This window comes from Blennius ocellaris (genome assembly GCF_963422515.1).
Source record: "Blennius ocellaris genome assembly, chromosome: 10".
Classification (NCBI taxonomy): domain Eukaryota; kingdom Metazoa; phylum Chordata; class Actinopteri; order Blenniiformes; family Blenniidae; genus Blennius; species Blennius ocellaris.
In genome coordinates, this window is record NC_137659.1 from 12,938,046 (window position 1) to 13,008,152 (window position 70,107).

Genomic DNA, 70,107 nt, shown 5'->3' on the forward strand with positions numbered 1-70,107 from the left:
CTCAGCTGAGTTGGTGAACGATGCGATGAAACAAGCATCCATTCTCAAGCACTGCAGCAATATTCCCTGAAGTGTTATGCTGTTTATTTCAATGTCACAGATTCTTTATTTGGGTCATTTTACTCTTAGAAGCACAACGAACACAATTCATTTAAATTTGGTGAATTGAGGCTTTGCGGTGTGGGTGATGTTCTGGTTAGTGTCAGTAATACAATGTTAGTAAGAGTCCTTCTAAGCTTTTACACAATATCTACTCAGAGGTTATTCGTGTTGGAGGCAGAACTGATGCTTTTGTCTCTGTGTTTTTAAGCACATTCACATATGTGCCCTAAATGTGGAGTGAGTGAAGCGTGGGGGTGTTAAAAAAAAAAAAAAAAAAAAAAAAGGGCAAATTGTTGAAATTCGGTTCAGGTGCATTATTGAAATTCGGCATATTCACCAACACAATAATATGCCCATATGGAGAGAGAGAAACTATCAGGGCCAGTTTTCAAAAGTGGGAGTCTGCCTGTACATGTTTATTAAGCGAGGGAGACATGGGTATTCCTTGTCGTTCCATGTGTGTCACTGTGCTGACATGAATTAGGGCAACCAACTATCCTATTTCCAGTCTGCACACTCACCCTTCCCTGTAGCATCACATGCCCTAAGCAGTGTGCGAAGCATAATGCAATACAAGCTCACATTGGAGGCTATTTCAGTGAACTGTCTGTAGATAAGGATTACATTTTACTGCACAGACCTGAATGGACATCCATATTATGCAATGTATTTTATATATCAGACCCCATGCAAATATTACAGCGGTTGTCGTGGGAGCAATCAGCCACTAACGCTTAAAATGTGCAGATGCATCTCAGCACACCGTTAATGTAGGCGACATACAAGCACGGCACATGGATCACTATTTTGGATAGACTCTTCAGGCATCCCACTACGTACGCCATGCCATTATGTTTATATCAGTGCGTGCATACTGCCGTGAGTGAGGATCATTTCCTTATATGAGAAAGGAGAGCAAGAAGAATTACGTGAGGTTCATTCCTGAGTGCCTTATTTCAGTTGTCTGGACCAAAGACTTACTTTCCTCTTCTTTTAACAGCAATCCTACCAACTGCAACAGGGAAAACTTCACTATGAACACTTGTCATTGCAAACAATGAATTACACACAAGTTTTTGGAGATATAAATGCCTGCTGTTGTGGTGAACACCATCAGTGTTACTTAGCCATCCACAAACAGCATGCCTATATTGTTTACAACACTATTACTTCTTTAGATAAAGCACTCTGTATGGGAAATCCCAACAATATTCTCATGCAAATGCATTGAACAAACTAACTTTGTCACTTGTGTTGGACAAAGTATTACAGACAGGAAACAGCTTGTGCAGAGTCAGAGCACTAACAGTTGTCTTCGCCACGTTTTTAGACTGCAACTAATTCCTACGGGTGACGTGGATAACCACATTCCTTAGTGTAACATTTGTCAGTAACACTAATATCTTACTCTTCACAGTCTGGTATTCACAGTCCAACTGTTCAAAGCCCAATAAACAAGGCTTTTAAACAGCAGATACTTAAGTTACGGGTGTTACTAAGCACATAAACAATGGCTTTGGGCCATCTAAATCCATTCTGATTATCCCTGAATGAAGAATGATGAAGCCACGTGGACGCCATAACAATAAAACTCAATAGCTCAACGCTACAGTTAGAGATGAATTTGCCTTACATTTAATTAATTTGCCGAGATAGACGATTTGAATGTTTCTGACCTAATGAATACCTTTTGATATGTCCCATTAGAATGTAGAGGTCAGTAAGGCCACAACATTTGACGCAACCTATAATGACCTGGAGGACTTTTACTTTGTGGACTAATGTTGGCTTTTATAAGTTACATGTATAAGTAAAGTTCAAGTTCAAGCAGTTCAAATCCTAAGTTATCACAGCCATAAATTTTAAGTTTGATCCAATACAAACATTGGTTTTGCATTGTGGGTTTTTTTTTTTTTTTTTTACTGGTAATTCCCAAGTTTATAACAGTCAGTGTCAACAGTGTTATCTAAGATTTAAAAAATAATCTGAGGGATTGTGATCTTGCCAACACAAATAGTGACGTATAAAAATGTCAAACAAAGGACTGTAATTGTTAATTGTTACCTTTTTTTTTTGTGTAGCGGTTTTATTAGCAGCACATCTGTTACAGCTGTACATGATTCACGGAACACCAGGGCCAAACTTAATTCATTCTCATTAAAAAGAAAAACAAGAAATGGAAATTATTGAAGAATAAATAAGAACAAGTAATTACGTTATATCTTAGATCATATTTTTGAGTCTTAAATTACTAAAGTTTGTTTGTTTCAGTAAATCATTTCATCTTTAATCAACTGTAATTGTCACCGTCAAAGCATATTCACACCCCATAAGGCTTTTTGGTGCATCAGCAGCACACAGAAACAAGTAGGACACAGCACTCACGCCAACAAAAAGTAAATGAATTAGAAGTAAGCTATAACACCGTCCTGTTTACTTGCCGTGCAGCAGGGCTCACTGCCAAAAACAGACCTCAGCAGTTGTCACATGTTATTTCTCTCGGCTTCAAGAAGAAGACCGGAGAAACTCATTTTCACTGCAGTTTGCTTGTGGGCTTATGATGAAGGAGATGGCAAACCCTCAGTGGAAAAACACACACACACACACACACACACACACACACACACACACACACACACACACACACACACACACACACACACACACACACACACACCCCTTTAGAGTGGACTGAAGCACTCTCAAGTGCAAAACAGAGTCACACATATACGCCGCAGTGTCCAACTGCTTCATGTGCATATTATTGCACATTATTCACAGACTCTGAGATAAATGCGATGCATGAAGGCAGTCTGTCCTCTGCTTTCATACCTGTGGGTAGAATGACAAACGAAATATATAGACTGTCAAGCTGTGTCCCAGTTCTGTGCCTCTGCTTGGTGCCTTCACGGAGGTCCTCAAGAGAACTGCTGATTTGAAAACAATGGTATGCAAACAGTGCTGGATGGTTCCAGGGAACGATTGTCATGGCCAATTAATTGATTTAGATCTCTTTTGATATGAAGTGCTTTTTTTCTCTCAACATCAATCAATGGAGGAGAATTTTGCAAAACATTTTATTCCTCAGATGGAAATCCTGCAATTGATGATATTCAGACTTTTCCCCAAGCTAATAGATGAGACAACCCAGGCTGATATATTGTGATTGTCAGCTCGGCGTCTTAGTATTTGTATCTTGAAGTTTGCATCGACAAACTGAAGTTAAGTTGGTGGTGTCATTGCCTTTAAATGATCCATAGATGTGGATGAAGGTGATTGTTTCTGCGTAGCCCGGTGATGGACAGATGATCAGTTTAAGGGTGTAACAACCCTAAACAATATAAAACCTGATTCAATGTGCAAGTTTTTCCAAACGTATCCAGCAGTGTCTTGCAATATTAAAACTAAAACACAATTGGCATAAAACATGTTAATGTATGATTAACTGAAAAACAGGATCCATATGATGGTTAAAAAAAATAGCCAAGCCACATTTTTATTTCTTTTATATGAATAAAATCTCAACTCTGTCCAATACTGTTTTTCTTGCAATATGATCACAGTGTGAAGTTATTGGGTTGACTTCCTTTGCAATTCTGATGTGTTTGGGAATTAAACAAACACAATGACTCGAGCCCTAGTAAAGATCGCTCCCTGGGAATATTCTGCAAAAAGAAAGGAAAAATGTAAAAGGAAGCTTGTTGCATGCATCCTAGAAAATACATCTTTTTCTGTTTTCAATGCACAGCACAGTGTCGTCAGTAAACCCTATTTTTGTCCATCAAACCCATTGGTCACTGTGTTGATTAGAATCTTTTTTTTTTTTTTTTAAAGATAAAATGTTTTTGTTTTTTTGTTTGTTTGTTTTTTTTTGGGGGGGGGGGTTGTAAACTGCAGACCTATGACCCGCATGAAACCCAAAACTCAGACTGAATGAACACAAGCCAAAATCATTAAGCTGGTCCACTTTATCCCATTCTTTTGATTTCTAAATAATCCTCTTTTTGCCAAAAACTGGTACGTTAAACATGCACAGGAGGCGCTCCTTTGACTAAAGGAAGAAGTCAGGTGAGGTAGTAAAAAAAGGTGAGAAAATCTGCCTCAGGAAGTAGGTCATGAATGGCTGGGGTCATCAAACGCAGGACTTTCAATCTTGGAGACAGCTGTTCGTGACCATGATCTCTGAGCCTAAACCAACTGAAATAACACAAAAGAGCAGCTTGTACATATTTCAGAAATGCCAGCAGCTTTAACTGATTTGTTCCTCATGAATAGGATTTAGGTTCCTCATCAGTATGTTGTGGCAAAACAATGTTGCTGATACCGAAAAAAAGCTATAGTAAAGTAGGTTGAAAATTAAGCAGGCGCGACCATTTCTCATTCAAATATTGCACAGAAATTACCAGAACACAGTCAGATTTGCATATGTAATGTGTTACCCAAGCACTAAGGACCTCCACTCTGGTGACTACAGTGCATGTTGCATCACCCGGAAGCCCACGACAAATAAGCCGAAAGACATTCCTCATCTCTGAACCTCTCCCTTCTCTTCCAGATCTGAGTTTGTTGAACAGGTTCAGTCGTATTTAGATAGTCATGGAAGCTGAAAGGAGGCACTGTGGAAATCCATGGGGAGGGGGCAAAAAAGGGATTGAGTTTTTTGTTGTTGTTTTTTTTTTTAAACAGTATGTGAGGTTTTTAAATTCCCATTGTCGTGGCCGCCCTTGGCTCTGGAGGTACGGCCCATCTCGCTCCCTTCGTCCTCCTCGTCCGTGTCGATCTGTTCATCTTTCTTCTTGATGTAACGCTCGTAGAGCACCATGATGACGCCCATCACCCAGGCTGACACTGTGCCAGCTGCAAAAATGACAAAGCCAATGACGACAAAGAAAAGGTAGTCCCAGGAGCCCAGAGTCTGGTGACATAACGTCCGCAGCTGGATGCCCACCTCGCCGAGACGACGGCCCTGCATGTCAGCAGGCGAGCCACACACCGTCTGGCCTTCATCTGTTTCAAAGGACACATTCAGGCACAACAGATTTGGTAAGTAAATATTGCTCCGTATCACTGAGACAGGAATCGTTTCATGGCATTTTCATAACTCATTCTGTAAAGTATTCCTGTAAATTCAATCTTTATAGTGAGTTTTGTATGTCAGAGCATGAAAACCCACATCTTTATATCTAAACTGTTGGGTTTTTCTTAACTAAAACATGTGATATTTGTGACAATCAGATTTAGAAACAGAAGGACTTTTTGGATTTGTTGCTATAAGGAGCTTTCATTGTCTTCTCCTACGAACATTCACAAAATACACACAGTATGTTTTTTAATTTGGTTAATTTCACACCAGATGATGTCATTAAAGCCAAATCTAAGATGATGAAATAGGTTGCTAATTCCCAGCAGATCCTAAGGTAGAAACTATTTTGTAGTAAACCCAGTTGTATGTGTATACACAAAACCACAAGTTCAACAGTGCAACATAAGAGGTCATTGTGATATAATTATTTGAGGCAAAAAAAACAAAAAAACATCAACAATCTCACTGGTTGGGCGTAGGTGAGTTTCAAGCTTTTCTTTTGGTTTGATAGAAATGACTTGGTGGAGGTTCCATCTTTGATCACTCCATCTCCCCCATTAAATTCCACCCATAGGCTTTCTTTCTTTTAATCTCCTTTGTCTGACTTTATTCACTGGCCTTGTCATATTTTCTACTACAACACATTTTGTACTACATACTGTACATCTATGGGGTAGACGTGTGTTGATGACACTTGTTCGATAAACCAATAGTTCAATCGGGTTTCACATAAAAGAAAATAAATGTGTTTTAATTCTTCGAGCCATTATGTTTTGTCCAATTCATGGATCTTTGAACTTCTATGTAACTGTATTTCCAAAGAGCAGACTTAAACTAAACCTTGATATGTCCTCTGCATTAAATTTCAAAGGATCCTTTGATGTTAAAATAGAACGAAATCAGAGCAACCACAGAAAGAAAAAGTATATAAATAGTTCAGCTCATTGAATAACCCAAGGTTTTCTGTTTGTTTTCATTTTGCACATTTGTAAAGAGCACCGAAATTATTCAAGCTCACCACCAAATATTCAGGAGAAACTGCAACAGCATCAAAACATTCCTTCTTTATCGGAATACTACAATGTTTGTGGAGCTTCCTGTGTTGTTGAGCCCTAGGTTGATACAGTATTAAATTACAAATAAAATAAAAAATCTGGATGAATTATTCAAACTCTTTCATTCCTGCACTGGATTAGAGAGTGAGTTGGGCCTTTGTGCCAGCCTGAATCCACAGATAATAAGGTTTTTCATCATCAAGCACATTTGGTATGACTACATCTAAGACCTTTGCTAAAATTCACAAATCCTAACAAAATATTGACTTCCTTTACTTTCAGAAAACTGGATGGATATACTGTAATTTCAAAGGCCGATGAAATACACCACATGATGGGTTTGGAGCTCGGATGCAGCTGAAAGGAGAGGTATTTTTTCAGAAAATAATCCTGTGGGTTTTTGTTACTGTGAGCAGAAGCTGAGAACACCAGAGTGCTGCCATTTCCATACGGCCACTGTTTTTAATTGGCTTTTTTTTCTTCCCAGAGCTTCTCTGCTAGAGGGGAATTCCCACTGGGAGAGATCAAAAGACTTCTTCACTGCAACGTTTTTATGTTACCCCATTTCTGCACCAACGACATCAAAATACGAACACATTTCATACCTGGCAATAGATACGTTGTCGTTTCTGCAGAGATGCAAACCGAGTAAATATAAGAAAATGACTAATATCTTGGAAGATATTGTTGCATTGTTTACATCACTGAACAAAAACAAAAAATAAGGAAATTTGTGATTAGTAGATTATTTGTTGTCTTATACTAGAGGAAACCCTCTTGATTTCCCTTTCAAACTGCACTACCTTGCATTTGTACTGGTATGAAGCGTGTTGTGCTTCTGAAAATGTTCTTCTGTGACATTTCCCACACTGAACAAACAAAGCTGTCTCAATGCGCAGGTGAGATTCAGTGGAAAAGCCATATCTCCACAGTCTGCCCAAACTTTATACTTCAAAGATGACAGCATTTGCACTTGTTCACACACAGGACGGGGTTCACCTTCAGAATGAAACGCTTCGGAGTGCTGTTTGTGCCACAGTTACAAACACATTGGCTGACTTGGGACAATCGCTGGTTTCAGAATGGGATTTCATATCGCTGCAGTGTGTGTGTGTGGGAGGTGACAGGATGTAGTGGCTGTAAATGGTTCTCCCCCACGCTACTGAGGCTCTGACTCTGTGAATTTCTCAATTTGTTAAATTGCCACAGTGTCTTGTCTTTTAAGCCGTCAATCACCCAATCCATGAAACAAAACAAAATAATCTGTTTGGTATTGGCAGAGAGGATTTGGAAAGTTAATTTAGTGGGTGCAACCCACACACTTTGCCAATAAATAGATGCAATGTTACAACAAAAAATATTCGGATATTAATTCCTTTACGTTGTGTGCTACCTTTATTTAGGTATGTAATCACAGTTTTCACTGAGCTGACAGCAGTTTTCATCACTTCGAGCACTTTCTTCTTCATTCCATCAATTTCAGCTGTGTGTCTTTTCCCTTCCGCAATATAGATGAAAATAGATGGTCTGCAAGTAGAATTGGTTTTCTGATGCAACTATATATAACTGACTCACCTGTTTTTACATCCGGTATAGCTAATTCAACAATATATGTTTTACTTCTTTGAAGTTCATCATTAAAAGTTTTCAGTATATTCATTTGCTATCTTGAATTCATAGGAATACCTTTTCGTTGCTTTATTTTCCATAGATCATTATCACACAGAGCAGATTTATTAACAAATAGAAGATTTCTAAGATCGTCATAGAAAAGACAAATGTAGCAAATTTGCATGATCTCAATTAGAATAAAAAAATGTTGACATCAGTATATTAATATATCCAAACATTGAATATATCCTTGTTGTTTCAGCCCTGTTGACAATTATGTGGTTGTGCAATCTTTGACAGCAATGACCGATTGCTTCTAAACATCTCTTCTATGCACATATGCATATCCAGCTTCTTCATACGATGCCAGTGTATCTAACTAGAGCTTTTCTGACTTGGCTTTTCTCTAAGGTTTTACCAAGAAAAGAGTGTTTGTTGTTTTTGCCATGCACTGATGTAAATCAAGCTTTCTTCTGATTGGCTGAATGTTTCCTCATTTATGAGCATGCTAAAGAGCTGCTGCTTGATGTTTCTTTTTGCTTGCTCGCTCTGTGCTTAAAAGACTCTTCTGTATTTTCTGGAGTGAAAGGTTGAAATATTAAATGTGCTGTTGGTGCACATATAATGTGAACATATTATTGTGACATTGCACAGGCTTCGTGATCTCAAAGTCTCTTTATACACCGTACCGCTGCAGGGAGTATCCCTCATTATGCTTATTTTTCCTCTTTTTAAAGACAATTATGAATAAAACAAAGTCAACACAAGCTGTTCCATGGTTGATGATAAAGTGTAACTGTGTTTGTGCGTGTGCGTGTGCATGTGGTATTGTTCCACTGGCTCCTTCTTCTTTTTCTTTTTTTTTACATAGGTGTTGATTTGGCTTTATGCCTTCATTGCTGGTCTAATTATAACAAAAACAATAGTGTCCCAACATTCCCATCTTGAGCAGACTATACGCAGGCAATAAACCAAAAAGGTTGTATGTGTTTCATCTGTGAGCATTTTTTCTACTTGACATTTGATTTGATATTGTGTGTGTGTGTGTGTGTGTGTGTGTGTGTGTGTGTGTGTGTGTGTGTGTGTGTGTGTGTGTGTGTGTGTGTGTGTGTGTGTGTGTGTGTGTGTGTGTGTGTGTGTGTGTGTGTGTGTGTGTGTGTGTGTGTGTATTCACAATAGAGCGTGGTTTAAATCCATAATCTTCAGGACGTAGTATCACAACTTTTGGAAAAAGAAAATATTCCAGTTATGCAAAACAGGACTGTTTAAACCTCCACGTTGAGCTGTTTTTCATTCTGTTCATGTTAAGTTACCTGCTCGTTTCCAAACTCTTTGAATGGCAGCATGTGAACACAGTGAGTCAGGTTGGTGGGAGGTGTGATATGACAGCGGGTGAGAGGGCTCAGGCTGTTGCTTTCAATCAAATCGCTTGACAATTCAATTTAAGAGGATGACAAAAATGTACGTTGACTAATATTTAATTCATTCAGAGCCTAAGTCTCTGCTCGCATCCTCAGAAAAGCTTCTCTGCGGCTCACCGATGTGAAAATGAGCATACGGCAGAAGAACACGAGGACAGCCCGCTTCTCTAAGCTCTGAAAATTCAAAGTCTCCTCTGATCCCCTCAAAGGCTGCCGCCGCGCACACTTCACAAAATATGGTGTTACATTCCAGCTATGACAAACACACACACACACACACACACACTTCTATGCAGCCACACATGTTCACACTCCGTGGTTCCATACATTCATGCACAATCCCCTCTACACAAGCCTTTACTTCCCCGTGCTTTATCTACGTGTTTGAAGAGTCTGGTGCTGTGTATTGCTGCACGTGTATGTGAGTACGTGCCTGACACCAAGAAGGAAACCCTTCTGGCTTCGCCCCCTCCACATCTCCCCAAAGAAACTGGCATCAAAAGAGAGGGCTTTCCCTCTCACCTTCCCCCATCCACTTTGCTCTATTTCTAGACGCCCTCCTTATATAACAGCTGAGAGAGTGCTAATCTACCCAGGGAGGCGAGACAGAGGAGAATTTGTTGGTTCCTTCCTGGAGCTTTATTTCTCTCACTCCCTTTCTCTGTTTGCGTGCTGGCTTGCTATTGACGCGTTCCCTAAACTGAAGAGACAAGCGAGCCATGTTGCGTGAACCAGGTGAGACCCAGACGGGAGAAAACAGGGCTCGCAGCCAAATAACAGCCTCATCCAAAATCTTACTTCACTTCCCCATCACATCACCCACCACTTCCCTCAGCACTAAATGAGAGTTCTGACTTTGCTGGCTAAAGGCAAAAATTAGCCAAATGTGGATTTTTAACCGTGTGTGTGTGTGTGTGTGTGTGTGTGTGTGTGTGTGTGTGTGTGTGTGTGTGTGTGTGTGTGTGTGTGTGTGTGTGTGTGTGTGTGTGTGTGTGTGTGTGTGTGTGTGTGTGTGTGTGTGTGTGTGTGTGTGTGTGTGTGTGTGTGTGTGTGTGTGTGTGTGTGTGTGTGTGTGTGTGTGTGCGCGCGTGTGCGTGCGTGCGTGCGTGCGTGTGCATGTGTGTGTGTGCTTACAATATGGCTTGAAGGACACTTTCAGAAGTACCAAGGTTTTGTCTGTGCACTTGTCACATTGATAGAATATGAACAGACTTTGTGTGTATATGAGGTGGAGAATGTGTGTATCTAAGTGTCCGCCTTCTCCCTCTCTGGCAGCTGTCACTGGAAGAGGCTCCACTCCAAATTAAGCGAGACAAAAGGCGACGAGCAGCAGGAAAATAGGACAGCTCTTGCAGGACTTCTTTTGGACTCAGCCTAAGCTTCACAGGGAGCGTGTGTGTGTGTGTGTAGGGGGGAATGCCTCCTTCGTCAGCGTGGCAGTTGTATTATAGCAATGTGTTAGAATTATGACTGGCTTCACGCTCACTAAGACACACTATAAATAGCAGCTGCCCTTTTGCATAGTGACACATCCACACCAATACACGAGGGTAATAACTCAAAAGTAAGACAGATTATGGAACAGCGGCCGCATCTTTCAGACTGATAGTAATAAAACAAAGGGGATCAATATGTGATGATGCAAGTGTGATCCATTAATCACACCTGCATCACCACCGCAGAGCAGAGCAGAGCAGAGATTGATTAGTCATTTCCAGATAAAACACTTTTCTTGTTTTCATCAAATGCTGCAGAAAGCAGAGATGAATTAATGAACAGAGCTGCTTCTGGAAAAATCAAGCAGCTCCCTGCCTGTACGATCTTCTTTCACTGTCTTTGTTATTTGATAGCCTGCGTGCTGCCATGCTCCATCACCTGTGTCTCGTCCCACTGCGGACTGAGGAAGGAGCGGACCCTGCAGACTTTACTGGACTGCACATAGCTGAGCCGCTTCACGTGTGAATACCTCACCCACAACACATTTCTTTTGATATAGATATTGCTCCCTACCATTAGTGTGGTGTGTTATTACTGGTATTACTGTCAGCTGTGTGTGCTCAGACATGCAGAGGTGACAGGGGGTGTTGAGTTGATCTGGTGTGCAAATCCTGCAGTGGCCTCTACATACACTTGAAAAGATATGAAGTCATTCTTGGAAGGAATCTAAAGTGGGACCTTCGCTGTCATTATAGAAGAAGTCACCTTTGCACCTTGTTGTTTTCTTTTTTTAGTCTTTCTTTTTGTTTGATACTTCTTTTGATGTGTTGCAGGAATTATTTGACAACAGTTCTGTGTGGCTGAAGGACAACAAATCAACAACAATGCTGTCAACAGGTCCGGGTAACCTTAACACCCGAAGCCGTGGGTCTTACTGTTCAAATGGCACACAGTAACATTGTTTAAATCTATAGGTTAATTTCAATTTGACTTTTTCTTTGAATAATGTATTCCAAAAGGTTAAGCCTAAAAAAAAAATCCCTACCTACTGCATAGCAATGTAAACAACCAGGGTCAATATGAGCTTTGTTCTTGTAACAACTGAATGTTCTCAAAAAAAAAAAAAAAAAGGTTTTCATATACCCTGACAGGTCAAATGTCATTTATGGGCTATTGTAAATCATAGCTATTAAGTATTAGAGGATATTTGATAAAAGCACTTACCAGAAGCATTTATAACATGCTTAACTAATCATCTTCTGACTTCATCTGGTGAGTTGTTGTTTTTACATGAATGAAGACATAATTTTCATTTCTGCTAACTTTCTCAATTTACTGCTATTTCTACTAATAGCTGATGGACTGGCGCTTTTTCCCCATACTTTCTTTAAGGGTACAGGTCATTTATCTACTCAGCCTCCAGCAAAAGGTCATTCGTTTACGTAACTGGACCTTATCTAATAATTAAAAACTGGAGCACTGAATTCCCTGTATTTGGTTTACTCTCCTTAATGCCAAAAAATAAATAAAATAAAAGGTAATCATGTGATGAATCCCACAACTTTACAGTCGAATAAAATAGAGGCGATAATTGACGAGACCTTGAAACTTGAATCCTTCCAGGTGGACCCACAAGCAGAGGTCCTCGTTGTCGCACTCGCAGCTCCACGGGTTCCCGCTGAGCCCCACGGAGCGCAGCGTGGGCAGCGCGATCAGGGAGCTGATGTTCAACACCGTCAGGTTGTTGCGGCTCACGTCCAGCACCTGAAGGGCCCAGTTCTCCACAAAGGCGTCCGGGTGGATCTCGGAGAGCCCCGGGTTGTCCGTCATCCTCAGCATCACCAGGCTGGCCAGCGGACCAAACGTCCTGTCCTCGATGCGCGTCAAGGTGTTGAAGGAGAGGTCCAGGTAGGCCAGTTTGCGGAGATTCCCAAAAGTGGACTCGGAGATCTCCGTCAGCGAGTTGTTGCTGCAGTCCAGGTACACCAGGTCGGAGAGGTAGTTGAGCGCAAGAGGCGGAAGCTCCACGATCCGGTTGTTGGAGAGGATGAGCTGCCGCGTGGCCAGCGGCAAGTTGACCGGGAAGGTTGTCAAGTGCTGCCCGGCGCACTGAACCACCAGCTGGTCATCGCAAACACACCTGTCCGGGCAGCCCGAGGAAAGCAACGGGGACGTGACGACCCCCGTGGTGAGGAGAAACAGAACTATGAGCCGCAGGGGTTGCGCGCTTGGCTGCGGGGCAAGACGCATGACACCGCAGAGGGCTTCATCAACCCTGTTTGGACAGAGTCAGACGCAGTCGCATTCTTCATTGATACATCTTCACCAGGTTGTCTGTTCCAGAAATGATTTCCACTGAGTTCAATCCAAAAGCTCGCCCGTGGCAACTTTCTTGCGCGTAATGTCTCAGTCCTCTGGTTGTTGATCCAGCGCGCATCCACAGCAGCCAGATGTCACCATGCTGCTTCAAATGCAATCAATATTTGATGTGATGGCAGCTATCCTCACGTTTGTAACGCCCTCTCGGGCTGCGCTGCTCGCGATGATCGCGGTCAGTTGTTCCGCTGTCATGTGTGCCATCCACTCGCTTCTGGAAGCTGACTCCAAGTGAGTGGTGGTGGTGGGGTGGGGGTAAGGTTGGTGTGTGTGTGTGTTGGGGGGGGGGGGGGTTAGTGAACTGCACTGGGTGGGGGTGAACTGTGGAGTGAGCTCACGGTCTGGAGTGAGCTGGAGCAGGAGTGGAAGAGGTCTGGGTATATAGCCGCGGTAATGCAAGACTAACATTAAAAATTGAAGCCAGCGAAGGCATAACCCATGCACAGTGGACACCTAAAGGTGACCTGTCATGCTTCAGCTGCTCACCTACACATTACATCTACACATGTCTCAGGTGTAATTACGTGTGAAAGCTTTATGTACTAAAAATAAGAAAAAAACTGTGGAAGTATCGACTTGTGGCCATGTGCACACATTGTGTCAGCCAGCTTGAAGTCTGCAGCAGGAATGTGTGCATTTGATAAGAGAATGTGTGGGTTCCCCGGTTATCCAGGGCAATGACAACACTGATGAGAAAGGGGATCCCAGTCAGCCTATATACCCCTCATGAATGTGCCATAAGACTTTCCACTGTCAGGACTGACATGTCACACATGTAACCAACCCACACGATTCAAACTAAACCCAGTGTACAACCAGATGATGGGACAAGATGAGATGGGGCAGGGTGGTCTCAGGCAGCAGTTGTTTTCTCCTCTCTCCAGTCTCAGTATGAGTCCTCCTGAGTCTATTCTTGGTTCTCTGTGTAGGTGTTGAAGTGCTGAATCAGACTCAGTATGATGGAGGAGGAAGAGGAGGGGGAGGAGGGGGTGGTGGAGGAGGACAGATGTGCCACTGACAGTCTGTGAAAGAAACTACCCTGAACCGACAGTCAACAACCCACTGCACACTGACCACACTCTCACCCCTCCTTCCCCTCACAGAGCTGCACAGCCTCAGAACAAAGCTGAACTCTCTCTGTATTCACTGTGTGACTGAGTCAGAGCCAGAGGCCTTTGTATAACCAATGCTTCTCTCCACTTGCCATCCATGTGGAGTGAACTAATCCTCGCAGCTGTTTTTTTGTCAAGGATATTCAGTGACTTTAGGAGGACATCTAGTGACGACTACTTGGTATTGTTCCATAGAGCCAATCACGCATGATCCTCATATATGTTCTTATCCAGAGGAGTTTGCTTCATGTTGTAAGAGTTGTGTAAAAGGTATGATTATGGCTTTTCAAATATGTGCACAACGGTGATGATGTGTCACAAAAATAGCAGCAGAACAACAATAGCATCATCCATAAGGTCACATTGTGTAAACCCCTAATGTTTCTGGAGGATTTCTCTGGGAAGTTTCTAAAACCTGAATATGTCAAAGTATAATGTGTGCAAAATCATTGCTGAGACACACTAAACATTTCAATTTGAAGGAATGTGGCAGCTATAAACCAGTGGATTTAATGTTCTAAATCTTTAATAAGACAATGGTGCTCGAGTTGGCTTAATATGTGATGCAGAAAACACAGGCCTGTGAGATCTCTGTTCACCTCATCAGAGGGTATTTTGTTTGGCTGCACTCACTTCAGCCAAAAGAATCTGCCCCCTGGCTCCGGGCCTCGGTATAGTGGACTGGCTGGCTGACATGACTTGCAGGGGCACTTCAAACGAACAAAGTGATCACTGATGTAACCGGAGTTGCACCGGTGCCTGTATGGCTAAGTCAAAATGCCCAATAAAAAGGGATTAACTGGGCAGTAAAAGGTATCACATAAACGTACGGCAGGTTGAATACGACACTCAGTCATTCAGATTGCACTCTCTGTTAGGCTCGGGAAAGAAAGGGATCATGTTTGAGTCATAAAGGTGAAGGCAAAGATATTCTGAAATAATATTGATGTTAATTCTGTTTATTTATAGTTAAAAGAAAGTGCAAGTTCTGCTGAAAGGGAAATTACTGCTTGTCTTTTGCTATGAAACAAAGCTTTATATCACAACTTCCTGATTGATTTTTTTTTTTTGTCTCACCAGCTCAAAGTGACTAAGTAAGGATAACAAACTGCTGTTTGTTTTGTCCCTCTGTACAAGAGGTTTGCAGCTTGTGCCTCTTTGGCCCTTCTGTTGTGGCTCCCTGAACATTTCACAAAATAATACCTAAATATACATTTGATCACATTTTTAAGTTGTGTAGATACACAGTCATTTTCAGAAGAACTTTTAACCCTACAGGCTAAAAAGGGCTTTTAAAAAATATATTTTTTTAAATACAATGGCTTAAAATGAAAAAAATATTAGGGGGCACAGAAGGAAGGTTGAAACCTGTAAAATCAGGTATAAAATTGAAATGTTGAGCATCTTAAATTGTAATTTGAAACTTCATAAATGTAGCAGAAGACACAGTTTATGGTCATGTAACAAAAAGGTTAAACAGGGTTTGCTGCTCCAGTGAAATATGATTTGGTGGAAAGCGATAAAAAAAAGACTCATTTAGTCATAAAGGTTGCAGATCGCTGCTCTAAGCTGTAGCTGTGGCTTGTCAATTAAAACATAACTAACAGTCACACAGTGTATCAACAGTATCATTTCAGCTTCCACATTTCATATTTCACTGACAGAAATATATGTGCTCAATGTTGCTATGAAGTTTATGTCTTTTATTCATAAGTCAGAAAAAAAATATTAGTTTGTCAACTGCTTTTAAAGCTTCCAGTTGGAATGCTCTTTGATATTCTTGCAGGTCTGATGCATGTTTTCATTTTCCATTACATGCCAGCAGCAAAAGACAACATGCAATTTGTATATGTTGGATTTCTCTGCAAAGTGTTATTAAGGGGAACATAGAATAATTTTTGATAGGAGGTGGGGCTTAAATTGTGGAAGATCCTAACGTGATAAAAAACGCTTGCATGTTAAGACAGGTTGATGGACATAAACATATTCTTCATTGCACTACACAATTCAACACAATCAGAAACAGCTAAAGTGGTGAAACACTCAACATGACTGGGCATTTAAACTGTGCAATAACTGAAAACATACAAAAAGGTTCCTCGTGGTGAAATCAAGGACACCATAAATCAGGTTTTCACACCTTGCTCGAATTACTTTCATTTTCTTTTTATAATACTATTGCAACTTTAACCAGTTAATGACAATAATTACAATCAGTAGAAATGGAGGAGGCACACACGTTGGCCAATCAGATATTCAGGGAAGTTGTCGGGCTTGTAATGTTTGAATTAAGGGTAAGAAGATTTTTGTGTAGTGGAGTTAGGAGGGGAGGGTGGGTTGAATTATGTTTTTTTTCTCAGTTTACTTTGGTTACCAACGTAACGTGCGTAATACGGCAGCACGGCGCATGCGCGACAAGCGAACCTACGGAATAAAACTTCTTGAAAACTTTTAAAACTGCACCAGAAACATTATATATATATTTTTTTTTAAAGCGTTAAGCAAACATTATAGCATGAGATCGCAGAATGAACTGGCTCTGCTGCGCCCATAGCTGAGGCTGTGCGCAGTGAACACACACCCCGGTCATTCCTGCTGCTTTAAAGGGGTTGAATGGGGACACCAGTCCTAAACAGCACCTAATTTCCGACATTCTCCTATAATCTGGCCCCAACCTTTAGCACATATCAGCCTTAAAAACTGCCAGCCATATCCACACAGCAGGCAATCTGCGGCCGTCACCACGCCTTCAATTTGGGTTGAGGTTACGTAAGCCTTTACGCACACACGTACGGAGTCGCGCAGGAAACTTCAGTGCGGTCGTTCGCAGTGTTTGCACCAGAGCCTTTGCATCTGAAACTCGCAGCTTTAAGGTAAGCTCATATATTGTGTGAATAATGCAGAGGGTTTATATATGTGTGATCTTACATGTGAGGTTTCAAACTACCTCTTCACTGACTCATGTTTGCGCTGCTGCGGTGTCCTCGTTCGACCTTACGTTTCAAACGCGTCCTTGCTTTGCGCTGCTGCGTTGCATTATCCGACATCTTTGAGTAGTTTGTGGTTTGTTTTGTTTTTTCATGTTTGTCAGGATGGTCGTGCTTTCCAAGGAATATGGATATGTGGTGCTCACTGGCGTTGCCAGCATATTCATGATTGGACATTTGGCCATGAAAGTAGTCAGAGCCCGGAAGAAGTACAACGTGCCGGTGAGTGAGATTTCCAATGTTTGAAACACGACAGATCCCAATTAGAGTTCCCTTGTAAAAGTTGCTTCTACTAATAAATTTGCTCTCTGCCCTGCAGTATCCTCAGATGTACAGTGATGACTCTGAGACTGGCAACATTTTCAATTGTATCCAGCGGGCACATCAAAACACGTAAATATTTATGTCATCTGAATCCAGCAATTTACATTAAGCTTAATCAGTGCGTTGGGGGGGAGGTTTTGGACATGCATTTATGTATTTACGGCATTTTGATGCTTGCATTTTAAAAGGGCGAGGTCTTGAGCTTGTCAGGGTGCAGTGGCCTATAGAGCCTGGAAACACAGACCATCCCACTGTTGATGGGTGTCTGCTGTGTCTCCTTGCGCAAGCTATTGCCCTCTAACCACACCAGGAAGCACATCAGTGTAAAACCCCTGTCGGACCAAAGCTCTCTGATTTAAAGGAAAACTATTTTATGACACAGTTTGAATTGTTACTGCGTGACAGTTTCATGCTTTTTTTTTTTTTGCTGATCCTGAGACTAGACTGGAGTCCATTTCCTTTTTTAAAGACACAATAGATCTCTCCAGGGTAACTGGTTCTAAACCACAGTGATAGCTGAGATCATATGACCTCTATTTGGATCATAGGCTCGATAGATAGAGTCATTTAACATAATATGTGTGTAATGGGGAAAGATCCCAGGCATAGTCAGCTATGTGACTTTACAGTGTCACCACAGTCAACAGGCTGTATCTGAAACCGGAATATGAAATAGGTGTGACTGCAACAAAGATTTGTGGGTTTGATGGTTGAACCTGTTTACAGACGACTTGTTGTTTGGACTACTTTTCACTCTCCCTCAAAGTCTTGGCATTGTTCGGCACAACAGGCAGCTTGAAAGTCAAGAATTGGTTTAAATCTTCACAGAGTGATTGTTATTTATGACTTAATAAATCATTGCACAGTGCCGGTGACAAAGCAGGTGAAAGTTGACCCTTGTCTTTGTCTCACCAGCCTGGAAATGTACCCCGCCTTCGTTTTCTGTCTGGCTGTTGGTGGTGTGCATGCCCCTGTGAGTTAATTTTGCACACCGTAATAACAACCTTGTTTTTTCAGTCAATTCTTATCTTTTTTTATTTTATCACTATGAATCCACCTGCAATTTGCAGTCCGACTACACTGGACACTGAAATGCGATGTTGAATCTTCTCACACGGGACTGTAATCTTTGCTTTCTGTGTCCTAGCGTCTCATGAGTGGACTGGGAGTTGTGTGGATTATCGGCAGAGAGGTGTATGCACATGGTTACTCCACAGGCGGTGAGAAAATGTTTCGGTAACATTTTCTGCTTTTACTGCATGTATTTTGCAGCTAATTAGTTTTTCTCCGTTCGTCTCAATCAGATCCTAATAAGAGGATGAGGGGAGCATTTGGAAATCTTGCCTTCATGGGGATGATATTCACCACACTCAGCTTTGGTCGCCATCTGCTGGGTTGGACCGGACCACGGATGGGGAGATTCCGCCCCGTGAACACTGCCTAATGACCATGAAGACTTCAGGCTGGGCTTACTCAATCATCACGATCATCACGGCCATTACACATCATGTAAAAAGTTGAGCTGACAGTGTGTCCTGACCTCTCACCTGAGCAACGGTTCAAGTGAGGAAAAATTTAGATTAAGTGTTGTAACTGGTTTCAGTGGAGAGGGAGCGGTTTCATTGAGGTTAATATATGCGGTGTACTTGCAGATCAGCCCTCCCATTACACACAGGAGACATTTCAGAATGTCTTGATATTACATTTAACTGCATCATGTAGAAATTGTAGTTAAATGACTAGATGATGTGTATTTTTCCAACTTGATGAAAAGCAAACAAATTCTGCAATAACGAAATTGGTTCCATGAGGAAAGTACTCTGTTTGTAGGACTTTATCACCATATATTTTGCACTCAAGATGAAAAATGTCATGTTTTGTATGAGAGGTGCTTTTGTCAATTAAAGTTTTACTAATTCAAATCATGACTTGCATTGCTTTATTTGATTTACAGGTTTGTTTCAATCAAAGGACTATAGATGATCAAAGAGCAGTCATAAATGGATACTGATTAGGATAACAATGGTGTGTGGGTAAAAGGAGTGGCTTTTTCTAAGCCTGGTATGTGTTCAAAGTCCTAAACACTTGTCTTAACTGGCACAGCAAGACTGTCAGGTTCAAAACGTCAAAGAAACTCATTCGTGTTGGACAAAAGAAAGCAGCTTTTTGTGCAATGCCGCGGCACGTAGCTGCTGTCCATGGACTATTGCTACAATAAAACTGCCTCCCACCTCTTAAGCACGTACAAACCGGAGGCCTTAATAATGGTTTGTGTTTTATTACCAAACGGGAAATCCTCAAATCATTACATCTTTTACATCTCAATGGCCTACTGTTTCCACTTGACAGTCAAGTAATCATAGTTTTAAAATAGCTTAGTTACAGCACACTTGCATGATACTCCATCGATACAGATACAAGTAACCACCAGTTTTAAAACTCCTCTGATGCTAGTAAATCTCTCACCTTCATCAGCTGTGTGAGAGCAACAGTTACAAGAACCAGTGTGAAGGATGTGCCTGACCCGTTGAGGGACAAATAAGCCCAATTTTGATTCTATTGTTTTCAATAGTCAAAGTACCTGCAATTGTCTATTTTTGTTAACTTAATAAATAACACTTTATCTACGACGGGAGTAAGGCCTCTTTCACAGATGATTCATGTCTGTCAACCTGTGGGGTTGTAATTAAAATGCCAAGGGAGCTACCTCTTAAAAGGCAAGCCTCGAGCTAAAGTATAATAAAAGGCTGGGCTGGACACCAACTGTGCATAATCTCACTGTGAGGTTAGAGCTCTGACCACTGCACCACTGTGCAGGTAATTCAACTAGTAAATACTGTGTTTTGCAGTAGCTGCTTTTGGAATTATATTTCTATTTAATTTGCTAAATATATGTGGTATAATTCTATTTATATTGACATTGCATATTAATTCATTACTGTAATGCGACAAACCTGTATGAACATGTTTTGTTTAAATGGGGTAGGTTCATATTTTGTCCTGGGTGAATTCTTAAGCTAGCAACCTGAAATGGAATTTCAAGGGAGTACATGTGTACAATACTACATATAAAAGCTTCATAAATCGACCAAATAAAAAGCCATCTATAAGGAATATAATTGATGTTCAAGAAGGTGCAGTAGGAAGTGTTCTGTTGCCACACTTCTGGATTGTGAATCAGAGGTATTCAGCCAGCAAATTCAATGCTTGATGCCACCAAATCTCACACACAATTTTCCCATTTAGAGTGAAGCAGAGTGTCATATTTATCTAAATAAAATCTGTTAACAAAGGCAAAAGCCAAGTTCAAAGTTTCTACACTAGCATCGGACCATGGTGATACAAACCCAACAACAAGGGCAGTCACACATTACAGGCCAAATGTTTTCCCACAAGTAACCTTATTTGGTTATTAGAATGAAACAACTGAATAGGAAACCTGTGCTCCAAGAGGACCAGTGATTTGTGTGTAGACTTTATGTGAGACTTTGGCTTTAAGACGACATGTGTGATCTGTCATTTTGGTTTAAAAGTGCAGTTCACTCACACTTGGTCACCTCAGGCATCGTAACTCAAGTTCGTTATGGGGACTTCCCTACTTTCCCAAGTGTTGAAAAGAAGTTATCCCTCTGATAACCCGAGGTTGTCCATTAAACATGTCATGCAACCTTGATCCACATTACCTCAGAAATCCCCTAGGGGGCAGTGTGACCCTTTATGCCACATTAAAGTGCTGTGCATACATAAGGATACAGTCAGGGATGCAGAGGTGCAATTAATCCAACACTCCATGAAGCGACAGAAAAAAAACAAAGTCTGACCACTCTGAGCAGCTCCAGAACTTTAAAGGGGAATGTGGAAGAATGTTGGAGTGACTCTGAAGAGTCTCGTTTGAAGAAAGCGTGTAGGTATTTATCAGTGACCCTCATCTTTCAGCCACAAAACCAACAGAGGGGATACAGCAGCTGTCAGGCAAAAGGGTGTTTCTTTGATCCAAAGTGGTTTCCCTTTGGTGTTTGATGAGCTTCTGATCTCTGAGAGGTGGCTGGAAGGACAGACGCTTCCATCAGTACGAGTATCTGGAGAGCGGCGTGTCCTCCATCAAATCGTCCTGGAGAAGATGAACAAAACGAAAACACTTTGTAAAGTAATTGAGAGTGATTTGCGATGCATTTTGCAAAATAATGCAACACAAAATCTTCAACTTGAGTAATATGAAAACTATTAAGAATTTTTTTTATCTCTAAAACCGAACGTTTATTGCTGATATACCAAGAGGCTCAAGGTATTTCACATCATGTTCCCGCTTATTTCACCTAATCTGTCCTTGTGTGTTCCGATAAAACCTAAGAGCTTTTCTTAGGTCAACTTAATAGTGGGATTCAACTTCAATTTCTCCTCTGCTCCTGACAAACATGTCAAAACTGATTCCAAGCTGATTTTTTTTTAAAGTTAAATTTGAAGTTTGATCATATTAAATGTCATAGTTCGGATTTTTGTTGAGATTTCTGAAAAGCACACACACACACACGCACACGCACACACAGACGCACACGCACACACACACACACACACACACACACACACACACACACACACACACACACACACACACACACACACACACACACACACACACACACACACACACACACACACACACACACACACATTTATCCCTGCATCTTCTATATTGCTTTATCCCGTCATACACACAAGTGCATGTGCTTAATTCATCCTTGCTTTAAGTTTACAAGTATATGTTACCCTCCAGAAACAAGAAGTCTTAAAATGTTTCTTAATGTAACAGTTATGGAACAGTTTATTTCCTTAGACCGTTCCTTTCAGCTCTTCACCTTCACACTGCCGATTGATGACGCTGTTTTCTGTTAAATCTAAAGTATATTTGAGAAGCATTTAGGAAGTGTTACTGCTATACCGTCGTCGACTGTGTCTCACCATGGGTACATCTTGCAGTCGATGAAACTCTGGGTGGTTCGTCCGCTGCCTGAACTTGAGGAACAGAATGACGAAGACGATTGCTGTGCTCACTATGAACACTGACAGTAAACCAGCCAGCAGAGGGTCGAGACGAGATCTGGAGTGATACGTTTTCAGCTCTATAACAAACAAAGGTGGTCATAAAAAGTAGATTGATCGATACATTGATTCAGTTTAAGAAGCTGGAAAACCTATTCTCTGACCTTTATCGCCAACATTGAGCTCAGATGGGCCCTGGTGGTGTGTTGGCCCCGCGGGGGTTCGGCCTGGGGCCGAGGTCCGAGGGCGACCTGTGGCCTGCCAGCTGGCTGTGGGGAAGGATTCCGACTCCGACTGCGTCGTGGAGGTGGGAGCCGTGGAGCTCACGCCCGTCCCGCCATGGGTTGGCTGAGATGAAAAGGTGGCGGGGGAAACGTTGGGGAGGGGGGCCGTGCTGTCAGGAGGTGACGTGTGCCGGAGGGAGGTGGTTGGGGGTCCGCTCGCTGTGGATGAAAGGCCCTCGGCAGCAGCTGAAAGTGGGGACGTGAGCACAGGGCTGCATCAATTCAAAACACCACAGAGAATTCTTCAAAGCGAATGAAGCCTGCGCACGGCAGCCAGAGGTAACTGTACACCGCCCTGCTCAGGAAAATCGATCGCTGCCACCGACATTAAGGTGCTGCGCTTATTGTTGAGGCCTACAGGTTCAACCTGTGCTGCTCTGCAGAGCCGAGAGGAGATGACTTATTTAACACACCGTTTGCATTTACAAGCATCAAATAAGCATAATAAAACAACAGTGGCTGATTCAGATACAATTACACTCCAAGTATTGTATTTTTTTGATTGGGAATTGGTGGCTTCAACTGGTACGTTGAACTTAGTAATGTTAAAGAAGTTTATATTTGATATAAACATATTATTCCGGTTGGGAAACTTGCCAAAACAAATCTGGAAGCCAATTGATCCTTTCTGCCTCTTTAATGTCAATCAAAACAAGCCTGAACAAATCAAGAGACTGTGTGACCATCAAACCAAACTTGTGCATAAGAGTAACCTCGGCATCCCGCTGCTTTAAATTTAGTGACAATAAAAATAGAAACACGAGCGTAATTCAAACTACTCAAATAAGAACTGCTGGTTGTTTTTGTTTTGATCCAAATTGTAGATCCTATTTTAAGACTGGTTTCCAGGTGATTGCTTTTCTTTGAAAGTTGAATGAATGAATGAGTAAACGAGTGAATGAGTGAATGAGTGAATGAGTGAATGACCTTTAGAAACAGATTTTCAGTTTTCTGACAGTTTATATAACAACAGGTAAATCCTTTAACAAATTGCATACAAATATACAACAACAACAAAAAAACAAAGTGTGTTAGTTACAAATGGAAGTGATTTGTTTTGATAAAAAGAAACTACACTACAAAAAGAAGCATAACAAATATAAATCTGTTTCTACCTGACGCATTGTTTGACATAATGATTTTCTCAGTCAATGTAAACACAAATAATTTACTCAAAGATCACTCTCTCAAATTGATCTTTTGTCGGCTGAGAGAAAGTGAAATGTTTATAGGTCATTCAGACTATAGAGTAATTACTGAGGAGTTATGTACAGCATGTACTGAAAAAAAACCCAGAATTTTCCATAAAGTTAGTTTCCAGCTGTATGTCACGCTTATTTCCACCTTGTCACGGTGTGACACTGAACAAGAACAGAAATGTGCCTGTTCTAACGGTTATTTTGTCTCCAGCTTTTTAGTTGAGATACTTGAGGAGGGCCAGTTGCCAAGTGAAGGCCTTCACATCTCTCGGGGTCGTGATGACACGATATGGACGGGGTTATGTCAGGGTAGTTTTCATATTTATGTGCTCCTTAAAGAGGCAGCATGTCATCATCACAGGGAGTTATATTTGTTTGAGCTAAATAAGGGAATCTCTTCGATGAGGTTGCGAAACATTCTTGATCTTGGTTCAGACCCGTGGGGTGAGGTATGGGGTGGGGCTGGTCAGAGGTGGATGGTGTTACTGGCACACTGCTGGCTGGAGAGTCTGTGTTTGCTTCACAAACAGGTAGCATTTAGTGAAGGGTTTTTTTTTTTTTAGGTTCTGGTCTGGATTAAATAAACAAATTGGACTGGGAAATAAATAGGGACACTATCATGAAAAATCGATAGAATCATCTCCATAAATTCTGTGTTGACAATGTAACAAATAAAAACAACCCCAAAAAACATCCTATTAAAATGAAGTATACAAAGATTTGTACCTGTAGAAGATGGAGCAGCCGAGAGGCTGTTGGTGACGAAGGGGATGTTTGTAGGTGTTGCAGAACTCAGGGTTGTGAATATAGTGTTTGCCTGAGTGTTTGAGGGGACTGTCTCTTGTGACTGAGGAGTCCCAGTGGCACTTTCAGTCCATGTTTCGGTCCCGCTTGCCAGATTATGTGTCCACTGTGGGGCCTCGTTCCCAGGATCCTCTGTCGGGTTAGGAGATACTGAAGTTCCAGTGTGACTCGGCAAGGTGGCTGGAGTGGAGCCAGGAGGTGAAACACTGCTCTGACCTTTGAAATAAAAGCAAGTCCTGCTTCAGAAATGTTTTGGATTCAGTCATGGTAAAAACATTTTTAAAGGAGGAAAACATTAAATTGTGTACTTTTATGGCCTGTTCAGCTGGAGAAATGTTCCTATTTACTGTCTTTATCACATATTTTAAGCTTTACACAAAAGTGACAATATTCCAATTAATCATGGAAAAGGCAGAATACATGCTGGGCAACGTTTTCATCCCATCACTGGGCAAACAGAGAGCCAAACAACCACACATGCTCACATTCAGAACATTCAAACTGAAATGCATCTTGCTGGACTTTGGGATGACACTATGTCTACCTACAAGAGAAAATACAACATCTCCAAACAGAAAGGACCCCAGGACTGGACTCAAACCAGGGACATGGTTGCTGTGAGGCGACAACCACGTATCTACCAAAGTTTAAGAATCAGTTTTGATCAAATGTGATTTTTTTTCGTGAAATATACAATCCAAACATAATTCCAGATTAGCGGATCTATCTAATTTTACAATATCAAACTCAAAGGCATTAATGCTGAATTGGACGCTGGGAAAACCCAATTAGTTTTACAGGGTTTGATGAAGAATTACATTCATTCATCAAGGGACCTATAAAGATAGTCGGTTGACTTTTGTTTAATGGATTTAGAGAATAGTTTGCTCGGGTTTAATTCGTCTCAAAACAAATATATTTTTATGGTGTAAGATGAAATTTAAAAAAGAGAGAGAGAAAGAGCAATCTTGACTGGTGGGCAGGTGTTACAGTGAAATAAGTAACCGTGTTGAGAAAGGCACAAACTACTATTGCACATCCCGCTGAGCTGCTGAGTCACAAATAACATTGTCCAAAAACAAAAGATCCGCACATAATTTAACAACGCATAAATGCCGCCTGCAGCCGCATATAAACTTTCCAGAAGATCAATTGTGCATCATGTGCTGAATCAAGAAGAGCCCAACTCAACGTCAGCAGGATGTCAAGTCTGTTCGCATCAAACACACACAGACACACTCGGAGAGGACGACACCTTACCTCCCGTCCGCGATGAGCCGGTAAGGGCCACCAGCACGCCGAACATCACATTTATTCCAAATTTCATCTCATCAAGCTTCAATCCTGCGGATCGCAATAAACCGAGCTGAGTGGGATCTCCACGGCAGCTCCAGATCTGTTGCTGTGAGCTTGTTTCCGTTACGTGATTTGACAGGGAACATCATCAGCGCTAAAAATATCCTGAGGGAGTCGGGCAGAAGAGGAGCCGGGGTGGGGCTGCGCGCGGCGCGGCGCGGCGCGGTGCGGCGCTCAGCGTGGCGTGGCGTGCGAGCTCAAAACAGACACACGCGACTTTTTTTTTTCATTAAGGCCAAAGTGTGTCAGTGAACGATCTGCAGAGTCACACTTCACGTTCAATCTCTGTATTGTTATTATTATTTTTTTTTAAACCTCTGCACCTAATTACACGAGTTTGCAGTCGGTGTCGCTTCGCTGCTCCAATCAGACGTCAGCGCGTCAACAGCGCGGTTGTCTGCGTCAGGAGCGCCTGTTGAGACCCTGGCGGCGCGCGCTCAAGCGCCAAAAACACCAAACTGCAAGGAACTTCCCGTGCATTTATCATATTCTGCTGATTTGCGCCCAACACCGACGTATAGAAATTGTCGGGTGAATATGTGTCGCAGTTGCCTGTGAGCGACAACTTTTCTGTCCTCAGAGGTCAGAGTGTCGTCATGCGTGAGCGCGCTGCCCACATGTGGACTGTGTGGACAGCTGAGTGACCCGCTGCGTCCTCTGACAGCGGGATTTGACACACTCTGGAGGACGCCGAGTGGCCCTTCAGTTTAGCTCCACTGACCGATCAGGCTGTCCAAAAGACGGTCTACCTCTAAAAAACAAAACAAAAAACAAAACCCAGGAATACGCCCGATGGAGCCACCCGCCAACCCGGTGGACAGCTCGGGGGAGTTGGACTTAACAGTGGAGAATTTAGAGTCGGTAAGTTACTGGTCAGTCTCGTCACTGCATGACACTTTATTGAATCGTACATATAGGGATATATCAATACAACAAGCATGATCTTCTAGACAAATGTGTCCTTACCAATAACCAGTGTAACATAATTATAAATCAATAACAATAAGCACTGATACAATACGAAACAACACCCATTCAATGTGTTTAGTTTGACACAGTGAGATTAGGAAAACCAGACCATTTGTAATCTGATACCAGCTATAAGCATATGCTGTCCTAATAATAACTAGTACCATGTGCTTTGGATTAGTTGCTATGGCAACACATTTCTTTGGTAACTATTGGCCATCCAAGATGGATTATTACTGTATATGTTAATAATGCATCTTGGTTCATTTATACGTTTTAATAAGTAAGTAGACTGATATCACTTTATTGTCACACAAGTAGAAGTTCCAATTAGATGCTTATGTAGACTCTCTGTAGTTTTCTGTTCAGCATTTTAAGCCCATGCACAAACAAAGTCACATAAAATTGAACAAAATGACACTCAGTCAATGTTCTGAAACATATTTCGGGAAAAGTGGGAAAGCTGGCATTGAGTTTCTGTCATTTCTCAGTGTTTTGAACTGTCATTATCAAATTGCTTCCTTTGCTCAAGCATTTCCTCCACAACTGGCCTGCCTTTCTACCTCCAGGCTCTCTACCAGCTCTACTTTGATCCAGACATGGAGAACAAGAATATGGCCCAGAAGTGGCTGACCCAGGCCCAGGCGTCTGCACAGGCATGGCAGTTCAGCTGGGCTCTGCTCGCCTCTGACAAGGTGCACAATTGACTTCCATATATATTTCTGTTAGTGTCTAAAGAATATTTGAAAGCAGAGGACAACAACAGATTTCTAAATGTCTTTATTCAGATCCCCGAGGTTCAGTTTTTTGGCGCCAGCACGCTCCACACCAAGATCTCCCGTCACTGGAGCGACCTCCCAACAGACCAACAAGAGAGCCTCAGGATGCAGCTCCTCTCCCACATCTTACACTTCTCCTCTGGACCTAAAATGGTGCTGACTCGTCTCTGTGTTGCGTTGGCCTCCATGGCTCTTAACTTGATCCCACAGGCCTGGTCACAGCCTGTGGCGGACATGGTGAGGGCCTTCCAGCCTCAGGTACCAGATTCGGAGGATGACTCTGGTGCGAAGGCTGCCCGGGACCCCCACGCACACTGTCTGGCTCTGCTGGAACTCCTCACCGTGCTACCGGAGGAGTTCCAGAGCAGCCGCCTGGCTCAGTCTCGCTGCACTCAGCTGAGAGAGGCCCTGGCGGGAGAGTGGGTGGTGGTGTGTCCCCTGCTGCGACAGCTCCTGCAGAGCGAGGATTCAACCAACCAGGTGAAGGAGAAGGTGCTCCGCTGCCTGTCGAGCTGGGTGGGGCTGGATGTGCCGTTGGGAGAAAGCCAGGAATTAGTCCAGGACTGTTTCACTGCTCTGTCAGTCCCGGAGCTCTTCGACACAGCTGTGGAGACAATCGTTAACGCCATCTCCCAGCCCGATTGCCATAGGTAAACAAAAGGTGCCGGATCAAATGAGTTTAGATGAGCTTCGGTGTACAAGTGTAATTCTGAGAGGGTTCATGTGCAGGTACATCGCTGCCCTGGTGAACCTGATGCCCCTGGTTCTGGGTCTCCATGACCAGCTGAAGACAGCAGCTCAGGACGGGGACATGGAGACCTCACACGGTATCTGTCGAATCGCTGTGGCCATGGGCGAGACCCACTCACGGTACGTGTCGATGCACATGCACAGCATTGTCCTGTGGCCGGCCGGGTTTCACTATTCACCTGTTTTATTTTCCTCCGTGTGTTTGTGTGTGACAGGGTTTTGCTGGAGCAGGTGGACCACTGGCAGGAATATCTGGCTTTAGTTAACATGATTTTGTTCTGTACGGGTATCCCTGGACACTATCCAGTCAGTGAGACGACGAGCTCCCTGACACTCACCTTCTGGTACACTTTGCAGGTATTAAAAAAAACAACAACAAAAAAACGAAATGGCTGGTAGTTTTCTTACGTTTACATAATTTTTTTTTGTTTCAGTTTACAAATATATTATTCAAGTTTGTTGTTTAGCTTTTTGATAAATAATTTGAACTATGTTTACACATTGACAGGATGAAATCTTGTCATTTGAGGAGGAGAAGCAGGCAGTTTACCTGCAGGTATACAGGCCGGTTTACTTCCAGCTGGTGGACGTGTTATTACATAAATCTCACTATCCATCTCAGGAGGAATACGCCTCCTGGTCCACTGACGACAAGGAGCAGTTCCGAATTTACAGGTAAATTTGTCCTTGAAAAGTAGGCTTTGGAATATTGTTAGTGTCACTGTCTCATAAGAAATGCTTGAATAGTACATTGACAAAAAGAAAAGTCCCTTTGCAGGATTTGCTCAATGTTTTTACATCCATTATCTTTTTTTAAATATGTGTTGACTTGTAAGAAAATATATTCAAATCCATCCTTAGAACCTGATCTGTTGACAATCAATTGAATGATTTATGAAAACTTTAGTGCTGTCTTGGCTGGTTTTCTTCACAGAGTAGACATCTCTGACACTCTGATGTACGTGTACGAGATGTTGGGGGCAGAGCTGCTCAGCAACCTCTACGACAGGCTGGGCAGACACCTGCTGGACCCGCAGCAGTCAGCAGCATGGCAGGTATAGTAAATAACAGCTTTCAAAGTTGCCTTGTGAGGCTTTCCTTTTTCAAAGTCTGCATGTTCTTCCTCTTTGTGTGGGGGGAGCTTGTCTCACACAATATTGCTTAGTTCGCCTTGGCTAATACGTATACAATAACAGAAGATTGATAGGTCCATCACCATTTTAGGAAAAGCATCACACATCACAACCTATTCCGAGGTTCTCAAAATTAGGTTCCTCCATGTCGAAGGAAATTATGAAGAAACACTTTCTAGAATTACCAGATCTGAGAAACTGCTTTCCAATTTTTAAGTTGAAAGAATTGGTTTCACTATCATGTTTCTCCATATCAGAGATTTGCGAGGTTGTCTGCAGGCTCTCTTAGATTGGATACTTGAGGACATATTCTGAAAAAGCAATATGCAACAGTTGTTAGTCCGCTATGTTATATATTTTCTATTTGAATACAGGCAGGACAGTCATAGACTAAATCACAAATCAGAGGGCCAAGCTTGACTCACTATCCCTAAACGTGTCATTTCCACCCTGTTTTCCTTCAGATGAGAGCATCACCCTTCATTCAGTTCTCCATCTCCAGAGTCAGTGTTTGCTGCCTTTGCTTCATCTAAGATCACATGTTCTTTTCTATCCTTAGGACACCGAGGCTCTGTTGTTTGGCTTCCAGTCGATAGCTGAGACGATCGATGTGAACTACTCTGATGTTATTCCCGGTCTGATCGGTCTGATCCCCAGAATCAACATTAGCAACATTATGCTGGCCGACACCGTCATGTACACCATAGGTATGTACTCATCCGTCTGCATATTGTATGTAGTAATTAGGCAAAAGTTACAAATTGTATTGTTGTAAATTCATCCAACGAAGAAGAGTTCACAACTCGTCTTTTTGACAAGGCTCTCTGGCTGAGTGGCTGGCTGACCATCCAGTGATGCTGGGTGGCATTTTACCCATGGTGCTTCAGGGCCTAGAGAAGCCCGAGCTGTCGGTGTCCAGTGTATCGACGTTAAAGAGAATCTGTAGGGAGTGTCGACACGACCTCGGCCCCTTCGCTCAGGACATCCTGACTGTGTCGCAGGTCAGACCCCGACACAGGCACACTGATCGATCAAATCTGTTGTTGAGAAACCATAACTGCTGTTATCTGCAATTTCATGTAGGATGTACTGCTTAAAGAAATACACAAGGTGAGTAATAGCCCTGAATTGCTAAGAATTTTTGTGTTATTCTGCAAACATTAAAGATCTGAGGACAGCATTTATGTTATGCACCGTGTGTGTGTGTGTGTGTGTGTGTGTGTGTGTGTGTGTGTGTGTGTGTGCAGAGCAGCCAGTGCATGTGGCTGATGCAGGCCCTGGGTTTCCTGCTGTCTGCCCTGCCAGTGGAGGACATTTTAGGCCGACTGCACACACTAATCACCCCCCACATCCAGCAGCTGGATTCACTGGCTCAGCAGGAGGTAAGACAATGACAAAGTGAAACAATGCAAATGGAATTCTCGAAAAGCACATTATTTTACAGTGAATGTCTTATTTTGTTGTTGTTCCTTTCTTATGGTTTTCATGGAAATATAAATGTGCGAGGTTATAACTCTGTTTTTTTTTCTTGTAGAAGCTTATGAACTTGCTTATTTAAAATGTTATAATGCTGCACCCCTTTTCAAGAGTAAAAGGATCGAAGGTGTGGGCGTGCTTTAATCATGCATGGCTGTCCATGTGCAAGCAAGATTTATTTTTTTTTTGCACATAAAATAAACAAATGCTTTGTTAATTAGCTTATGTACATACATAAGATGATTGTATGTATTGTATGAAGACGATTTCTAATAATCACAATGCTTATTCTATTACATTATATGGACAAACCACTGAGACTACTAAAATACATCTCGTGCTAGCATATTTCTTAGTAAGACATAAAATAGACAAATAAGAATGATAACCATACATTTAAGACATGGCTTTGGCTTAAAGGTGTAGCAGGCCTGTGTAAATTATAGGTAATGTGACTTTTGGTCATTAGCTGGCAGTAAGGGGTTAGACTGAGGATGGATGACATGCTGTTTAAACTGGGGTTATCAATTAAATCACTTCCATTTATTATTAATTTGTAGTTTTTTCATGCGTCTAATAAAAAAGCTTGACAGTGAAAACAGAAATGCGCTGGACTCTGCACAGTGTTTTATTGCTTTTCTGAAATGTTTGACAACCTGTCAGGAAAAGTCCGTGTTGGTTTAATGCGCTCACGCTGTTGTTAAACAATACACCTTCCCCTCGATTGTAGGCTAATCCTACCAATAAACAGACGATCATCCACATTCTGGGGATGCTGTCCAGCCTCTTCACCACGCTGGACATCAACAGAGACGTGGACAGCTTGGAGGGAGCAGCCAGTCCCAGACTCATGTCCGCTCAGTGCAAACCAAACCCCGTAAGTTCCGAGACGAATCAGAAGAATGGTGTAGTTATTGGTCAAAAACATCCGAATCCGGTCAGTGCAACGTCTTTTTCATTTCAAATGTGTAGGTTGTCGTTGTCCTGCAGCAGGTTTTCACCCTAATCCAGAACATCCTCAGCAAGTGGCTCCATGAGGCAGAGGTGGTGGAGGTATGAGGCATGTTTCAGCATGTATGGTCCAGCTCCATGAGCATTTAGTGACTCACCACTTCTCATAGAATCCCGCTCTTTCCTTCCATCCAGGCAGTGTGTGGGGTTTTTGATAAATCAGTTCGAACCCTCCTACATGACTTCGGGCCCATGGTGCCTCAGCTGGGTGAGATGTTGGGGCAGATCTATAGCACCTTCCCTCAAGCCGCAGCTTTGGACCTGGCACGGCAGGTACACCTTTAAACATGATTTAAAAACATTATTTAACACGACATTGTCAATGTCAGAAGTCATTATTCTTCTCTTCCTGTATCTGCGAGTAGATGATTCACATATTTGCTGCAGACGAACATCACATCTCAACCATCCGAGGCCTCACTGAAGTGTTGACGTCCAGAACGCTAACTATATTTCAACAAGGTAATAAAGAGGTGCAAGCGTTGATCCCTTTTTTTTTTTAAACGCAATTTGTCTCACACTCTATTTCTTTAAATCAGGTCCAAGGGATCACCCTGATATCGCAGAATCATTTATGCATCTTCATGCTCAGGTTGGTTTTGAATTTTCATCGTGCCCACTCGCATGAGAGAAAATATTTGATTATCTACAACTTGTGTGTTGTCTTCCCAACGATTAGATTCTCAAAAGGAAGCCTGATTTGTATCTGTCTGACCAATTGGATGTTAAAGCACTGTTTTACTGTGGTGAGTATGATTAAAAACACACTGTGGATTGATGTTCTTTAAACTGCTTTTAATTTGAACGCTTAAATACCAGTGTATGCACGGCAATGAAATAACTGGTGTCACGAAGATGATTCCCAAGATGTTATCTATATATTTTCTTCTTTTGAATATCTGCCTCAAACAATAATTTCTGTTACCTGTGCTGAAGTAAATATGTTTTAATCCCTTTCTTACATTTCTTTCAGGAATTCTGTCCGTCAAGTTTCCCGAGACACCGACCGTTAAAGCTGCGTGTGTGTTCTTTGTGAGTTGAGATGTGCAGTCGCTCTATCGTGGAATACATTTCCTGGTCTGTCCGTCGACTTTGGCCTCACAGATGCTTGTCGTCCCACACAGGCAGAGTTTTTAAGTCGATGTAAAGACATGCCCGCACTGGGAGGGGTGTTGCAGAGTGACGGACGGCTCCTGACTGAGACCTTACTCCAGGTGAGACCCGTCTGCAGGCCCAAGAATGCACTATTGATCGACAGCACCCTGGGTGATGCTGCAGCAAGTGATTTCTCGACACTTTCGGAGAGTTTTGCTCTTCTTCTCATCTTAGGCGGTTGGAGGTGCATCACCCCGCAGCCTGACTGAGCACTTTGCAGAAGTACTGCTGAATTTAAACAGACACTCTCCAGCTCTGCTGTCCCAGTGGCTGAAGGAAACACTGCAGACCCCGGGGTTCCCCTCATCCCAGGTCTCCACAGACCAGAAACAAAACTTTACTCAGCAGCTTTTAAGGTAATCATCTTTTTCGGGAATTCGCTTCGTGGTTGCTGCTGCAGATCACATGCTTCCAGCACCTCACTGCATCCATAAGCCTCCTTGCCGTCCACCTTCCTCTTCTCGTCTTCTTTATCAGCTCCATCTTCAGCATTATATTCACCATAGTTATCATACAAACATATTTCCTCAGGATGTTTATTGACTGGGATTCTGATGTGAAATTCACAAAATGTCAAGTTCATAGCAACCCTAAACTACAGTGTTTCAACGTCTTCTGGTGAATAGTTTTGCTATTTGAAATATAGATTGTACTTTACTTTAGTCAATCCATCTTCTATACCTGCTTCATCTAATAGGGTGGCCAGAGCAGATCGAGTCAAAACAAAGGGATTTTTGACTCATTTTGTGGGTTTCCCATCAGCTGATGGGACTCAAGTACATTGAATGACTTGTTTTATTTATTGTAGAATATACATTAAAATAAAGGAACAGAGCTCATTTTAGATCATCTACTTGGAGCATTTACTACAATAACCATGATTCTCACCCCCGAGGAGATTGAGTCAAGCAGAACTGAAAAAACAAACCCTAAACAAATCTCATTACTGAGTTAATCTGTCTGAGCGCCTACTTTATTACATATTTTTTTCCATGTAATGCCAGTGTATGAGAGCTTACTGCTTTTAATTTAAGGTTTGTTTGAGGCAATATCAGTGGTTGCACATCATCAAACCTTCCATTGGATTTAGAAGCCTCGACTGCTGCACCCTAACCAAACGTACATATTTTGCATTTCATGATTTATCACAGGTAAAACAATGCTTTAACTCTTGTTCATTTCTTCCAGGGAACAAACCAACAAGCGTCAAGTCAAAGAGATTGTCAAGGAGTTCTCTCTGCTCTGCCGAGGCCTGCAGGGCTCTGGATATTCAGAGTACTAGGTCCAGTTGGTAATCTGGCCATTTCTACCCCACAGCTTTCATTTATGAAGACAAAATCAATTTTCAATCTTTGGTGTCAGCGCTTAAAGACTGCTTCACACTGTGCGATTTTATCCATCTTTCATGTTAAATCATTGCTGGATGGCAATGTGGATTTCAAAAAGTTGAGTACGACGGTGCGTTTCACTGCTCGGTGTTTACTCCAATCGGAGGCGGCATACGACACCTTCAGGAAATAAATCAAGCGATCCAAGTTTCTAGTAGCATTTAAGTACAGGGAATAAAGTTCAGTATGGAAGTAGATGGGGAATGTGGACACGTGCCAACATATCCATCTACTGGAGAAGCTGTAATCAATCGTTTCCGTGCAGAGAGAGGAGATGGCAACGGGTGCATTACTCAAATGGTGTGTGGTCACACGACCATGTCAACAGGCACCTCTCAGCTTCCCGTCCTCAGCCACGGATTTAAAACCTCAAATTTCAAGCCACAACCATCTTGGGCGGCCAAAGTCACACAGTGTCGCTGCCTTTATAGAGAAGACATTCAAAATGGAACCCTGGATTAAAAGTCAAAAAGACACATTGCGTGGGCTGGTATAGAGATAAATGGTCTCTTTGCAGCATGTTTTTAATGAGACACCTGTCAGATCTAAATGAAAAAGTGCCACAGTGCCATTTCTGTTACCATTCACATCAAAACAAACACTCCATCTTTCAATCGACTCACAAAAACACCAATAAATACATCATTTGTTGCCACGGCTCCAGCAACTGTGTCCTCTCTCATTTATTGGCCATCTTCTGTTGCATACTTCTGGAATCCATGATCACCCAATAAAAAAAGTTTTGTGTTTTAAAAACCCACTGCCCCAGTCAGGCGTGTTCTTCTGATACAAATCATGCTATACCATTATACTATGTAGCTTATAACTCTTGTACATGTAGACATCTGCTAATAAACAACTCAATCACTTCCACAACAGAAGAAAACGAGACCCAAGTCATGACAATAAACTGCCTTGTTTGTGTTTTAATCAGTGACATCACCGGGGATGGCAGTTTGAGGTTGTTTCTTTTCTTTTTTTCTTTGCTGCATCCTTCACAGAAAGAACTTTTTTTTTTTAAAGTGTGGTGGTGGTTGGTGCAGAGAGGAGAGGGGTCTGTGGGTCAGTCTCTGAGTATAGCTGGTTGAGTCTGTGCCTCTTAAACTACAGCTCAGCTGAAGCAGTCCCGGCCCTGCAATGTGGACTATCGTATCCTTGTGAAGAGGTTCAGCACCGACTTCGACTCCTGCGAGGAGAAGGAGAGCAAAGTGGAGTGTTTTGAAGGGAGTTCGGTGGTGGGTGGCACGTATAAACGATGAAACTGGGAGCGATCGACTGACGGTACCTTGGTGCAGCGCGTCTTACTGAAGACGTTCCAGAAACGTAGCGTCTCGTCTCCGGCTCCCGTGACGATGGCCTCGCCATCTGGTGACACAGCCTGTCGGTGGAGAGGGATGAGAGGAGGTATTCAGATGGAAAAACAAACAATGCTGCATAATCAAGTCACGTATAATCACGACAGCATTGTCGTGCAGAAGTTGTGCCCTGACAGCAAACCCTTCTATGTTGAGTTTGCATGCCCCCCCCCCCCTACATGTTGGCATCGAGTGAAGCTGAATTTGTGAGCTAAATAATTCAGACATACCAGATACAAGACTCTGTAGGAGTGTCCAGTCAGCTTGGCCACTTGTGTTAGTGAAGGGTACTTCCACACCAGGATCTGGTTCTGAGAGTAGCCGTGTGTGCTCACCTACAAATACAGACACAATCCAGTTCAAGCGGACACTGGGAGGGGCTGGAGACAAATTGGGAATAACACCTTAGAAAAAGAAAAAAAAAAAAAAAAAAAAACGCGTCTCACCAGTTCGTTGGCGTGTTTGGACCAGGCCAGGTTGCAGACCTGGGAGCCCGTGTCTGTGCTCTGCAGCGCCTGACCCGTCAGCGTGTTCCAGAAACGCAGGCAGCGGTCGGCGGTGCCGCCCCCCGACGCCAGAAGCCCGTGCTGGTGCGGCGACCAGGCGATGGCCTTCACTGCTGCCAGGTGGTCACTATACTGCTGCACCGGGAGAAGGCTGGAGCTGTTCCACACCAACAACTGGAGAGACAACGGCAAGAACATCAGTGTATTGGGTTTATCGTTACCAACCCCCCCCCCATCTTTTAGATTACTGTAAAGGTGCCGGGTGTATGTTTTACTGGGGATCAAACATCGCGTCACCTTGTTGTCGTTTCCTCCAGAGGCGAGGTGCTGGTGGTCCGGGGACCATTTGAGGCCGCACACTTCCTGCCGGTGACCTTGGAGTCTTCTCTCAGCTGCCGCGGGGGTTCGAACGTCCCTCTGGAGGATCACTCGGTCCCGACTTCCAGACGATAGCTGCTCGCCATTCCACGCCAAAGCACCTTGGGCGCAAAGGAGAGGCATCATTTCACTACAGCTGCAGTGCGTATGTGTGTGTGTGTGTGTGTAATCACCGTCGGCAAAAACAACAGAAACGTGGGTTTGAATCTGCATTGTATATTTCTATATTTCACTCACCAACTCTGGCTGAGTGACCCTCCAGGCTGGTCAGTTTCCTCCCTCCTGCTGCATCCCAGATCTGAACGTAACCTTTGTGGGTTCCAACGGCCACCAGACTTCCCTGACACGATCACAGCAAAGAAACCATTGGGGGGGGGGGGTTTTCAGTTCCTTGCTTCGCTACACTAAATCTCTGGATCCATGTTACACATAATCAAAAATCAGCCCCTTTGCAACTTAAACATCTCTTGCTCTGTGGATTCTGGAATGTTGTAATGACTTCTAGAAAAGTCAATCACGGATTGTATAAAATTCAGCCGCAAGAATCTGAACTTCTCAAACATGTATTTGCATCAAGGGATTTAGAATAGATTTCTATCTTTAAACCAGTTGGAATTCACTTCATAGATGAGCAGATTTGTGCATTTCAGACTGAATATATAATATCCTGCAGTTTAACATTGATCGGAGTTACTTTATTAAATGTTCCTGTCAACAAAGTCGGCAACTTTCAACATTAAGATATTGGGATTTTATAATGGCTAATATTTGCCATGCATCATTTGTTAGTTTTTTATTTGGGTGTTCTTGTAAAAGTCCCTTTTTAACCAGTTTGCTTTCATATGGCGAGGTTGTTCTCTTGACCTTTACTGCATGTATGAAGGGTGGTATATGAGTAAAGGACTCAAGATCATTAGTTTAAAAAAAACAGTTGACATTTTTGGGGGGTAAATAATGGGCAAGAATTTTTTTTTTTAAATGTTTAAATACAAAATATAAGAAAATAAAGTTTAAATTAATGACAAACCTACTTTTTGAAAAAGTTGGAAAATTAGGGAAAATGTTGAGAAATGCAAAAGTTATTTTAAAAAATCAATAGTTTATATATGTATAATATATAAAAAATGAAAAAAAACAAACTCCAATGTTAAAAGTGACCCTTGTGGGAAAAAAAACTCCATCTGAATAAAACACTTGTGTGCCTCATTGCAAAGATAACTTATCCTTCTCATATGTCTCATCACCACACGCTTTTATTCACTCTGTGCTGCAGTCAAAGTTGTCGTGTCATTTCTGGCAGCTCACTCTTTCATTCCAACAGACTGACGTGACGGAGTCTCCATCCACCGAGAGGTCACATAACCTCGTCACCTGTTAGGCACACACACACACACACACACACACACACACACACACACACACACACACACACACACAGTAAACAACCACTTCTACTGCAGCTCCACAGAAACAACTACGTTGCGATGGCTTCAATCCTTCGCCTCACCTGGCTGGTACAGGCACTCCACAGGTAGACGCAGGCTCCCAGCCCCACGCTGAGCAAGTTGCCCGCTGACCAGTCTACCAGGTTGAGGTAGAAGTCGTCCTGCAGCTCCGGTGCGTCCAGCACCTTAAAGGGGATCTTGGAGATCTTTCTGGCTGGCTTACGGGGAGAGCGGAGCAGCTTGTGACTTCAGAAAAAAAAAAAAAAGAAGAAAAGAAACATGCAAGTGAGTGTAAGTTCAGGGACAGCTCTGAAAAGCAAGCGTCAAGCCAAACATGTCATACCTCTTGTTACTGAGCGGAGACAGGGAGTAAGGGGAGACTTCATTATCACTATCCGAAGGCACTCTCCTCGTGTGGACGGTGTACTGTGGAGAGGAAACACACGAAGCAGAGTCAGAAACCCTCTCTTCATCTCGGACACGAGCAATTAACTGATTTTGTGGCGTCAAGTCATGTCTGCTGGGATCCACACCCGAAAGACGCTGTGGCAGTCTTGAGAGGGGACTGTGTGCCGCCGGTCGTCGGTGTGAGGGTCCGGCACCGTGTCGATCCCGGCCCCCAGCAACTCGTTTCTCAACAGGGCGGCGTACGCCACAGCATCTGGAGGGGCGGCGGAGCAAATGGTGATTCAGACTAGTCGGGGCCATATAACCAACTTGACACGACAGTAAGAAAGTTCTGACGGGTGCCCGACCTTTGCTTGAATCTGAACTGGCGTCTTTTGCTTTGTGGTTCTGACTTGGGGAGCGATAATTCTCCTGAGAGAGAAAGGGGTGGTCAGTGGACAGGCTGGAGAAAATAACAAGTCTCGCCAGGTTAAAGTGCTCCACTCACATTGGCATAGTGAAAGTTAATGCTCCAGTTACTTCCAGCGCGGGTGGGAATGAAGCGATCCCCTGACTTCACACTGACAGGACTGCAGGTTGCACTTAAAGCCTAAAGTAGGAAGAGTTCTGTGAGGATCTTGCACAAACTGTGGCGCATGCAGCAGGTATGATGACCCCCCCTCCCTCACCTTCTTCAGACGGGGGTCTGATGGCAGGTTCTGATGGTTGATCTGCCTCAGGAGCCTCCTCTCGTACTCCTGGTCCATCTCTTCACAGCTGACCAGTCCCCGCCCCCACCCCCCCACCCCCCTCCCCACCACCACCACCCCGCCCGCCCCCTCTTTACACCTCCGCTTCCTCCCGGTGAGAAAATCCCCAGAGGACTTTCATCTCTGTTGACAGAGAAGAGTCAAATTCAAAAAAGGGGAACAACTGTGCAAACGTGCAGAAAACACAAAGTCTGATCTCGGTAAACACAGGCGGCCTGAAGCAGCCGGGCGTCACGGTGCATGTGCGGCCATTCACTGGCGGCTTTTTAAAGCCACAGTGCGCCTCAGTGGTGCAATCGCTGACACTGAACCAGGCTGGAACAAAAGGTCAAACTCGTCGGATGACAGTCGCGCCTGTTGTCATGGCATCACGGCCGCGGACACAACAAGCCCGGGTTTAAAGCGACTGCAGTGTCTCGGGACGAGCCGCAGCTCCGCGCCGCGTCTCACCGACTCTGCCGCGGAGCTCACGTCGCCACATCAACCCTCATCTCCGGACGAAAACAGCAGCCCGGCGGACGAGCGACGTCGCTTCCTTCAGTGTGACGGGGGTACATCCAAGACGCCAGAACGCGACCCACTGGTGTTGTTTATGTTCGTGACAAAGATGGCGACCGAATCAGCTGGAGCACAAATTGTTTAGTTGACTTCTGCTGTCTGTGTGTGTGAACGACAGCGACTCAGCGGCGCCCGCTGGCCGCACCGGGTACTGCAATTCCGGGGTGTAGTCTGACTGTTCCCCATATGGCCGCAGAGTGTCGCTGTTGCACTATAAGTTTCCCCCCCCCCCCCCAGCAATTCAGCAACTGTCCACCAAGCAATAGTAAATAGATATACACACATACATATACAAAATAAAGGCATATAGGCGCACAGATAGGTAAAGAAACTATTATATACAAGACTGACAAACAGGAGGAATCCCTGCTGCACACAGTGCAGTGGGTTTGAAAGTGGAAAAGTGCATCCATGCAGAATGAGCACTGTGTGTGGTGTGCACTGCTGCAATACCCACGACCATGAGTTTATTGCCCGAGTTTCTCTTTGAAATGACTTCCTTTGTCTCAGTTGCTTTTAAATGTACTCATTTCTCATTTATTTTAAATTTTCAAACAAGTATACAGCATAAAAATACACACAAAAAAAAACTTAGGGTCATTCCTCCCTTATCTGGTGTTTTAAGATAGCTTCAGATAAAAATCCTTGTAGTATCTGAATCCCGCTGAGGCAATAACATTCGTGTTTGCGTCACTTGTCCCTATGGCTACCAGATGATGAGACCGCAAGGCTTTCTGGGAGATGGAGTAAGAAGAAGAAGAAGATAAGTCAAAGATGTCATATCTGAATAGAGGACCGATGCGATAACATTTTAAATGTGATATGAAGTCTCTTGCTGAAAGTATGGCGACTTCACCTCATTAAAGAGGGAGGATTTTTAGGTGTTTTTTCACAAAACCCCCATCCGCTTTGAATGGGATTAATGTCTCAATAAATTGCATTTCTGAAAGCATTTTGAAAATTAACCTGTAGTCTGTTATGAAAAGATCATATACATACACTTTTTACAGACACTCCATTGTGTATGACACAGCCCAACAGCACTGCTCTCTGTAACTTCAAAAATCAACTCAAAACTGAACATTGTTCATCGATTTTCAGAGCAAGTGGCATCTGGCAAAAGGTAGGGAATGTCAGGCAAGCGAGCACTAAATCATATTATTTAATTGATCATCGTCTCCTTCACAAGAGTGTTTAGAGGACCAGCTGAAAGACAACCTGTGAATAGCACTGGTTTTACAAGCCGGGAAACTAAATTCACGACGGGATTAATTCAACAAAAGCACGTGGCCACTTCCGCAGAGATCAAACATTTGAACTTACACGAATCAAGGTCACTTCGGTCACACTGACACCACCAGCCCCGCTCCGCTCCTCCTCCACTCTGAAACACCTTCACCTTTTCACCTGCTGATTAGAAGAGGACTCACCTGGGAGGACGTTCCTGCTGGAGGCTCAGCTCCAACACACACCGCCGCCACAAGTTATGATACTAAAACCACAATTCTGTTCCACAGGAGCAGCATTCGAACCCATTTGATTTTTGCTTCATGCAATATTAGGTCAGACATAGTGGTAGTGCCCTCATCTTTTTTTTTTCTTTTTTTTTTTTATTGCACATGATTGTGATTGGCTCTCTGTATTTATTCTGACCGTCAGGGAATTGGTTCAAAAAATTGGTCCAGAGCAATCCTCAGCTGGGATTAGTTGTAGAACACAGTGACCCTCATTCGGATAATACCTTTTAAATAACGTAATTATTTTATTCTATTGTTGAATTTTATTTTTAATGAAGCAGTGAATATAATAGATGCTCCAAAAAGTTGAATGACATCACATTCAAGTCCAAAAAAGTGCAAAGATGAATCAGTTAATTTACTTGTTGTCCCTTTGAGTCCTTTTATAACTCAGTAGGCCCAACTAATTTACAACAGAAAAAAACAAAACAATAAGGCAAAGCATGAGGAAAAGAGAATAAAAGGCACTTTTGAACATGACCACTGATATTAGTTTGCACAGCATCTGCATCATCAGAGGGCAGATGGCGAAAGAGCATCTGCATGTGACTCCAAAGTAAATAAAGGTCCTAAATTTGCTTTGCTACGAGGCTAAATGGGCCATCGCCTTGATAACAGAGGGAGAAGCGGGGAGATAAAGACTTCACTTTTAGAATTTTTTAATGAGCGTTTCCGTCTGAAACAAAGAGGCAGAGACAGGAAAACTCCCGGCTGCAGCGGGTTGTAATCAGAGCGGCTGACATGGTAGAGTGCAGACAATGCATGGCATCGTCTGGTGGCACCCAGAGCTGCACGTAGGCCCGTGTCCCCCAGCATTCCTCCGGTCGCTTGGCCCACATTTACATGTCAGCAGGCCTGGTGTTGGCTGAATACAGACGGTTTATAGATCGTCCCCGATACCCTTTCTTTTTCTCGTCTCTGCTTTGGATGCAGACATTACTGTAAATACTGGAGTGCAATTCAGCAGTTCTTTGCACTCATTCAATAATTAGCGCTTCTAAAGAACACAGCTTCACCTTCCAATTCATTAAATGAGTGGTTGGACTTTCACGAGTTGAATTGAATACATCACGTACATTTATTTTGGATCTATTCATCCATCTTTGATATCGTTAAAGATACATCTCCGGTCCATCGCAGAGCAAGCACACGGACTCGCACCCACTGCCTTCTTGCGATGAAGAGAGGACAACTTTTCCATCACCATGTGGCCAGTGGAGAATTTAAAAACTACAATAAAACAATTCAATAGGGATAATTCCTGTGTTAGGAATTTTAAAAAAAACCTCAGAAATCAGTTACTTTTCCTTCAATTATAAGAACATTTAGAAAGTTCCTCCTGGGATTAATAAAATATTTTAATTCTATTTTAAAATCGATGAATATGATTTATTCTTGCCAAACATGTTTGTACCACTCACTGTATATGCGCTATACAGTACATGCAAACGCAGGCTCAAGCATTCACAATGCCAGAGTGACTTACAAGAAGCTATCTGACCATCATCACATGTTGCCTTCAAGACAGCCCAGTCACAACAGCCTCCCTTATCGACATCCTGCATCATGTCGACAAAGGCCAACATGCAGCCAGGCCCATGTTTGTGAGGGGGGGGGGTGTCTATGCCCTGGTCTGGGTGGAGGGGTGAGGAAACGCTGCTAATCGCTGACTGTAATAGAGCACAGATCGGTGGGCACAGAGGAAGCCAGGTCAGTGTTTGCAGGCAGTGACGCTCTCAGATCCTTACTGGAATTCACAACAACAACAAAAAGAAAAAGAAAAAACAATGGCACCCTTGACTAATCTCATCTCTTGTGTGATGACAACAAAAATAACAGTTTTGGTGTGATGAAGAGTGAAAACAACAAGTTAACTCTCTTGCCCTGAAAAAAAGCTCAGCATTTTATTTTATTTTTTTTTAAATTTCCAGGCAAACAGGCACGACTATGAGAAATAGTCGTTACTGGAAAAGTGATTCTGGCTGGATCTGTAAAACATGCTTGGCATGTCCACATTGGGTATGAACTGTGCTTGTGTTTTGTGCAGAGATGTTGGGACGTCACATCAGATTAAGAATTGCTAACTTTCTCCCACAGACGTGGATGACGTTCGATAGCATTTCTGGAGTTTACGTTGTGCTCCAGTGACGATGCTCTGTTTATCTCGCCTGTATAAGATGTGTGGTGTCGTCGATGTTTTCACACTGCGTAGGCCACGGTTTCTGTTCCCCCCGCTACCACAGCCTGTGCCACTGCGGCGCATGTTGAACTCCCACGCACTGGCTGACTTTGACACAGCAGAGGTTACAGATCAACGCGGCGGCCCCCACCTCTCTTTTCTGTGCCTGCCTCTCCGGGAGGTCAATGAGGACAGCTATCGATCAGGGCAAAAGACAAGCGTGAGACATGCAGGGCGAACGTGACTTGGTGTTTGTCTCGTCAGACGACAGTAAACGCGAATTGCTACAGTTTGTTTTTGAAAGCCCTGCCCCACAGATTAAAAAGATCATATATGTTTGGTGTGTGGATGTGTTTTCCTGTGTCTATGTAATATCAAATGTTCTATTTGTTGTGTTTTGCCCCGGGGGGGTTCAAATCCATCATGTAGTGCCACATCTGTTTATCTGATGTGTCAGACTATTGTGGCTCTGTTTGCAAGCATGTATACTCTTGAGTGTGTCATCTTTAAGTAGAATACGTGATTTCTGTGTGTGTGTGTATGTGTGTGTGTGTGTGCTCTGCGTCCCCACGGGGGTGTTCCGTCCGTTGTCCACACAGTTCCCTGGTTGGGTGCATGCTGGGTAAAAAGCCCACAGGAAAGCCCAAATATCAGACGGGTGTCAGGTCCTTAAACGCAGGCTGATTAAATGTGAGTAGACACAGACAAGCACGTTGACACACAAACAGCCAGGATAACATTCAAGAGTCCACTTTTTTTTTTTTTTAAACACATATCCAGTTTATATTTTCCAATGAAAAGGGTTCCCTACTTTACCTATCTGTGAGTTTCATTATTCTGGCCCAGAAGGTAAAGCTGAATAATGTTCTTGCATAATAAACCTTCCTTACATGGTTTCTCTCTTTTTTTTCCTTTGTGGAAAGTTCATGAAAAAAAAAAACACTGATTATATTTTGAATTTGTTCTGACATTTTGTATGCCTTTGCCCATTTTGTGAATTATATAACCCACGCCTTACTTTTTGTCTTTATTTAAAAGACGTTTGAAGGGAAAGAAAAAAAAGAGCACCTCGGAGAAAACAATGGCATATCGAAGATGGCTGCCATCGTGTTAGATAACTCAATGATTTGTAACATCTTATGGGGAAGGCCACATCCTGCTATTGTCCTAATTCTTTAGATTTCAGATCTTTTTTATTTTTTATTTTTTTGTAAAGTGCATGAAACACACACGCGCAAGAGGCCATAGAGGAAGCTTCCTGTCCGAACTGATGACTTCCAGATTCATCGTATTTTTTTGAGGTTGCCCCTCTCGGTCTCTGTGAGCTCACTTCCTCACCCATCTGTCGAAGCCACTCTGAGATGATCTCTGCCACACAAACACACACACACGCACACACACACACGCACGCACACACACACACACTGGACAGCTATTGAATTATCCTGGAATGCCCCATGTTGCCCCTGCACTCTGCCCAGTTGACTGCAGTTCTTACTGTAAGTCCAACTGAAAACAAACAGCAGCTGTCCAGGAGAGACTCCAGGAAGACATTTGTTTTCATAAAGTGGGTATGGAGAGAGCAGGTTTGTTTTGCTGGAAGTGGTTCTCTTCCTCTCCGCCTTGGACCCGGGCCGCGGGCCCTTTCGGGGCCTTGCTGGCTGGCAGAGTGGGGAACGGACGCCGAGCGGCTGTCAACCTCACCCGCCGGCGGGGAGAGCGCCCGAAGACGGTGGAGCCTGGACGCTCAAGACAATTCGCAGATATTGCCACCGGGGCCGGAGCAGACCGCCCTCGCCCGGCTGACGTCAGTCACCAAACAAACCACAAGAACTGTGTTAGACTTTCAAACAAACTGCCTGCCTATTGCCATGGCAGTATGGACCACCACCATGGAAAGCAGTCTCAGCCTGTTCCTGTGTTTACCATAAACAGCCGCCTCCTTTTCGCTGAATCTAAAGGAAGTTGAGGCCATTTCGGGTTTCAAGGTGTCGGCTCCCAAGTAAAGAAAGGTGAAAGTGGCCTATTTTACCTGTGATTCAGTATCTCCCATTCACACACGGAGGACACGCAGTATATTCTTGCAGAGATTTTTACATTGAACAAAGGACCTCTTGACCAGTCTGGCTCAGCATCGGTCTGCTCACAGTGCCAGTTGTGTCCTACCAGGTAATTTTCATAGCTCGGTAATGAGTGGCTGTATAAATGTTAGTGACCAGATGAATGCAATAAAAATCCCTCACGGAATTTTAAAAGAAACAAACATCTGTGTGTCAGAGGCTGAGCTGTGAATCCAGCTACAATCTGTTACCACATTACATACGTCATCAGTTGAGCCTGTTCATAATCAGAACAATGAAAATAATCAGTAAGTTGTATCGCTAAAATATGTTTTGTGTGTGTGTGTGTATGTGTGTGAAGTTCTCTGTTTTTGTTGATCTTTCTCGGAATGAAATCCATCTGCGACTTCATGTTAACGTTACTCAGCATGTCCGGATGCTTATCAGTTTGGGTCAAGGTGCTCACAGCCATGGGAGAGTGAATGCCCCGAGGGCCCGGCACATAGCATCGCTATCTCGACTCTTCCTGTTTACATTGCTGGCTTGGCGTCCCGCAGGAGCGGAGCTCAAAATCAGAGTTGTAAGAAGTCACTGGTGTCACCGCACGGAAATGACTGAGGACTCTTGATTCGAGTTGCTTCCCTCCGTCACTTCTGGCTGTTTTTCCCCTCAGAGTTGCAAAAGTGGAGTGGTGACGTGAGCAGAAACCACATCAGATGACACATTGTAGATTCATGAACGTGTTTATGAGAGGGCCTCTGAAAGCTCATTGTTGAACACAGGGAAACACGACTTCAGTTAATGCTGAAGTTTGTGGAAAATCACAAATAAATTTGGTCTTTTTTTATTAATGCAGTTGATTGCAGTCGTGCGGTGGCGTCGGTAAGAAGTCTGACTGCTCTAAAGTCTATCTGCAGCTGCTTTTTTTGTTTTTTTTTCTGGGTTCTCTTGCTACACAAACGTCCTTGTGAAGTTATCATGTTGATATGAATTGTTTAAGTCCCACAAAGGCACTGCAGGGCTACTTTATATATAAGCACAGTGAAAATGATTGAGAATATCTGATGTGTGGTGGTTTGAGGGAAGTCTTTCTATGTGTGGTCCACTGTGCTTTCACCCAGTCATCTGGGATCGGTTCCTTGTCGACCCGTTTAGAAGACGCACAGATGAAATGTTTGGTTAAGTGCTTTCCGACCCTCGTCCAACATCGTCTGGTGTGATTTCACATTGTCTTGCTCTATTACACCTGATTTGGACAAATGGGCTTGTTCTTACAATTAATCTCTTTATTTATTTTTTTACTTTGCAAGGTCATTCTTCAAAACCTAATTTCAGGGGATCGAGTTAATCAGGTCAAATGAACATTACATATCGCTACCAGTAATGAAGACAGTTGGTACGACATGTGAATGTTATTTCCTTTCCATGTAACAATTTATGCAAATTTGCTATGTAGTATTCAGATAATATAATTATTATTTGATTTAGTGAGGCGACAACCTGGAAGTAACCCAACTGACCAACTCTGCTTGTTGGAGATCAATAAATAAAGTTTGGGTGAAAATGGCCGTTTTAATAAAAAAATATTCCTTAGTGAGATAAATGATTGGATATGAAAACCATCTGTAGAAATACATTTCTAAAGCTTCTTCACTTTATATGATGCAACTAAATTTGTGAAGTATTGAGGACACACAACTATATCTAGATTTGATCGATTTTTCTTCAAGGAGATAAAAGGTGTGCGAGTTGTGTTCAAAGAATCAATTCAGATTCAGAACAGAGGGTCCTGTTGTACATGCCCATTTTAATGATTGATAGAAAACATTTTCTGAGCACAACATACACCGTTTTACAATATAGTGTGAGGAAAACACTGAAAAAATACATTTGAAACAATGCTATATATTTCAGCAAATATCCTTATCGTACAATGACCCGTCACCGTACACAAAATGCTGCGGTAAATACCCAGCCTTCATTATCCGCCAGGAAGAAAAGAAAAGAAAAACTTCAAAGCTTTTGCTGCACCTCCCATGAGGTGCCGTTTGTTCAGAACTGTACAAAGATCTCTGGCTGGATTGTCAAACCAAACAGCAACAAATTGTCAAAATTGGCTTGCATAACTACATGTTACACTCTTATAGCAAAAAACCTTGTTGAATACAGACAAACCACCAGACAGGTTCAGTCAATGTGATCTGTGATCTGGTAGTGCATATAAATAATACCAAATATACAATAGAATATTATCAACTGTTATCATATACAAGTCAAAGGTAATAAATATACTGTTACAAACAGCTTAAGGGTCAGCACAACATAGCTGGGTGCGAACAAGATTGTGCGACTTTGTGATCACACACACACACACACACACACACACACACACACACACACACACACACACACACACACACACACACACACACACACACACACACACACACACACACACACACACACACACACACACACACACACACACACACACACACACACACACACACACACACACACACACACACACACACACACACACACAGTACCGTTAAGGTAGTGTTGGACAGCTCAGCAACCAGCTGCAGAACTGCCGACGTGTTCAAAGTGCTGCGATTGAATCTACACAATACAATTACTCTTACACACAAACAGGTGTCGTTTGAAATCGTGCACACAGTCTTTTAGTCATTCAGAATTTGGAACGGTTCACGGTGCGGAGCGCGTTCACCAGAATGGAATGCTGCTAACCGCAGCAGGTGTGTGTGTGCGCTCGGCAGCCGATGAAAAGGGAAATTATAGGGTGGAAACGGGTTTTCCACACCGGAGCAGCTCATGACGAAAGCAGGGCTTTTCTTTCTTTTTTTTTAATAAATTTAATATCCTTGATTGTTGGTGAAAATCTGTTATATAGCTGGCCTTCATGAGCCTGAACTCTACAGCAGGCCATCGGAAGATGTGACGATTTATTGGGTTTTCCTGTAGGAAGTTTCACTCCCCACACCGGCGACTCCATGGAGAGGTGGCAGTGAGTTCAGCAAAGTGCTTTCCATACAAGATCTTTGGAGGTTTTTATATTTTGGGGCTTAAAGCTACAAAAAGCTTTTCGACTTCCAAGGAATGGAATATTACTTAATAGTGATGCTGTTCCACTGCTGATGTTATGACTTGGATGAGTCAAATGAAATTATTTGGTTTTGCATGTTTATCATGTTATCATTATGAATTCCATGAACGCTTTTCCACACTCTGTTTGACAGTCTGCCACAAAGTGCAAATTGTGCTGGGAAGTCTACTGATTTCTTTCTTTTTTTTTTTTTTTAGAAATACATCCACTATCGTGAGAGCAAGTTTATCCTATTGCAGGAAGGTTTAGGAAGACTGTGTGACAATGTCTGTCTGTGGAGAATCTAACACACTTTACAGCTACATGAATGTGTTCAATAAATTATATATATATATATATATATAAAAAAAAAAACATTTACAAAAAGACACAATTGTAAAAAAAAAAAAAAAAAGGCACACTACTAAATTATTTTAAGTATTAAAACCAACTCCGTTACAATGAACGTGCAGACCAGCAGTTCTGGTCTGGCACTACCAGGACCAGGAGGTGTTCAATTTGAAAAAAACAACACAATTAACAAAAAAGGAACGATTAAAAAAAAAAAAAAGCTTCTGAAGTGCAAGTTTGTAATTCTTACTTGTCTCAGTACAATAATTCATACCATCCCACTTCACATTCTTCATCTGGAGGAAGCCAGGTTTAGTTATTACCCCACAGTCCCGCACCGGCCCCTTCGTTAAAGAGGAGAGGCTGCGCTCTCCCTGCTCACTCGCAGGGGGCTCAAGAACAACCTGCCGCAGGGTTTCCAAGCTGCGCTTGCAAAAGGAGCCCCACAATCAGTCAGGCCCTCTCAGCCAAGCAGCTCCAAAGAGCCAGATTGCAGGATTGCTCAACTGCAATAAAATTTAATCTGCCGAAATTGCTGTGTTTTCAACACCGCGACCAGTTCAGCTATGTTTCTGCTGTGGAGACGTCGTCCACCCCGTCCTGATCGGACAGAAGATCCTCATGAGTCATTTGGTCACATCCATCAGCCGAGTCCATCGTCCCACTGCCCCGGTCTTCATTAGGTCCGTCCTGTTCGTCCAGCGTCAGTTCAAATTGAAATTTGTTGGCCACCGGTCGGCCCTCCTCCTCCCCGTGTGGGCCTCCTTCTCCATCGCTGCTGTAGAACGGAGGCGATGGACTTTGAGGGATCATGCTTTGGTACCAGTTCCTGTTGTCCTCCAGCGTGTCCAGGATGTCCTGTGCGTCAGGATGCACGAGGTCCGCCCACGTCTCCCACAGAGGGTGCACAATGTAATCTATGAAGCCGACCTAGGCGATGGGGCACGGAGACCACGTCAGCACAAACGAAAAGAAGCCAATTGTTGATATTGGATGGACCTCATGGTCTCGGTCTCCTACCTGAGTTCGCTCCACTGAAGCCGTGTGTTTGTCGCACATGGGGCTGATCTCCATCCCCCTCTCCCTCTCTCGGTCACCCTGGTGGAAGAATTCATCCATGATCCTGTCAGTCCACTGCCGGTACAGGTCCAGAGGTTTGGTGGGGTTGCTCAGATCTGCACAGTGGACCATGTTTCGCAGAACCTGCAGACAGACCAATCGCTTAGTTTCCCCGTTTCTCACTGCGGTGCCATTATGCAATACATTATGCAGTAAGTGGGTGTTCGTACCTGCATCCTGTCTGTGTAGTTGTCCAGCAGCAGAACACCAGAGCTGGTCACCTTCTTGGTTTCCACCATGGTCTTCAGATCAGCCAGCAGACTCATGTGTTTGGACATGTCGGTTGCTAAAACCTGGAACATTAAAAAAAAAAATTATGTAACCAATCCTTTGTTTTTTTAAAGAGCGGAATCTTCCAGCGACCTTTAAAAGTGAAGACAGGTCTATGTCTTCAAACAGATGTGCAGACATTTCCTCACCATGTCTATGACCATCCTACGGAGCGTCTGCTTCTGTTTCTTGGTAAGGTTCTGGAAGATGTCGCAGTTGTCTTCCTGCAGCAGTTTGAAGCCAACGGCCAGGTGGTGATTCTCCAGCACTGACTCATCGTTGTACATCAGAGCCAGCTCAGAGTCTAAATGCAAGCCAGGAAGGAAAAAAAAAAAGAGAGAGAGAGAGAGGAGGAGCCAAATCAAATCCTCAGTCACGCACAACATACAATGCTACGATGCTGCCTTTAGAGACAGACACCATTACACCGTGTATTTAGTATTTCTACCTATTTTGTAAATATAAAGCAAAGAAGGGAGTGCGAGTAAATTCTGACTCACTGGTATTGATGAGAAACTGATTGGACACTCCTGGGTGGTCCACGTCGTGAATGGCTGCGGCAAAAATGGCTGCCAGGATCTCCAGGTCGGTGAAGACGGCCTGCGTGTGAAGAGGAGGAGGTACAATGAGTTGATAAAACAGCCCATACAAGGTAAAGTATGTGACAACGGTTTGGAGCCAATCCTTCCATGTGTCATGCTTTCTGTCACGCAGTGTTGGTCAATCCACTGAACCGTCAAAATAAACTGGTGGAGGACAAAGGTGGAGGCCATACTTCCACACTTCATATTCAAATCAGGTGACCTCAATTCAAACGCACCAAAACACTGTAGGAGGAAGTCTAATTATTTCCAGCTGTACCTTACGGAATTGCGAATTTCTGTCACGCCACCAAGAGAAATGAATATCAAGATGTAAGGAAAGTGAAGACGACGGGGAAGGAAAGTGTCAGCAAAGGTCAAATGTGAGGCGCTTACATCCAGCGCTGGCGTGGACAGGAGGATGTGTGTGGACTGGGCGACGTCGGCGGCGTGCAGGCTGTTGTGGTACGCCACGTCGGAGTGGTAGTGGCCCTCCAGGGTCAACATGAACGTCACAAAGGTGTCCGTTGGAATCTTGAACGTCCTCATGAGGTCTCGCTCCTGTGTGAGACGCGGAGGGAGACGATTAGACAAACGGTCTCTTCAACGACAAGCGACTTCTTTTTCAAGACGTCGGGGAATATTTTCAAGCATCTCGTACAGGCGACGTGTTCGTCGGCTGATCTGGAATGCCATTTTTAAAAACATGGTTGTCAAATTGTGACTCATATAGTCGAGTAAAAAGGCTCGAGAATATACACATTTAGCTTTACCGCAAAGATGATTCACAGCTAGAAATCAATTCCAACTGCTAATGGTCGTGTGGCAGACGTTCCTGCAGTCATATGGACGGAGAACATACTGTCCACACTGACATCAGCTATGTGTCATGCTTTCTCAGGCTGAATGTGTACAACTCAATGTGTTCACACGTTGCTGAAGTGGCCCACGGGCGGAAGTGGAGGAAGTCGAAGCGGCCGACTCACCTGGAAGATGGAGTACATGATGCATGTGAGCGGTCGGTTGTGAGAATGCTCGGCAATTTTGAAGATATTCAGTCCCCATTTGTTAATGTCCTCCAGATCCTGGAAGAAAGAATTTTGATCGTTGAGCCACACGACCTCTCTGGGATTGTATTTTCTAGCTTCTGGCTGTACAGTCTCTTCATTACTCACCTTTGACAGCAGCTCCTCCTGGTCCGTTTTGACCCCGAAGCGATTCCCACTGCTTCCAGAGATGCTGGAGGTATGGCTGACCTTTCTCACCCCGCTGATCTGTGTCATCATGCCGCCCTGCTGCTGATGCTGCTGCTGTTGCTGCTGCTGCTGCTGGCCCTGCCTCCTCTTCCTCTCTCTGGATTTTGGCACGGGACATGGAAGCTCCAACTCATTCTGCTTGTCTAGAGAAATCAAAAGAGAAGAAGAAAGAGGAGAGCCGGATTAGAAAGAAAAAAGGTGCCGTCTTGTTGTGCGCTAGCACCACACTGAGTGGGACAAACAAAAACAAAAAAAGCAGTCAAGTCCAAGAAATTTGAATTATAATGTGATCTAAATGTGGCAAGAACATCCGATGACATGTGGAACAACACTCTCATGGGATGTGCATTTTGTTGAAATAACACGTGGAGCTGTAATGTTTCGAGGAGAGACTGATGGGAGTCTATTCAATGACTCCATTTAGCTGAATGACAATTTCCCACATGCTTCACACAGTGTTTGTGTGTTTCTAGAATGCAAAACCCCCAAACATTTCAGCTGCGTTCTCAACAAAGCACGGGAAAATGATCTCTCTCCACCTGATAAATGTCAGCGGTAGTGCAGATAATGAAAGCACTGAGCTGTGCTGTTGTTGTAAACTACCGAAGCCGCTCCATCAGGCCTAAAGTTCTTCTATTGCACCACTTCTAGGGTTCTATTTCCATCATGCATGCAGCTTCTTGCTCCGCTCCCCTTCTCCTGATGCCGCCTTCTGTTTTAAGCTTTGCTCTTGCGAGGCAGGAAGATGGAGGTGCGTTATTTATTAGGTCGAGCACAACATCAGCGTGCACTCAGCTCTGATAATCTGGCTGGTGGGGAGTTGGATGGGAGGGTGGAAAACCTGAAGGGCAGACCGGCTGGCTGTTTGCGGGGGGGGGGCTGGCTGGTTGACTGTGAGTCACGACACGCCGGCAGGCTTTTAAAAAAACAAGGAAACACTGCTGTCCTCCTGATGAATAATGCAGTCCCTATCTGGACCTGATGGCACTGCATGCACACAAGCAGTCTTCCTCTCTCTCCCCCGCTCAATGCTCCTGATCTCTCCAGAGGGAAGTCTTTCCCCGAGTACAATGCCTTCCCTCCTCCCCCTTCATATCTCTGCAGTCAGAATGAGGGGACTCGCTGTCTCTGTCCTTAAGACCAGATCAGACTGGTTTGAGAGCAATGGTGCAGACTAAGTGTGAGTGTCTCCACTACTTAGCACATGCCTTGGATAACCTTGTAACCTCTGCCACTGGCAGAATGTGGCATTGCTATAAGAACATTGGCTCTTTGAAGTCACACACTGCGGGCATGCAAGAGCTTTGCACATTATGTGACGGTGCAGTGTTTACTTCGGGGGGGGGGGTTCTTGTGATTGTGCGTGAAGATGCACTGCAGTGCTCACCTAGGAAGGTGTTGGAGATGTACTCTGACACTTGGTTGCCCGAGCGACTCATCTCGGACAGGTGGCTTAACTCCCGGTTCAGCATCCTCTTGAACTAGGAGCAGAGAAGAGAAAATATGGATTTGGTTAAATGATTTATACAAAGAGACAGTGCCAATAATAAAATACCAATGAATTAATTGGTATTTTCCACTGCAACATGTCCCATGGGAACATGATCTCAGTTTGGGTTTTTTTTATGCGCCATAAGTCTGTGTTTGTCTTCTGGGTTCTGATTTAAATTAGCCTCCAAGACTCTGGACTGCTTTGCGTTTTACTCAACCAAATACATTGTATATTAACAGAATATTGTGTACTAGTCATGATGCACCAATTTTCCACGGGATACAAAATGTTCTAGCTTTCTCAACCTTTGCAACCGCTGATCCAGAGAATGATGACAAATTGAGTTCAACATAACCGAACGCTCCGAGGATAGAATTCCAAATCGCAAATTAACAAAACCAAAAAGACGACTCGGAGACACTTCACCGGCTCCAGCGAAACAGATACAAAAGATGCAGAAACAAACACACACAATAATACACGGCCCCATCAAGGACAAGTGTCTTTCTGGACACACCTTTATGTATCCCCAGGACACAGAGAACAGGTAGTTGGCCTCAGGCATGATGCTGAGCTATACCGAGCCCCTGGTGCTCCCCAGCAGAAGCAGTGAGTGCTCCTCTCTGAGTGGACCTCCAAGGCTGAGCTCAGCCCTACAGCCTGAAACTCAAGGCGCCACCAAATCGCCGCGTTCCAACGAGCCACCGTGGTGAAAAAAAGCCCCAGCCGATTCCTCTGCAGAGGGGCTGTGGCGGACCCCTACATGCCCGGCCAAATGCACCTCCTCCTTGCATCGTCCATCGTTTCACAGAACCAAAAGCCCCTGGCGCAAGTGATGGAATCCCCCTGAATGTGATCAATGTTTCCTTTCGTCTCCGGTTTTCGCTGCTCCCGTCTGTCTCTCGAAAGCCTCCGTCTCTTCCTGCCACAATCCAAATGTTATCCAGCAACACGCACGGAGGGGGGGAAATCCAGCCTTCCAGAGCCCAGAGCGAGCGAAGCAGGAAGGCTACACGATCGAGGCAGAATGGGAAAAGAGGGACGGGTGAAGGCAGAAGCGGGGGAGGAAGGGGTGCGCTTTAGCTTGAGAGTCCCCTGTGGCAGACAGACTGGTAGAGCCTCTCTCTCTCTCTCTCTCTCTTTGCCTCCCACCCTCTCGAAACATGGAGCCATGCACAGCACTGCAGAAAATGAGAGCTTGGAGAATCCCCCACATCTTCCTTTCTCTGTCTTGCTTTTTCTCCCCCTCCCCTCCACCACCCCAACCCAGTTCTCCCACCCCCCCAACTCAGTAATGCAGAACAGATGCAATGTAAACTGCGCAATTTGAGGCTTCAAAGCGCCACAGTGTTTATTATATGAGTGAGGAGACGAACGGTATTAATTTATCAGATTTTCAAAAACAAGAGCAAGGTCATATGCGTTTTCTGTGCAGTGTTGCTCAATCCATACTCGTGTTGCAATTCAACAATCTACATCATCTGTATCCTCATCTTCTCTCCAGCACATTTCTAAAGACAAGCATCGTTTTGGTCTCGCTGCAGCAGATTTCTGCACAGAATACACAAACCAGGGATGACGGATGACAATGTAGACAGGAGTCTCTTCAGTCTACATCCCACCAGTGTGCCACCAATTGCACTGCAACCTGGACGCCATGGCAACAGAGTCACATGGCCCTCGCCGTCGTTCTCACGATGGGTCCCCACTCTGTGCACATTGCATCACATCACATATGCAGACATGGAAGGCGTGCACAGCCCCACGCACAGCTCACGCGTGACATGCAGCATAGACATAATAAGATCAGACATTTTAAAAACAAATGTCAATGTCTGATCGCACGATCAGCACGAGGGCAAAAGGAATTGTGCCATTTATATTTGAATAGCGCAATTAAATTGTACAAAAAAAAGTGCCATTCTTCCTTTGGCTTGGAGTGGTTTTATTCCAACAATGTGGGCTTTTCTCTCTATAGCAGATCAGACTCACAAGTCTCACCAGCTGTCTAATAGCTGTCAAGCAGACAGCTAACATCTACTTGACTGTGTGAGTTTGAATACCACTTTCAAAGTGCTGGCTGCACTCAAAACCCTGAGAGCCAGAGGCAGTCTATAAAAATCAAAGAGAGCTCGTAAGGACAAAAAAAAAAAAAGAAAGAAAGAAAAAAAAAAAAAAAAAAAAGGTGCTTGGAATCAACCGGCTTTATTCAGTTCAAAGGGAAGTTGTAATTGATTCTTTAAAGCACAACGGAACAGAAGGATTTAGAGACCTCTAGGAAACAAACTGGGCGCACAGCTGCATGTCAGTCAAGCCGGGTCACGCAGTTCAGCTGAAAGACACAGCATACACTCATGGCAGGGTGACAAGCCAGTGAGTGTGCCCAGGAGAACGGATTACTCAATGCATGGCGCAAACTCATACATCCTTTTCACGATAGCAGAACTCGCACATTCAAAGCCAACGGTGTCTGAGGAAACCAAAAGTAGTTACATAAAGTCGAAAGAACTTGTGGTTTCGTCTCAGACGATGAAAACTTCTTGCCTGATAAAGTTTGAATCTTTAAGTCGTATATACTCAAGTCACTGCTTCACCAAAAAAATAAAATAAAAATTGTATTGCGTTGGAAAACAAAATTAGTTATTGAAATAATTACTAATATAAGAAAAATTGGTTCAAAACATTAAAGACAATTAAGCCACCACCAACCCAGGGATGTTTAATGGACTTAAGCTTAAAAAAAACCCTCAAAGAAACAAAACGGGGCACACGTCCAAAATTATAGACCGCTTTGACTCAAATAACACATTTCTGAAGTAAATTAAACAGATTATATATCACAAATCACACTCAAATTTCAAAATGTAGGTTAACTCACCATTTTCCAACTTGTAATAATCTCAAAGTTGCTCCCCTGCTTTTCAGAGCAACATAATCCCATTGTCATTTAGGAAAAACTAAACAGAATACAAAAGAAATCCTGGTAAAAAGGTCTGTGAGCGATAACTGTTCAGCGTGTCTAAGATCCTGCCTGCTTCCCCTCTCTATTCTCTTTTGTGAAGTGGCGTCAGACAGGAAACATATAGTGATAAAGCTTTCTTGACTGACTGGGCTACACAGTCAAACCAGGAGATCGACGGCTCCTCCCTCCAACAACAGGCTCGAGCATGTGTCCCCACCCACTTCCCCCCCTTTTTTTTTTTTACTTGATAGAGTAATTCACTGAAGTCATTTACTGGTAGACAATCTACTTCCAAACATAGCCCGGGGCACCAGACAATCAACATACTTGAGCTCATCACTGAAAAAGTCCCAGAAAACAAGTTCATGACGCAACGTCCTGATAAACCTCGCATGATATCTTTGGGACTGGACATGTAGAGATTTCTTTTTCTGTGTGAAAACTTTGCGTGGATGACAGAGTTGCAAAGAAACCGCTCCACATTATAATGTAATGGTGCAAAACCCAGAGTGAGCCAATGCTGCCTCTGGCCCTTGTGTGGCTGTTTACTGTGTAAACACACAGATGCGCTGCGAGTTTTTGCAGTTTCGTAACATTGTGAAGACAAACTTCCTCGAAGGTGTAACTTAAAGTAAGCAAGGATAGTTCTTTAATGAAAACGCGGTTAATATTTGCACGTTATCATTCGGTCTCATTTTCCATGATGAATGAACAGAAGATTATAGAGGGAGGACTTTTAATTACAATTAGCCACTATAATCACCATTGCCGCTTGTCTGAGCTCTTCACCACTCTTTCAGTCAAATGGAATCACAGCTCTATAATTTAATGTCCATTACCCTGCTACAGCTACGGGCCCACCACTACATCTGTTTCAATAATTTTGTCATTCTTTCCCCTCCGAAGACGGCGGCGCTTCAAAGTTGAAGTGACCACACATGAGTTAAAGTTTCCTACTCGCCTGTGTTCTGCTCAGGGTCTCGCTCGCACGCTAGCCCGCAGAGCGCTAAACTCTTCTAACTGGACTCAGATGGTAGTGTTTGCCCAAGGCCGTCACCGGCATCCGCATGGAAGCGTGGCGAGGCTAATGATAGTGAGGGGCAGGGAAGCAGTTCCCCACAGAGGTCAGCGTGACCAGGCTGGTGGTCAGCAGGGTGTGTGGTCCGGTATCCCCGGATACACCTGTGCCCTTGGATACTGAAAAGTGGAGACACCCTGGGTTCGATTGGGAGTCCAATTACATCTTCGAGTTCTCTGTCAAGAGTCATGGCAAATTGAAGCAAAGGCCAATGAGTGAAATAATTCAACCCTATCGAGTGTAAAAAAAAACAAAAAAAGAAAAGAAAAAAAAACACAATGTACCAGTTGGTGGCTGTTTCTATTGCTGCACAATTACACAACTATCCAGCACGCTGATGAAGCTGAATTGTAACGTCAAACTTTTGACCTCCGTACTTTTGAAATCCACATTGGTCAACAATGGTCCAGAGTCAGGTTTGTAGAAGTCTGTACATGGGCTCCGCCTGGGGCCCGATTCTCATTGTCCTGCTGGTCTCAGTCACGTAGTAGTCTGTAAAGACTCAACCTGGTCAGAGCACTGCTATTGTCATCTGGTAAGCAGGCAACGAAGAGGAGGTGGTGTGTGTGTGTATGTGTGTGTGTGTGCGCGCAATGTGTGTGTGGGGGGGGTTTAGAGGAAATGAAGAGACGGGAAACTAGCGTTACGGTCACAGTCACCCATCAAGGTCTGACAACATCGCAACCCACCCCAATCCTCCCTCAGACCACATTGTAGAGCGCAGACGGATATGGACAACACCACCCTGGGTGTTTATAATCTGATGCCGCCATGCAGTCTCCACTGTCTGTGGGGAGGGAAAGAAGTAATGTGCAGCGGATAGTAATTTGGTGGAGTTCTGGGCAAATAAAAACACACAAAGAAACCCTCATGTGCATCAAAGCAATTGGAAGTAATTAGTTGTCAAAAGCTGCACGGGAACCGCAGTATTTATTTGAATTTTGTGAAACCAAATAAAATAACCAATATTTACCCCAAAAGTTCTACAATCGTTCATGCAAACTGACGAATGGAGTCTTTTTTTTATGCTGTATAGGAATCAACCTTTCATAAATGTGTATTTATTGATTCGGGACCCTTGAAGTCAAATTCGAGTCGCACTGATGATCTCTTCCCTTTTCTGTTGTTTATAATGAAATATTAACATAAATAATGACTTGTGGTAACTGTGATGATCTTACAACTCTCACCAGACACCACCAGGTCAAAGATTTGATTTCTTGTAATAGACCAATGAAGAACACGCCCGTCACCCGCAGCTACTCTCTAGACTTAATGTTAATCACAAATTTTGTTCAAGAACAAAACTTCAACATTATCAGAATAACAGAATATGTTTTCTTTTGTTTAGTAATGCCAAACAAAAGTGTGGCATTACTAAACAAAAGCTGTGCCTTTAATTGTGCTAAACTTTCCCTGATACAAGTCTAGATTATGTCTGTAAATCTGAAATCCACATTAAAGAAAACTCATATCTGTTTGTCTAAAGTGACCTTTACTGACATGACTATAGAAAGTGGACCAAAGTCCATATAAGCTAAACATTACGTCTAAAACCAAACCAGTGACAAATGCATCTGCGCCAAGTTAAATCACACTTTATATAAATCTACATTCAGCTCTAGTTGTAGCCATGCTGCATGTTCTTTAGAAGTTTGCACGAAGGAGGAAAAAAAAAACAGCGCGGCTATAGAAAACCGTCAATAGACAACATGAATTACTCAGTCCTGCCACTGATCCATTGAATGAAACTGACAGCTCACACTCTACCAGACAACACCTGTTTTGCAACTTTGCAACTACGTCAATGTGGCAAAAAGCAATTTACATGTTGCATTCATTGTGCAAATGGACGGCCACGCTGCAACGGAGAGCAATTACACTGATAGGCACCGGCTTGTTGAGACTTGCAGTCAAATCCCCAATATCAATTTTTTTCCACAAAAGGCAAATTCAAAAAACTGTTCACAACGTTTTTATTTCAAAATTGAATAGTTGACCGATTTAGGACTAAAACCCTGTATTTCTCATCTTTGAGCTGAATCTCTTGTTTGAAGTCTGGTTTGGCAGACATGGCGAGACAGCGGCTGTGTTCGTGGGAGGTCTTTTAGCGGTCGTTTTTTGCAGAGGCTGGAGCAGACATGGGCAGACAGGCGCTCATTATGTGATACGATCATGAATACCAACTCAACATAGTAGAAATGTGCATTTTGCATTTAAGCCCGACGTTTGAACACATGGTTGTACAAAACTTCCTGACAGTGATACAAATAATCATTCATGTCGTAAAACAATTTTTCCCAAGTTTGTCCTACCTTGTTGGAAGCCATGTCGCTCACAGACCGGTAGGTCTGGATAGTCTCCAGCTGGTCCAGACACCAGTCCAGCTCTTCCATCGTTTCCATTGCCAGTTTCTGGTAAGACTCATCTGCCAACAGACACATGGAGACGTAGTCAGGCCCAAGAGGATCCATAGCCATACCCGAGCCCCCTGACACCATGTGTGGTGCTGCAAGGGTCCCAGAGTGGATTGATCGCATGGGGGACTGGCATGTCGGACATCCGGAAGATGCAGAGGAAGAGGGGGGGGAGTGCACAGAGAGCTCCTTCATCTCCTGACGCTCCAGGACCTCAGAAAGTTGAGGCAAGTTGTATTCTCAGGCAAACTGAGGTTGGAGCTCCCGGATTGCCAACCCTCTCCCTCTCTGTAACCTCTTTCTCTGCATTCCCGGTTTCCCCAGCTCTTGTGCGCTCTGCTAACCTCCTCCCACTCTGCCGGTTCCCCCCCTCTCCCCCTCAGCCTCTCTCTTATTAACTTACCCCCTCTCAGTACCACTGTGCTCAACGAGTGGCGGGGAAACTAGGCAGTCTACTGCCTCCTGCTGTTGGTGCGTCTGTGACCCCACGCCCCCATCCTTTTTCTGACTCAAACGCATAGAAGCGACGTGCACACAGATACAACACAGAATCTTGCAGCCTGCAAGGGAGAAAAGCATCGGCTCGTCCATTTTTATTCACTTCTTTGCGTTTTTAACCCAAAGATGCATCTGCATGAGATTCAGTGATTTAAACTGCATGGAGGAGACGGGAAGAGAAAAGGGGACATCGATGCCGCTGCAAAGTAGACAGTGTGCTCACTCTCCATCACTTCCTTTCTAAAAACACACAAAAACCACTTCAAACCGAGTCTGCTGAACTGCAACACGCACGCACACACACACACCTACATACCTACACACACACACACACACTCTCGGAGGGAAGAAAAAAAAAAATCAAACACTACATTTTGTGTTTGCACAAGCAACACGAGAGGCAAATTTTGACTCCCTCAATCGGGGGAGGCCAGGAGAGGGCTTTACTGTGAGCCAAAGAAACTAAAACACTTCCTCTTTGGCCTTGAATGCACAGAAAACATGGAGTGGAGTTGCAAAATGGTGCAGTGACTGCTGAGGACAATCCTTTTAATAAGAAATCCATCTTTTCTTAGAAGGCAAGAATCACATGTGATGGGCACAAAGGGTTGAGAAGGAAAAGGCTGATTCATACGAAATGCACCGAGACGAACAGACATGAGGAAACAAAACCGAAAAGCATCATTATCTGATATGTCGAGAGGAAGGAAGATTGAACATATCTCTGCCTGCGGGGAATGAACGCCAAATGCATCTGGATCTCCCCACCTCTTTTTGTTTTGTATGGAAAAGGCTGATCTCTACTTCATAGGGCTTGACACATGGAAGAGATTTACCCCATATGCTTAGCACAACAGGACAGCCAGCACGCCGCTCTCCAATTTACGTCAATATAGTGGATCAAAGCTCTTCAAAGCACAGCGATGGCGTACAGATTTCGAACCACGAGTGCTCAACAAAGGACCTCAATGAAACCTCAGACAATATCGTGCGGTGAAGAAACCTCCCACCATTTAAAAGTGTCAGAACAACGTCAAGACGGTAACTTTTTGGAGTCACAAAAGAACTTAACATTTCAGCTGTGGAACTTTCAAAGAATTTGATAGATGCCATATTAGACATGCACGTCTGCTGGTACCAGCTTCATTCCTCCACTTTTTTTTAATGGGGAAGGGGGGTGGGTGGTGTCATATAACCCTTGGCTACAATATATTAATGAATGCCAAGTTTTGTGGTCCAAAACCACTCACTAGGATCTGCTGGCACCCCAACCGTGCAAAAGTCAAAAAGGGCATAAACTACAAGATCAAAGCAGCGAGCTGTTGAAACGAGGTATACGCCAACGTGTGGCTGTCTCGGGCCATAGGGGAGGCGACGCTGCCAGAAAGGTGTGACCACATCCTGCCCCCGAGTCTTGCTTTGTGGGTGCAAAGAGACATTAGACATTTTAAAAGGGCAGTTGAGAAACATCAAAGTCCCGACACATCCAAAAGCAATCCATGATCCGGATTCAGGTCGATCCAAAGCTGGAAGCTGAAACGTTTATACAGGCCAGGATGATAGTAAAATGGTGGACGTAGCCTTGCAGGACAAAACGCTTTCTGGCTTTGGAGTTTGGCCTTAAAACACATGGTTTAAGCAAGATTGCAGAAAAGTGGAGGGGGAAAAAAAATAATCCAACAAAAACCAACAAATGCCAGGTGTGATTCCCTAAAACCACACTTTATAGAAAAGCTGAAGCCAGGCTTCACAAACTGTCGTGTTGGAACCGTCACACCTGCACGCTGACGTTCTAAATGAAACAAAGTGATGCATTCGCACACAGTGTGAGCCGATGGAGCGCTGAACCCACTGTCACCTTTGGCTGATCATAAATACACCGCTGAATGGACTGACATTTCACAATGTCACCAGTCAAAGGTGGCATGACGCACTTTCAGTCTAAAAAACCTTCTTCCAGACAGAGTGTGAGGTACTTTTCCAGTCTGTTTTTTTTTTTTTTTTTCTTTCAGTGGACCTCTCTCCCTCTCTCCTTTTTTTTTTTTTTTTTTTGGTAAGTTCTAATGCTTTGGCCATATGCTGGAGGCTGCAAAGAGGACAACAGACCTCAGTGTGCAGACAGACCCCGTCTGCCTCCCTTCTCACTTCCCCCCCCTCTTTCCCCTTCTATCTCTCTCCCCTGTAGGGCCACAAACCAGCTTCTGTAAGAGCCATCAGCTACACCAACAACCAGGGCTGGGCTCAAAGTTTCACTCCCACCAAAACACCTTCCGCTTACATCCACCTCACACTGCTCCTCTCTGTGTTCCCAAGCTGCCACCAGTAACCCGCTTCTCTGCAAGTCTGGCTTAAAGCACCGTCTCATCTCCGAAAGTAAATCTACAGCCAACGATGTGTTAGGTATTAAGATCCTTTTCTAAACCAGTGTAAAAAATGTTTTACTTGTTGAGGAAACTCTGGCAAAACTTTTGTAAAAAGTAAACGCGTTTCTTCCGAGAAATGCACTTCAGTGTTGAGCATATATAAAGTAGTAACATTCACACTATTGTATTCATATACATGGTATTGGATTAAAATGACAACTATAAAACTTAAAAAAAAAAAGATTTCAGATTCTGAAAATGTGATAGATTTCATCGACAACATTACGTCAACATCTGTGCAAATACACAAAAAGCAGAGGTCCACTCTCCTCTGGTGTGTAGTGAATTATAAGCATTTGAATAAATACATTTAGGAAATTTCCACAGATTCATGATTTGTTTGAGCAGTTTTACAGGTTTGATGTCAAGTTGAGGCTTTCATGAAGTATTTGCGTTTTCCTGGTAAGGCTGACTTTACCACAATGACTGATGAAGCTTGTGCTTATTCATACAGACTTATTTTGACTTGTCGGTGAATAACAATGGAGTAATGACTGAGGGTCAATGAAAGAGACTTGAGTCACCCCCGACAGCTGAAATATAAACACCTCTGAGCTACGTGAATGTGCGCAAACATGTGTACATGCATGCGGGGGGTAGCTAATGATTCACCTTTGCATCACTTCCAATCTACGTCAAATTATTCATCAGTCAACCAAGAGGAGGAAACGCAGGAAGAAGAAGAAGGGAAAAAAAAAACAAACATCACAAGTCTGCCAAGTGTTTGTCTGCTTATGAAACAAAATAAGGGAGTGGCCAAAATGGGTAATCGTGAACTCAGTGAAGGCACAATCTGAAGAAAAAAACCCACCCCAAAAACACCATTATTATAACCTTGCTGTCATGTAACAGTTTTAATTCCTCTAAATTATTGCTATCCATCTATTGAAACAGGGCAGATGAAGGTTGTCGGTTTTATTTTCTCGTTTCGTAGGTGTGCCAAATACAGCTAGCGACCTGCATGTTTCATCGCTCCTACACACCCGACCATCAGGTGTGATGAAACCGTGAGAAAACTAAAAACGTGCAGGTTCCTGTGGCACTAGTTTGGGACAACGCAGCTTTAGAGGATTAAGCATGCACCCAATGACCACTTGTAAAATGTAATATGTATTAGTAATTAGTAATATGTAATAAAGATACTATATAATCGGACATGAGATCAAGAGAGAGAGAGATGCAGTATTCGTAGTTTTTAGCTGATATAAGTCTGTTTACACATTCCAATAACACAAGTGTATTGACCTCATGAGCAAAAAGAAGCAACAGGTAATGTAAAGATCTGAGTTAGATTAGATGGGACAGGTGCATCTCGGAGTATAGCTGAAAAGTTCATTGTTTTCTCAGTTAGTTCATCACTTATAACATAACCAAATGGATTCGAGCATTTTCAGTTTTTTTTATTGTAAAGACTGCTAAATTGAGAGAAAAAAAAAGAAGCAAAGAACTGCTCCTATGAAACATTGAGAGATTTGGAAATTGAGTATGTTTATTGTTATGACCTTTAAGCATGAAAATAAAGCAAAAATAGTAAAAATAAAAATTTTAATCCACTGAAATTGTATTTTTTATTTTTTACATACACCTGCAGTTCTGGCTGTATTATTGAGATTATATTGATGTGTAGAAAAAACACAGTCAAATCCTGAAGAAAATATCACAACCAGGTCAGATGTTCGTTTCAATTTAAAAGTGTGTCTACATTATTAAACAATGAGCATAAAAGCAAGTATGTGTTTCCCTGGAACTCATTTTATGAGTTAAGAGTGTATTGTCTGAGGAGTTTATTGTCACGTTAGCAAACGATTGCATTGCATGTGTAGGATAGGAGACTTTTACTGTAATGGCCCAACCCTGAAACCGACCTCTTTATTGTTTTCCTCTCACTTAAAACCCTTACTGGTTATATCTCTGCATAGTATACAACTGGGCCATAATCTCATCAACTATCAAAACAAAAGCCTTCAAATACGCATGCCTCATCTGGGCCTGTTTGACAGCTCTCTCACAATGCACCGAGGAGCTGTGCTGGCAAGGAGCAGCTTGAGGGATGGGCCACGGGGAGGTTTATGACTGTGCTGACGTCAATGACATAATTCAAATACTTAACCAGGCTGCACACTTCCAGCCCGCCAGATCCTCTCCGCTGGCTGCGCGCCTGGAAAACCTGAAATGGATTCCTGCTGTGGAGCAGAACCAGCTGCTGTGGCCATGAGAAAGCTGTCCAGATAGAATATGAGGGGTCAAAACGGCTCTGGTTACCGAGTGTGTGACCGTCTATATTACTTCATATATGACGAGCTCCGTTTGATTGTGAAGTACAATGGGAACCAAGTGCAATCCAACATTTCGATGCCAGTCTACATACAAATAAAATGATTTGAACCTAATCACTTCCTTAATTAGACTGGAATTATTGATACCGAGTGCCAAAAAACACATGTAACTTTGACTTTCACCAATTTCTTAACTCCCTTTAAAATCACAATACTTTATCAAGCTATAAAGTACAGTAAAACTCTTAATGCTACAAAGTGTCTCTATGATTTAAAATTACTCCATTGTCAGTATGAATATGAAGGCCACTGGTAAACGACAGAAACTCATTTCCTGCTCAATTCTCTCAAGGAAACCAGATATGTTGGATACGGCTGTCATTGCTCGTCTTTCGGGACACGTTTACAAATGCAGACAAAAGAAAGAAAAAAAATGAGTCGTGCTTATTGTGTGAGGCCCCACTCCCTCAGCTGTTTACGCACGAAGTCACATGTCTGAGAAGTTTCAAGGCGAAGCATGCATATGTCTGAATGTAGTTATCGACCATATTCAAATTCATTCTTCACAGCATGAATCAGAGCAGATTCCTGGAAAAAGGCCCACTCAGAAACTGACCTATGAATCCCAAGAAGTGAGAGAGAGCAGACTATGAAGCAAGGAAATGTATTAGCGTGTACAGTTTCATGATGGGGACTAATAGAATGCAAAGCACTACTCTATATAAAAAAAAAAAAAGAACCGAAATTAATTGACATTGCAAAGGAAAAACTTTGCAGCACAATGTATATACTATATGAAAATAATGTAACCCAATCAATACAATTTGAGCAGAAAAATTAAAGTTAATGAATACAACATAAAAAACACTCTGTGTATCAAGTTTAAGGATCAAAAAGAAACTACTATACATCAGAAAATGCAAAATGGTTAGTAAAAAAAGTATATACAAGTTGACTAAAGTGGCCTTCTTTTGCCCTCTTGCTCACTTTGGCCAGCCTAAACATTAATTTCTGAGAGCGCTGTGTAAGCATTAAGTTTCTGGAGGTCACTCAAAAGATAAGTATAAGGTTTGACGTCGCTCTCTTGCAGAAATGACTGACCAAGTACACGAGACAATTATCTGTGACAATGTTCAAGCTCATGTGAGTGATAACCGTTACTGATTAATCATCTCTCCTTGACGGTAAGACGTCAAAAAAAATCAAGCTTTTATTACCCCCCCCCCCCCCTCAAAAGTACTCTTCATTAGGACTAATATAAAGCAAAGCTTATAATCTGAAATAGTGAGCCCTTTGTTGGCTGCGCAACTCACGAGACTGCGTGTGGTGGGGATGATTTGGTTCATGAAGCATAAACTCCAAACTCATACGGGGAAAAGACTGCAATCCCCTCACGTTACCGGAGCAAGACGTTAAACAGTGTAAACACGCTACAGTGACGCACTTGCAGCTGAGCTGATTTTTTAGCAAAAACCCCCCCGCGGCCCTCATTGTCTGCATGAGGTGCCCTTTCACCCACTGACTGCGGTCACGTTCTTGCTCTTTCTGTCCGTTTGATCTGATTCCACTTGCTTCTGCATTAACTTTCGGACATTTCATTAAAATGTTCAAAAGCATCTTGACGTCTTTTCTCTAAGCTTCGCTCTGACTTTTTTTGGGTTTTTTTTTTTTTTGTAATCTCACTCCATCCAACATTCTCAACAACATCAACCTAGTAGTCACGCAGAGACAGACGCCGGCACTGCATCGTCTGCACGACGGGGGATTTCGCTTCACTGAAAACAGGGACGCAAAACAGGAAAAATCTGTTCTCCTTTTCCGGTCGGAGAGTTGACGAATAACAGACAGAGCGGATCAGGGGAGGATATGAGGGCATCTTGCGGCGCGATATTGTTAATTGTTGTATTCTTCTTCTGAGCAAACTCAACAATCCCCATTATATAGTGGCAGGTGTACTGTACGTTCCCTGTATGTACAGGGAAATCGCATGACGTGGATGTCCCGCGGTGGGACTGAGGTGAAACGCAGGATTTTCAGACAAATTCAGAGTTAATCCGATTTTTTTTTTTTTTTTTTTACTCTATCTCCCGGGTGCGTCACGACGGAGGCCGGAGAGACCGCTTGACTCGTCAGTGATTACTTGGAGAAGGTCAAGGTTTGTGAGAAGTGTGGAGGAGGAAGGACAATAAGAGGCGCACAGTTGTCTTGTATTTTTTCCTGCTGCGGGACACTCCTCACAGCCCATCTGTGCTGATAGGAAGTCGAGAGCACCCATGTGTAGGCCATGCTGACGTCAATTGGACTCGAAAAACCAGCCTAACAGGAACTAATATCCACAACTCCTCCTCTTCGACTTCCACTCCTTCAAACTTACTTCATCTGAATTTGAGGCATTAAAACCGTTCTGCGGCTTGTCCTTTATTCTTTATATAACACGTCAAAGTGGGAATTTTGGAGCTGGCGTCAAGTCACAGCCTTGCAGAATAATATCTCAAAAGCTCATGCCTTCGATTTGCATAAGAGGAAATTATTAACAAGTTGTTGTTTTGCTGGAGGCAATGCGAACTTCTCGGACTTCATTGGAAATTTTAAACAGAACTCTAAAAGATTACCAGTTCTACTTTTATAGGTTGCAGAATTTGATTTGACTTTTTGGCAAAGGCACACGCTGCAGCATTGTGAAAGTCTTCCTTTTTTGCAGCCAAATACACAACTATGTATTCAGACACCTTTCCTTCAGAAGAGCTTCTAATCATCTGGATCAGTTGAGCTTGACCAGGCAGGCCAACCTGCAGCTTTGGAGATATATGCTTGCATAATATGTAGATTCTACCACATAAACTTTTAGAAGAATGAAAAATCTAACTTGCTGGTCAATGTATCTCATCCTATAACAGGTGTCATTATAAAAAGTGTATCAAACTAATAGAAAATTATTCTTGTCAACTTTTACTGCATTTGACTCGCATTGTTGCATTTAAGATTTGAGATTTTTCAATAGATGCTGTCAATGACTTACTATAATATTCAAGCGGGATGGATTTTCTTTACTTGTTATGCATTGGAATTGTCCCCGATTGAAAGAACTTGTTGTTTTAGGATCAACGTGTTCTTCTTTTGAACCGTTTTTCTTTCCTTGACCTACCTTTTTAATGTATTTTTTCCCCCTCTGTAGCACTTTAAGATAGTTTAATGTAAAATGCATTATAAATAAAATACATCATTATTATTATTACAATTGTTCTTTTTTAGTATCACTACCAACAGTGCTCTGTATTCATTTCTTTGGTAAAAATATTTTTCATAAGCAGCCAACCTTGACCTTTTAGAGCTGACACAGTTTCTACCACGAATAAAGCATAATTACAGCGTTGTTGTATAAGAGTCACTGTGTCATTAAAAAAAAAAATGAATTAACTAATAAGGGTGTTATTGAACTCCATCAATCAGGTACTTAATCAGGCTCAACGCTAAAATCTGTATTATTTACAGCATCACAGAGAACTCACCTGACAGACACACTTTGGTGACACAGGGCTGATTTGCTGCAGGAGACCTCCTGTAAAAATCCACAGTGTGTTACAGTCGGGAACCATGGCAAACAACAAACCATCACAACATTTATCTATTGCATGGTGTGGATTTCTTTTCAAAGCAAACAGTATTGCTTACGCCACAAAAACTAAACAGATGCTGCGGCCAGTAGCTGAACTGATGTCAGGCTCATATTGACCCATCTCTCTGAGGTCACATTGACTCAGTGTCCACTGATGGAAAACGTGACGCAGCTGCAGCCACTGATCCAATTCAGGGATGGGAATGACACTTCATGCATTTAAAAAAAAAAAAAAAAGGGGATGAAATAGGTGCCCCCTCCACCAAAAAATTAGGGTGACCAATTTTAGGTTTTAAGTGCTTTTAATACTGTTAAAATACTTCTTTGATTCCCAGGGGAGGCTTCATATCAGATTGAGTCGCTTCATGAGTTTTAACGCCGTTTCTGATGGACTGGCGCCCCCATGCGAGCCACTGTGGAATCACTAACTTAAACAAAAGAAGTTTGGATCACTTTTTCCCCGAACAAAATCTAAAAACAAATATACTCATACCAGCAATTAAAGTGCAGGAGCAAATGCTGCTGCATTATGTGCGCAAATCAACAAAGTAATGAGAAACCAGGTGACTCACCTATTAGATACGCACTGCACATTTGTCAGGGTGGTGAAGTTGTTCCTCACAGTTCGAAGGCTCGCAAGGACCTGAGAGAAAAA

General features: G+C 43.2%; 6 protein-coding genes across 6 annotated transcripts in view; 2 read left to right on the forward strand and 4 right to left on the reverse strand.

Annotated features, from left to right (window-relative positions):
* Nucleotides 1-4,106: 4,106 nt before the first annotated feature.
* LOC308135859 (leucine-rich repeat-containing protein 52-like) lies at nt 4,107-13,160 on the reverse strand. Its single transcript, XM_080503992.1, has 2 exons — nt 12,311-13,160; nt 4,107-5,109 (listed from the first exon to the last, which is right to left on the reverse strand). The coding sequence occupies exons 1-2, from the start codon at nt 12,957-12,959 to the stop codon at nt 4,781-4,783; spliced, it is 978 nt and encodes a 325-aa protein (XP_080360118.1). The 5' UTR covers nt 12,960-13,160; the 3' UTR covers nt 4,107-4,780.
* A 3,730-nt stretch (nt 13,161-16,890) lies between these two features.
* On the forward strand, nt 16,891-19,430 carry mgst3a (microsomal glutathione S-transferase 3a). The gene is made up of 6 exons (XM_080503106.1): nt 16,891-17,070; nt 17,289-17,406; nt 17,504-17,577; nt 18,424-18,481; nt 18,656-18,728; nt 18,813-19,430. The coding sequence occupies exons 2-6, from the start codon at nt 17,290-17,292 to the stop codon at nt 18,950-18,952; spliced, it is 462 nt and encodes a 153-aa protein (XP_080359232.1). The 5' UTR covers nt 16,891-17,070; nt 17,289; the 3' UTR covers nt 18,953-19,430.
* A 76-nt stretch (nt 19,431-19,506) lies between these two features.
* On the reverse strand, nt 19,507-26,255 carry LOC308135218 (uncharacterized protein). The gene is made up of 5 exons (XM_080503099.1): nt 26,096-26,255; nt 24,758-25,051; nt 22,713-23,018; nt 22,468-22,628; nt 19,507-21,619 (listed from the first exon to the last, which is right to left on the reverse strand). Exons 1-5 carry the CDS (start codon nt 26,160-26,162, stop codon nt 21,575-21,577), a joined length of 873 nt encoding a protein of 290 aa, XP_080359225.1. The 5' UTR covers nt 26,163-26,255; the 3' UTR covers nt 19,507-21,574.
* A 296-nt stretch (nt 26,256-26,551) lies between these two features.
* On the forward strand, nt 26,552-34,782 carry LOC308135410 (importin-13-like). Its single transcript, XM_080503380.1, has 21 exons — nt 26,552-27,052; nt 27,730-27,855; nt 27,949-28,589; nt 28,669-28,809; nt 28,905-29,046; nt 29,198-29,364; nt 29,624-29,744; nt 30,382-30,529; nt 30,642-30,823; nt 30,906-30,932; nt 31,070-31,204; nt 32,029-32,175; nt 32,271-32,351; nt 32,445-32,582; nt 32,675-32,771; nt 32,849-32,901; nt 32,989-33,055; nt 33,283-33,341; nt 33,434-33,523; nt 33,639-33,820; nt 34,653-34,782. Exons 1-21 carry the CDS (start codon nt 26,984-26,986, stop codon nt 34,744-34,746), a joined length of 2,907 nt encoding a protein of 968 aa, XP_080359506.1. The 5' UTR covers nt 26,552-26,983; the 3' UTR covers nt 34,747-34,782.
* Nucleotides 34,783-35,914: 1,132 nt separating this feature from the next.
* fzr1b (fizzy/cell division cycle 20 related 1b) lies at nt 35,915-39,721 on the reverse strand. Its single transcript, XM_080503381.1, has 13 exons — nt 39,613-39,721; nt 39,432-39,533; nt 39,292-39,355; nt 39,070-39,197; nt 38,880-38,962; nt 38,599-38,782; nt 38,397-38,462; nt 37,329-37,431; nt 37,011-37,192; nt 36,654-36,887; nt 36,438-36,542; nt 36,138-36,230; nt 35,915-36,038 (listed from the first exon to the last, which is right to left on the reverse strand). The coding sequence occupies exons 1-13, from the start codon at nt 39,688-39,690 to the stop codon at nt 35,997-35,999; spliced, it is 1,464 nt and encodes a 487-aa protein (XP_080359507.1). The 5' UTR covers nt 39,691-39,721; the 3' UTR covers nt 35,915-35,996.
* Nucleotides 39,722-47,794: 8,073 nt separating this feature from the next.
* Nucleotides 47,795-70,107, reverse strand: part of LOC308135377 (3',5'-cyclic-AMP phosphodiesterase 4B-like) — a gene marked incomplete at its 5' end in the record, with an annotated part of 33,358 nt that continues 11,045 nt past the window's right edge. Inside the window, 12 exons of the mRNA XM_080503331.1 lie at nt 47,795-50,394; nt 50,485-50,667; nt 50,754-50,876; nt 51,003-51,157; nt 51,354-51,453; nt 51,831-51,995; nt 52,421-52,519; nt 52,610-52,833; nt 54,078-54,171; nt 60,538-60,650; nt 69,346-69,395; nt 70,025-70,095. Coding sequence (XP_080359457.1) covers nt 50,029-50,394; nt 50,485-50,667; nt 50,754-50,876; nt 51,003-51,157; nt 51,354-51,453; nt 51,831-51,995; nt 52,421-52,519; nt 52,610-52,833; nt 54,078-54,171; nt 60,538-60,650; nt 69,346-69,395; nt 70,025-70,095 — 1,743 coding nt within the window. The 3' untranslated portion in view covers nt 47,795-50,028. The remainder of the gene's footprint in view (nt 50,395-50,484; nt 50,668-50,753; nt 50,877-51,002; nt 51,158-51,353; nt 51,454-51,830; nt 51,996-52,420; nt 52,520-52,609; nt 52,834-54,077; nt 54,172-60,537; nt 60,651-69,345; nt 69,396-70,024; nt 70,096-70,107) is intronic.

Excerpts from the sequence above, each read along its gene's own strand:
- LOC308135859 (XM_080503992.1), bottom strand. The coding sequence starts at position 12,959 with ATGCGTCTTGCCCCGCAGCCAAGCGCGCAACCCCTGCGGCTCATAGTT. Across the intron at positions 5,110-12,310 it reads GGAAGGATTCAAGTTTCAAG|ATGAAGGCCAGACGGTGTGT; the intron begins GTCTCGTCAATT and ends CCTTTGAAACAG.
- mgst3a (XM_080503106.1), top strand. The coding sequence starts at position 17,290 with ATGGTCGTGCTTTCCAAGGAATATGGATATGTGGTGCTCACTGGCGTT. Across the intron at positions 17,407-17,503 it reads GGAAGAAGTACAACGTGCCG|TATCCTCAGATGTACAGTGA; the intron begins GTGAGTGAGATT and ends TCTGCCCTGCAG. Across the intron at positions 18,482-18,655 it reads TTGGTGGTGTGCATGCCCCT|CGTCTCATGAGTGGACTGGG; the intron begins GTGAGTTAATTT and ends TCTGTGTCCTAG.
- LOC308135218 (XM_080503099.1), bottom strand. The coding sequence starts at position 26,162 with ATGAAATTTGGAATAAATGTGATGTTCGGCGTGCTGGTGGCCCTTACC. Across the intron at positions 25,052-26,095 it reads CGGCTCATCGCGGACGGGAG|GTCAGAGCAGTGTTTCACCT; the intron begins GTAAGGTGTCGT and ends TTTATTTCAAAG. Across the intron at positions 21,620-22,467 it reads GACTGCAAGATGTACCCATG|GACGATTTGATGGAGGACAC; the intron begins GTGAGACACAGT and ends CATCTTCTCCAG.
- LOC308135410 (XM_080503380.1), top strand. The coding sequence starts at position 26,984 with ATGGAGCCACCCGCCAACCCGGTGGACAGCTCGGGGGAGTTGGACTTA. Across the intron at positions 32,772-32,848 it reads GCTAACTATATTTCAACAAG|GTCCAAGGGATCACCCTGAT; the intron begins GTAATAAAGAGG and ends TCTTTAAATCAG. Across the intron at positions 32,902-32,988 it reads TTATGCATCTTCATGCTCAG|ATTCTCAAAAGGAAGCCTGA; the intron begins GTTGGTTTTGAA and ends CCCAACGATTAG.
- fzr1b (XM_080503381.1), bottom strand. The coding sequence starts at position 39,690 with ATGGACCAGGAGTACGAGAGGAGGCTCCTGAGGCAGATCAACCATCAG. Across the intron at positions 39,356-39,431 it reads TTAACTTTCACTATGCCAAT|GAGAATTATCGCTCCCCAAG; the intron begins GTGAGTGGAGCA and ends TTTCTCTCTCAG. Across the intron at positions 38,783-38,879 it reads TCTCCGCTCAGTAACAAGAG|TCACAAGCTGCTCCGCTCTC; the intron begins GTATGACATGTT and ends TTTTTTCTGAAG.